This window comes from Oryctolagus cuniculus, chromosome 17 (genome assembly GCF_964237555.1).
Source record: "Oryctolagus cuniculus chromosome 17, mOryCun1.1, whole genome shotgun sequence".
Taxonomy (NCBI): Eukaryota; Metazoa; Chordata; class Mammalia; order Lagomorpha; family Leporidae; genus Oryctolagus; species Oryctolagus cuniculus.
This window is the reverse complement of record NC_091448.1, coordinates 33,595,722-33,653,220: the sequence shown is the minus strand read 5'-3', so window position 1 is coordinate 33,653,220 and position 57,499 is coordinate 33,595,722. Positions and strand designations below refer to the sequence as shown.

The 57,499-nt window shown below is 52.2% G+C and overlaps 4 protein-coding genes across 6 annotated transcripts; 1 reads left to right on the top strand and 3 right to left on the bottom strand.

The window, feature by feature from the left end:
• Nucleotides 1-6,658: 6,658 nt before the first annotated feature.
• MKS1 (MKS transition zone complex subunit 1) lies at nt 6,659-18,926 on the top strand. Of its 3 annotated transcripts, XM_002719271.5 has the most exons (18): nt 6,659-6,815; nt 7,183-7,292; nt 8,749-8,819; nt 9,219-9,374; nt 10,698-10,795; nt 10,958-11,086; nt 11,298-11,402; nt 12,343-12,451; nt 12,943-12,999; nt 14,307-14,349; nt 14,607-14,672; nt 15,999-16,069; nt 16,416-16,485; nt 16,587-16,694; nt 17,384-17,517; nt 18,009-18,091; nt 18,177-18,274; nt 18,360-18,926. In XM_002719271.5, the coding sequence occupies exons 1-18, from the start codon at nt 6,736-6,738 to the stop codon at nt 18,449-18,451; spliced, it is 1,680 nt and encodes a 559-aa protein (XP_002719317.1). In that variant the 5' UTR covers nt 6,659-6,735; the 3' UTR covers nt 18,452-18,926. The 3 variants fall into 3 exon arrangements, 2 of the variants coding, with proteins under 2 accessions (XP_002719317.1, XP_017204622.1); XR_011383535.1 differs by lacking the exon at nt 17,384-17,517; XM_017349133.3 differs by lacking the exon at nt 18,009-18,091.
• A 237-nt stretch (nt 18,927-19,163) lies between these two features.
• Nucleotides 19,164-29,328, bottom strand: EPX (eosinophil peroxidase). The gene is made up of 13 exons (XM_008271246.3): nt 29,202-29,328; nt 28,984-29,077; nt 28,572-28,747; nt 28,301-28,418; nt 28,084-28,213; nt 27,142-27,348; nt 25,670-25,988; nt 24,350-24,510; nt 23,824-24,079; nt 23,275-23,445; nt 20,651-20,888; nt 19,872-20,084; nt 19,164-19,468 (listed from the first exon to the last, which is right to left on the bottom strand). Exons 1-12 carry the CDS (start codon nt 29,275-29,277, stop codon nt 19,883-19,885), a joined length of 2,148 nt encoding a protein of 715 aa, XP_008269468.3. The 5' UTR covers nt 29,278-29,328; the 3' UTR covers nt 19,164-19,468; nt 19,872-19,882.
• A 9,119-nt stretch (nt 29,329-38,447) lies between these two features.
• On the bottom strand, nt 38,448-39,383 carry LOC100356653 (olfactory receptor 4D2). Its single transcript, XM_002719273.3, has one exon. It carries the CDS (start codon nt 39,381-39,383, stop codon nt 38,448-38,450), a length of 936 nt encoding a protein of 311 aa, XP_002719319.3.
• An 11,634-nt stretch (nt 39,384-51,017) lies between these two features.
• On the bottom strand, nt 51,018-51,953 carry LOC100356911 (olfactory receptor 4D1-like). The gene has a single exon (XM_008271245.3). The coding sequence runs from the start codon at nt 51,951-51,953 to the stop codon at nt 51,018-51,020; it is 936 nt and encodes a 311-aa protein (XP_008269467.3).
• Nucleotides 51,954-57,499: the final 5,546 nt, after the last annotated feature.

Genomic DNA, 57,499 nt, shown 5'->3' with positions numbered 1-57,499 from the left:
CCATTTTCTAGCCTGATTGAAACCTGCAGCTATTTGACGTGTAGCTGGAGAGAGTGATTTCTGGAGTTTTCTATCTTGTCTTTTTGCAAATCTTAGAGCACCCTGTTTTCATCCTCAGCTGGACAGAAACGGAGAAAGCCAAGAAACTGTGAGGGACATCGGAATGTTTGTCCACGTACAGTTGGGAGAAAACGGTAGCTGGAGCCCATTTCCAGCCTTAGGCTAAAACTTCATTGCCTGTTTCCCACACGCCCAGGACTCGCTCAGAAGCAATGGAACCACGTGCCCCTGGTCTGGGAAAGTCGCTTTCTTAGGTCTCTGTGTCAGATGGAGGCTGCAGCTCTGAGTGGACATCCCTTGGGAAGGCACCTGCTCCCCCTGACTCACTCACAGTGGTGGCGCCTGCTGCGTACCAGGGCGGGTGCTCTCTGGGATGTAAGTAAATGGCTGAGTTCTCACTACTTCCCTTCTGGGGCTCCACCCGGGTGACTTGGGGCCCACGAGGTTAACAGAGGCCCTGGAAGACTAGCGCGGAGGCCGGGCTGGGCTGTGGCACTGGAGAGTTTTCTCTGAAATGGAATCCTTGACTTCCGGGAAGAACGTGGGGACTTGTCTTTGCCTCTTACTCTTCTCACGGTGCTAAGAAGGGGACAGAGACCATGGCCGGGGAGTGAGAGAGTCTTGACTGTCCCGCTCTTTTGTCCTTAATGGAGACTCTGAGTGTGGAATGTCCTTTCAGTGTGCAAGCCATGGGGGCGGGGAGGGGGGGGTTGTGCTTTGAAAGCATGGCTTCTGCTCTGCCTCTGACAGAAGAGAATTGTGCCTTCGGAGGAACTTGGGAGTCTAAAGTTTCTTCAGTATCACACATTTTTAAAAATATCATTATTTATTTGAGTAGAAGAGAGGGTGAGAACTCCCATCTTTTAGTTCTCTCCCCGAATGCCTCCAGCGGCTGGGGGCTGGGCCAGAAACAGAACAGGAGCCAGGAACTCAATCCAGGTCTCCCATGTGGGCACTGTAAACTGAGGGTGAGCTCAGAGCAGGGTCCAGAGAGCTCACTGAGCCTGGCACCAGGCTCCGGAACCCTCGGGGAGTCACGAGGCCTCTTGAGCGTCCTCCTTTGGCAAATGGGAGTGATAGCACCCAGCTGCATCCCGGGGTCTGAGAGATCCCGAGACAGCGTGTGCAGACATGGCAGGCCTGACTCAGCAGGGTGATTTCTTAGTCACAGGAGCAGCTACTTCAGCGTGAGCTGGATCTTGCGATGCCGCCTGTTGGCTGTCTCAGCCTCATCCAAATCCCCACTTACAATCCCGAGGAGGATCAGGGCTGAAACTAAGAAAGGAAATAGCTTAAGTACCATGTGCTCGCTGCTGGGCTGCATGTCAGACAGCAGGCAGGGAAATGGAGTTTCTTTTTTTGGCTTGTGCTGCTGGATTGCCTGGCTGTCCTGGTGCCTGTGTGGCTCCCATGGGCTGCTTGCTTGCTGTCTGAGGGAGAAATAAGGAGATGATTGGGCCCATGGGGCCCACTGGATCTCCCAGAGAACTTGTTTTTTGGATATGAAACACACCATGTCCAGGCTAAGGACAGCAGCTGGCACAGGCAGGATTTCTGCTCTTTTTTTTTTTTTTTTAGATTTATTTATTTATTTGAAAGACACACACACACACACACAGAGAGAGAGAGAGAGAGAGAGAGAGAGAGAGAGATCTTCCATCTGCTGGTTCACCCCCCAAATGGCCGCAACTGCCGGGGCTGGACCAGGAGCTTCATCTGTGTCTCCCATGTGCAGAGGCCCAAACACTTGAGCCATCCTCCGCTGCTTTCCCAGGCACATTAGCAGGGAGCTGGATTGGAAGTAGAGCAGCCGGGACTCGCACCGGCAACCATATGAGATGCAGATGCTCCAGGCAGCACCTTTACCCGCCACGCCAAAGCTGCTCCAGCCCCATGCAACTACATCTTTGATGGTCTGAAATTAAAAAACAAGAACACAACAACAACAACAACAACAAAACTCTCACAAGAATCCAGAGATAAAGCAGATTTCAGGGTTGGCTTAATCTAGTGGTGCTGGTGTCCCTTGCCTGCAGGTCTCCTGGTTTGCCTCCTGGAAGCTTTGATTCCAGGCTGCCCACAACCTCATCCACATCCAGGGAAGCTAGAATCTCACTCAGGAGAAAGAACAGGCTGCTTACTTGCTGAGCCACACTCCCACCCGTTGCTTCCGGGATCACCTCCCCCAGAAGTACTTGGAGCCGATGCTGTCTCAGGCCTGCCCACACCTTCCTTGGCTGCCGTGCACATTAGCTGTTCGGCTCTGTGCCAGGTCAGCATTGTCCTTGGCTGACAGGAACTATGCTGCCAACAGGTGTCTAAGAGGCTCCATTCTGCCTCTTCCCTGGGGAGCAATCAATTCTCCAAGGAGCCCCGATTTCTTTGTGCTGAAGACTGGTATTTAGAAACCACAGTCTAGTGATAGGTGTGCTCATTGCTAGTGGGGAGTGGCCATGTCTGTGGACAGAGCCAGGAACTGCACGCATGGATACCAACTCACGCACATGTGTGGATACAGACACACATATCTATCCTCTCTTTTGACCTTGTCTTTACACATTAAAAAAAAATACCCATGAAGTTCTCCTGCTAACTCCTGCTCTGATCCAGCTCCACTGGGTCAATCCTCACTTTCACCCTTTTCTTTGTTGGTAGCTTCTTTCTCAAGAAAAATGGCTCTCATCATCTAGGATATATTGACTTATTTGTTCAGTTCTAGCATGCATACACAATAGTTTCAGAATTGCTGTGAAATAAATGTATCGACCAGAGCCTCGGTGCTCGTGGACTTATCTCTTCTTATTTACTCCTCGGTTTCTAGTCAAAGCCCTGTTTCCCAAAGCCTCTTAGGTGCTTCCTTTCTTCCTCTGCCCTTCAGTGTGGTTGTGTGCTATATTTGTAACATAGGTTCATTTGTCACAGTCTGCATTACATTTTAAAAACCCTTCACTGCTTGGTAAATCATTTAAAATTGAAATTCATTAAAATGCACTTGCTGTGATCAAAGCTCGCTAGGTTTCAATAATGTGACAACTGTGTACACCGCACAGATCCACGGGAACGGTGCCACCCCCATCAAACCCCCTCACATTGCCCCTTAGTGTCAGTTGCTATTCCTGAACACAGTGCCCAACAACAACTGATCTATTTTCCATCTCTATTGCTTGTCCCTTCTCTAGAATGTCATATAAAAGATATTGTACAGTATGTAGTATAGTTTAGATAGTGTACAGTATTTAGTCTTTTGTGTCTTGTTTTTAAAGGTTTATTTATTTGAAAGGCAAAGTGACAGAGAAGGAGGGAGGGAAGGAGGAAAGAGAAGAGAAAGAGAGAGAGAGAATCCATTTGTTAGTTAACTCCCCAGTGGCCTCCATGGCTGAAACTAGGAGTCCAGAACTCCATCTGGGTCTCCCTTGTTGGTGGCAGGGGCCCAAATAATGCATGACAGGAGGCATGAGCAGGGAGCTTGATCAGAAGCAGGGCAGAGGGGATTCAAAGAAGTGCTCCACTATGGGATGCTGGCCTTGTAAGTGGCAGCTTAACCTACTGTGCTACAATGCAGGTCCCCAGTGTGCTGTTTTGTTAACTTAGGGTAAGAGTTTGAGACATCTATGTGGTTTCTGTATTAGTAGTTTCTTATTTTTATTGTGTAGTATTCCATTGTATAGAAATTATGCAACCTGCTTCAACACTTACATGTTGATGGACATTCGGGCTATTTCTCACTTTCACTGTTGTCAATAAAGTTGCTGTGTACTTTCACATACAGGTCTTTGTGTAGAAATGTACTATGATTCCTCCCAAGCGAATAGGCATGAATTGGATTACTGGTTCATATGGTAAATGCATGTTTTACTTTATAAGAAAGTCCCAGTTTTCCAAAGTGACTGTTACTTTGCATTCTGACCAGCAACTATGAGCATTCCAGGTGTTCCACAGCTCCACTAATTTTTGGTATCGTCTTTTTTTTTTTTTTTCCTTTTGATAGGCAGAGTTAGACAGTAAGAGAGAGAGACAGAGAGAAAGGTCTTCCTTCTGTTGGTTCACCCCCCAATGGTTGCTACGGCCGGCGCTGTGCTGATCCGAAGCCAGGAGCTGGGTACTTCCTCCTGGTCTCCCATAAGGGTGCAGGGCCCAAGGACTTGGGCCATCCTCCACTGCCCTCCCGGGCCACAGCAGAGAGCTGGACTGGAAGAGGAGCCACCGGGACTAGAACCCGGCGCCCATATGGGATGCCGGCGCCGCAGGCGCAGGATTAACCAAGTGAGCCACGGCGTCGGTCCTGATCAGGATTTTTTAATTAAAACAAATTTTAGTTAACACACAAAAATGGCCCAGCCTCAGGGGTACAATGCGGCACTGCAGTACATGTATGAGCAGACACTGCGTGCTGACTAAATGAGGGCAATCAACATCCCTGTCTCCCCCAGCACCATCCCATGCTGGGAGGCGGCTTCGAGCTTCTCTCCTGCAGCCATTCATGAAGTAGCTTGCCGATCACTGGGAGCTGAGGCCCCCCTGGTGCTGTAGAACACCAGGATACGAGCTTCCCTCTAACTGTATTTTGGTGTCCATAATCCAACCTACATCTGTCACCTCTCCCTCCACCCTTCCCAGACTGTAGAACTCTAGAATCATTATTCTACACTCAGACTTTGTTTTTTAGCTCTCACATGTGAGGGAGAACATGTGCTATTTGTTTTTCTATGTCTGACTTCTCTTAACATAATGTCCTCCTGTTCCATACACAGCCACAAATGATAGGCTAGCAATCTTTTTTTTGTGACTGAATCATATTCCACTGTGTCTACATGCTACATTTTCTTTATCCATTCGGCTGATGGGCATCAAGGTTGTGCATATCTTGGCTGTTGGTAATAGTGCAGCAATACGGGTGGGCCTTCATGTTGTGTAATAAAAATGAAAATAAAAATAGAGCATAATAAAAATAGGAAGAGATTTTGACTTTTATTCTTTATAATCCAAACTTTTGATTCTCAAAAAGATGTCAGAATATGAGTACAGAATATCAGGGTACAAACTCCTTCCAGAATCTGATAAATGTTATGAACACTTCCCAGAAGTCAGAATTCTAGGGAAGGGGTTCATGGACCCATTGAATCCTATTCATGAATCTCAATTTTAAGAATTCTGATTTATGGAAATCAGTAAACAAAGAGAAAACATAAAGACCCAGTTAACCTTTAAAAACATAGTACTAAGTATGGTTAGTTACACCAATAGCTTATATTTCTACACCATGCAGTACAGTAACTAGTTTACATGTAATTATGTCAGACTGACTTTCCTAGGTGGTTAGGCTTCAAAAGGCTGGAATCCTAATGCTTTTATCACTAACTAGAGTGAAGCCTTAGTGAATTCTTAAGCCCTTGGCCTTCACTAACTTCATCTGTTAAATGGGAATAAGGGGCCGGTGCTGTGGCATAGCGGGTAAAGCAGTTACCTGCAGTGCCAGCATCCCGCTTGGGCACTGGTTCTAGTCCCGGCTGTTCCACTTCTGATCCAGCTCTCTACTGTGGCCTGGGATAGCAGTAGAAGATGGCCCAAGTCCTTGGGCCCCTGCACCCGCGTAGGAGACCTGGAAGAAGCTCCTGGCTCTGGGCTTCAGATCAGCAGCTCCAGCCATTGCGGCCAACTGGGCAGTGAACCAGTGGATGGAAGACCTCTCTGTCTCTCTGCCTCTCCTTTTCTCTGTGTGTAACTCTGACTTTCAAGTAAATAAATAAATCTTTTAAAAAAATAAATGGGGATAAAAATGGACTTAGGGTTTCCATGAGGATTGGGAACAATGCCAACAAAGTTCCCAGGCTAAATTAGCTCCTACCTAAATGGTGCTATTTATGGAGAGTCCTTGGCAAGGCACAAACAGCAGCTATGGCACCCCAGGTGTTCAAGGCCATGCAATCAAACTGATTCCTGAATTCAGGGGACAACTGCTAACCCTGTTGGGGAAGTAGCAGATGTTAAAGGGAGCCAGCTGAGGTTAGGGCATGTCCTGAATGTCACTCTGTGGGCTTCTCAGAGGGCCAGGGCAGCACAGCAGTTAGTTTAATAATCTGGAACTAACACACAGGGGAGGAACCTGTGCCATGACTACATCTCTTCTTTCCTGCTGCTGTCTTCCTTGTTTTAACTGTTGGCCCTCCCTGTTTTTTCCTTCTCTGGCCCAGAGAATACCAACACAACGACTAATAAGTAGGACACCCGCACCCCCCCTCCCCCGCCCCTTGAAGAATGTGCGTTCGTGTCTGGGGAGTGCCACCACCTTCCCTGATTCCTTTGGGATTAATGGGTGCATTCTTTCAGTCTCCTCCGCCCGTTTTTCTTGCGTTCAGCGGAAGACAGTACGGCACAGTGGGAAAACAGGTCTAGTCTCATCACCCTGCATTTACGCCAAGTGGGCTGACGGCTGTGCCTGGCCCCTCATTTGTACAGCGCCTTAAGTCCCGCCTCAGGAGTGAGTGATCCTCGTTCGCACAAATGGTAAAGCGGACATTCGCAGGCTCCTGCACTGCCCGCTCTGGGGCGCTAGGGGGCGACGCCGCGGCGGGAAGGGCGGGTTGCGTGCGTAGCGTCTCCGCCCCAGCGTCTGCGTTGCCAGGGGAACTGGGGGCGGTGTGCTTTCCGGCGCAGTCGTTGCGCGTCGCAGATATCATGGCGGAGACCGTCTGGAGTACTGACACCGGGGAAGCAGTGTATCGCTCCCGGGACCCTGTGCGCAACCTGCGCCTCCGGTAGTCGCGCCGCCCCAGCCCGGGGTGCTATGCTTTTATGCCCTTCGAGCCTGAACTTGTCGTTCTTCTGAGGCCCCCACTTGCGCTTACAATCCCGATCTTCCTCCCTGGTCTCTCTACATCGCTCTGCATTCCCCAGATCTTCTGTACGTAGGGCTTCCAAGCTCGCCTTCCACACCCAGCCAGGTCGTTTCAAGGCCTGTCGCTCTCCGATTCCTCAAGCCCTGGCTCCGCAGTAGTCCTCTCACCCTCTCTTCCCCGTAGGGCCCACGCCCCACCCGGCGCCTGCCCTGTGTTTTGTATTTCCCATGCTTGCTCTGCGTTGTGTGTGTTGTAACGCGTATTCGAGCTTCTGTTTTCTTCACAGAGTCCACCTGCAAAGAATCACCTCAGGCAGCTTTCTTCATTACCAGCCTGCGGCCCAGCCTCGGAAGGACCTCATAGACTTGGCCACCTTCAGGCCTCATCCCACTGCCAGTGGGTGTCACGGTGGAGTCGCAGCCCCCTGGGGACCTGGGCGAGGGAGGGCCTGGGGGGTAGAGGTTCCCGTTAGGACAGAAGAGACCCAGGCCTGTGGTGTTCAGAGAAAGCTGCACCTTTTTTTTTTTTTTTTTTTTTTAAGTATTTTTATTTCTTTGAAAGACAGAGTTACAAAGAGAGGTAGAGACAGAGAGAGGTCTTCCATCTGCTGGTTCACTTCCCAAATGACCACAATGGCCAGAGCTGAGCTGATCCAAAGCCAGGAGCCAGGAACTTCTTCCAGGTCTCCCATGCGGGTGCAGAGGCCCAAGGACTTGGGCCATCTTCTACTGCTTTCCCAGGCCATAGCAGAGAGCTGTGATTGGAAGAGGAGCAGCCGGGACACGAACCGGCACCCATTTGGGATGCCGGCACTGCAGGCTGGGGCTTTAACCCACTGTGCCACAGCGCCGGCCCCAACTGCACCTTTCTTACCTAGGAGAAATGGAAGGCAAAGAGATTGTGTTGCTTGCCTAAGGTCACATAGTTGGAGCCTGCACTTGAACCAAGGTGGTGTTAACTACTTCATCGTGTTATTTGTGGAAATTGAATAAGATACGATTCCTGCTATCAAGATACTGAGGCAAATTGTGGTCCAGTATAGTGGCAAAAGACAGATAGCGTATATCTGATGTTATAAATGGGCCTGGCAACCGTACCATTTATGGCTTTTTGTTCGTTTGTCTAAGAAAGATATGCTCAAACTCTACATATGCATGTAAATACTTTTAAAAACAATTTTACGATTGAAGACTGCTTGCAGACTGTGCGTTTGAACACCCACAGTGTTCTTGTGGTTCTCCTTATCTGGGAAGCCATAGGTGTGAGGAACAGAGGCTGGTGCTTGTATTGGGCCATTAGTGTTTCTGCCTTTTGTTTCTCTGCACTCAGAAGTATTCCTCTGTGAAATGGGGGTTTTGAAGCTGTGTCTCTGAAAAAGATACTCACCCCTGGAGTGTGTTAGATCTGGTTCTTTAACAAATCATTTATTTGCCTTCCCTGCCCTCTCCTGACACTTGGTCTCTGACATGATTGTGATTCTAGCTGTATGGCTTCAGGAACAATTAAAATGAAAATGCCAGGGTTCTTACCTAGCAAATGCAGGCAGCTGGCATTGAAGAAGAGCTGGCTGGTCAACCTATATCCTAGGCTCAGTTCCTGACAATGAGTTAAATTGACTACTTCCTGGAAGGCAGAACTACATTTTATTCAAATTAGAATAGTGATTAAGACTTTGTGGGTTTTAATCTTGGCTTCAACTCCTGCTAACTCCAGTGTATCCTTTGTCTACATTGAATGCTTAATAAATCACTGAACTCCTGCTGGTTTTGTGGCAAACATAAGAGTAGGGGCTTTGGTTACAATCAACCTCAGAGCAAGAAATGGTGGTGACGTAACTCTGTTGTCTTTGCAGGTGGACATCGCCCAGAGGAAGATGAAGATGAGGAGGTGGTCATTGGGTGGCAGCAGAAGCTCTTTAGCCAGGTGAGCCGGTGTCGTTCACTGCGTGGTCTCCCTCCACCTGGCTGGTTGTACATTGCCAAAGTGATTTCTGGGATGGTCGTAGCAATTTGTACCTCCCTCTGTTGTGTTTACAAGGGCAGTGTAATATAGTGACCGCCACCGCTCAGTGTTATGACCCTGGGTGAGGCACGTTTCCCCACCGTGGACCCTACGCCACCTATAACAATGCGGTTGGACTAGAGCTTCACCCCTTTGCTCTCTAACATTCTTGGGTCCCCTGCCCTCCATTGGTTTAAATCTATGAGAATTAATTATGGAGCTATGTCAGATAATATCAGCTCTCTAGGACTGATTTGGTAGTAGTTCTAGGATCAGAATTTTGAGGTATCTCGGATGTCTGTTTCCTTGTGGCGACCTCAGTTTGAAGTAGATCTGTACCAGAATGAAGCAGCCTGTCAGAGCCCTTTGGATTACCAGTACCGGCAAGAGATCCTGAAGCTGGAGCAGTCGGGGGGCAGGAAGAACCGACGAATCTTTACCTACACCGACTCTGACCGCTACACCAATTTGGAGGAGGTATTGTTCTTCCCAAGGCCCTGTAGCTTCCTTCTTTGCCTCCCCTGGCTTTTTGGCTTCACTGGGTTCTGGGTGCTAAATCGGAAGCCTGGCAAGGGAGGAGATCCATAGGCTGTCTGGAAACTGCCGTGAGCTGCTGGCAGCCAAGCTGAGGCAGAGTGGGCAGAGTGCAGGTGGTGTGGCTGCTGCTCCCGTCTCCGCCTGCTGGAGGGCCAGGAGGGGCGTGCAGCGTCTCGGAGGCCAGACTTGCAGGGTGCAAACCCACAGAAGCAACCCCTTGACTGCCTCCAGGCATCGTGGGTGGAATCTGGGACAATCTAGATAAAATTCTACAGGGACCTCAGCCACAGCTCTGAGTGTACGTGTTTGAAGAGGCTTCAGAGAGCCGCGAGGGGAATGTGGTCTCCTGCAGCTGCCTCTGCCATACCCTTGTGGACTTGTTCTGTTTTCTTCTGTCACTGCATAAGCTCTAGCTTCTCAGTGAGATCTTTCAACTCCGGGAGGGTGCAGCCTACATTCTGTGGTTTCAGTCTCTAACCCTGCAGCTCTGCAAGGGGCAGGTGTTAAATGAGTGTTTTGCAAGGTTGGAAGGCTTCTGTTAAGAGAGATGTGGGTTGGTAGCATATAATATTCAGGTTGTCTGTTTTGGCAAAGCAAATAAAAATGCAGGTAGAGCTCAGTGACCCACGTCAGGATTTTCCACAGAATGTCTGTATCCCATTTGGTGTTTTCCAGCAACCTGGTTAACTTCAACATCTACTGGGCAGACTGACCCAGCTTTTTGTTTGTAGGTGCTCAACGAATGCAGACCGACTTTAAATCAGAATAAACAGCTCATTTCTAGAATTCGGGGGGAAGGGAATGGGCATTTGGTTTAGTGATTCGGATGTCCATTCTCCATATCAGAGAGCCTGGGTTCGATACCCAAGTCGTGCTCCTGACTCCAGCTTCCTGCTGTCGTGCACCCTAAGACTCGAGTAACTGGGTTCCTGCTGCCCACGTGGGAGACCTGGATGGAATTCCTGGCTCCCAGTCCAGCCACTGTGGGTGTTTGGAGAGTGAACCAGTGGATGGGAGCTCTCCCTCCCTGTCAAATAAATAAAAAATTAAAGGAATTCTTCAATTCTAGGGCAGACCGAGACACGGCAGGAGTCCTCTCTGGATTGTTTGTGCCACACTCCCCCATTGACGCGTGTAATTGTGAGGTGGTTATACCCAGGTTCAGGCTCCTGAAGAGGTTTCACAAGGAAGATGAGCACGCAGACACTCGGGCCCCTGTGGCCCTGACCAGCTGGCTTCCACGGGGTTGCTCTCTTTCCCCAGCACTGTCAGAAGATGACCACTGCGGCCAGCGAGGTGCCGTCATTCTTGGTCGAACGAATGGCAAACGTCAGGCGGCGGCGGCAGGACAGGCGAGGGACGTGAGTGCAAGCACCCGGGGACAAAGGGTGCTGGGTGGTCCTTCCGTGCCACTGTGCACAGTGTGTCCGGTGACTCGGGCTGCCCAGTGTGCTTCCCTGGGTTCCCCTGTCAGGCTCTGCAGGGGGTGCTGGGGAAGTGACCCTTCCGACGGTGTCTCCCAGGGAGGGCGGCATCCTCAAGTCACGCATTGTCACCTGGGAGCCCTCGGAAGACTTCGTCCAGAACAACCACGTCATTAACACCCCTCTTCAGACGATGTACATCATGGCCGACCTGGGGCCCTACGGCAAGTGAGTGCAGCGGCTCACTGCCCAGCCCCCACCCGCCTCATCCCTTGTCGCGGACCATCGGCTTCCTGGCACAGTCTTCTGGCTCTCGGGAGGGAAGGGCTTTGTCTTCTTAGTAGAAGAAGCCTCGTCCTCTTCCCCGGAGCAGGCCGACGACCTGTGCCTCTTTTCCTGGAGGGGACCGGTGACTTGGTGTTGACTTCCTGGTTCCTAGGCTTGGCTATAAGAAGCATGAACACGTCCTGTGTACTCTGAAGGTGGACAGCAATGGCGTGATCACAGTGAAGCCGGACTTCACTGGCCTCAAAGGACCCTACAGGTGAGGAGAGGAAGGGAGGGGCAGTGGCAACTGGCGTTCCTGCCTTTGGCTTCTCTTCCTGCTCCTGATCCCCGACGTTCTCAGAAACTCTGCATGTGCGCCAGCTTTGCAGTCCCCAGGCAGCAGCTCATACTTTGTTCCGGTCCCTGGCACTTCGTGTGCAGCTGCACCACTTTGAAAGCCACCCCTCCAGCAGGGTGGTTGCTGACGTGAAGACGCTCCTGCACGCTGCGGAGTGTAGGGACCGGAGCAGGGCAGGTGAATGCAGCCAGCTCTCTTCCTCTGGGCTGTCGTAGGTAATAGTTGTTACGTTAGAAGTTGTCTGGGCCGGCGCCGCGGCCCACTTGGCTAATCCTCAGCCTGCGGCACTGGCACCCTGGGTTCTAGTCCCAGTCGGGGCACCAGATTCTGTCCCGGTTGCCCCTCTTCCAGGCCAGCTCTCTGCTGTGGCCTGGGAAGGCAGTGGAGGATGGCCCAAGTGCTTGGGCCCTGCACCCCATGGGAGACCAGGAGAAGCACCTGGCTCCTGGCTTCGGATCGGCACAGCACACCGGCCGTAGCGGCCACTTGGGGGGTGAACCAATGGCAAAGGAAGACCTTTCTCTCTGTCTCTCTCTCTCTCACTAACTCTGCCTGTCAAAAAAAAAAAAAAAAAAAAAAAAAAAGATGTCTGGACCAATCTCTCCACCTTTTAGGTGAGAGAACTGGGAGCCAGGGTTGTGCCTTTGGGCTGCACTGTGACTTGGAGGCCGAAATGGGCCTGAAATTCCCTCGTCTGTGGTCCTTTCTGCTTTGCCACTTGGTTTCCCTCTCCAGACTGTCATTAATGGCCGTTTCCATCATACGTGCGTCAAGTGAGACGTGTGGCCAGGGACGGCCTGTCTGGAGGGCCTCCTCTCTTACCATCAGAGTGGGTCCTTTTGTGGTTTTGACCTCACAGAATCGAGACAGAGGGGGAGAAGCAGGAGCTGTGGAAGTACACAATCGACAACGTGTCTTCCCTCGCACAGCCGGAAGAGGAGGAGCGGGAACAGCGTGTCTTCAAGGATGTAAGAGCTACTTCACTGCTGGTGCCGACGTCGGGGGGTGGGGGGTGGGCTGCGCCCTTCGTGGCCCATGTGCCCCCAGGCAGCTCTGCTGTGCTGTCACCGCGGACCCTTGGGGGCGTCCTGTGACGTAGCAGCCGTCCCAGTGGCTGTCTTTGAGCATTCCCCAGGCACTTCATATCCCATTTTTCAATGAGGGCTCACAGCAGACCAGCTGAGGTGAACACCTTTATAGTTACCATTTTTTGTAAGTGAGTAACCGAGACTGCAGAGCTAAGGATCTGCCCAAGGCCAGCGAACTTGCAAGTATGAGAGCCAGGGTTTGTCCCAGACCAGCTGGCTCCAGAGCCTCTGTCGGTGCTGGGATGCGAAGGCCTCCAGTCCTCAGTTGCCACTCCTGCTATTGCTGCTTTTCTCCTGCCCGTCCAGAACTGAACCCTGGTCTGGCTGGGGCCGCATCCTGAGGTTCGGTTTGGTGTGGTTTGGCTCCTCAGCTTTACGGCCGGCACAAGGAGTACCTGAGCAGCCTCGTGGGCACCGACTTTGAGATGGTGAGTAGCTGGGCCTCCTGCAGCTCGGTGGGCCGTGTGCGGCCGGAGCGTTCTGACTGTCAGTGAGGAATTGTGCCTCTTGGAAAGTCTCCAGGACAGAGTCTTCAGAGTAGAACGGGTGTCGCAGAAGAGCACGCGGGCCACAGTGCTTGTGCTGGTGTAGCCATGTTGGTGCACCGGAAAGGCCCTCCGCGGAGGCTTTCTCTGGGGAGGGTGGCCTGCCAGGTAGTGCATGGGCGTGGGTGACTTCCACTTTTTATTCCCTAAACTTGGGCAATTTTGAGTTTTTACTCAGTGGTAATGCATTCATGTGATACTTTAATTTCAAAAACAAATATACAGATAAAAATGTCTTCCTCAACTTTAATGTGAGTATTTTCCTGAGTTAGCTTATAGAGAAGGGAGATATTTTGACTCTTTTTTAAAGAAATTTATTTATTTATGTTGCATATTTGGAAAAGAGAAACAGAGCATGAGAGAGATTGATTGATCTTCCACCCACTGGTTCACTCTCCAAATGCTCTCAACAGCCAGGGCTGAGCGAGGCTGAAGCCAGGAGTCAGGGACTCCATTTAGGTCTCGTATGTGGGTGGTAGGGACCTACATATTTGAGCCATAACCTGCTGCTTCCCAGGGGGTGCATGAACAGGAAACTGGAATCAGAAACAGAGCTGAGATTCAAACCAGGTGCTCCCAGGTGCAAGGCTACAGGAGCCCAAGCAGTGTCTTAACTACTGTTCCAAACACCCACCCCCATTTGTCTCATAACCAAACAGCAGTTTAGGTTGATGATTCCGTGTCTGTTCTTTGCCTTCCTTCATTCCAGGAGTTCCGTCTCTAGATCTGGACCAAGGATGGGACTATCCGCTGGTGTCTCTCTCTCAAAATTTAACTTCTGTTATTTTCATATTTGCAGAAGCAACAGGTGTTCTGTGTCCAAAAGTTAGATAACACAGATGCATCAATAATTTAAAAAGAAAACCTGGCTTCCTGACCTCAGCCATTTCCTGAAGGGTGCAGAGGGTGCAGCTTCCCGTCCATCTCAGAGGGCAGCTGTTGCGTCCCTTGGCTGATTTCCCATTCTGCCTTGTCCTCCCCACTTGAATTACGTGCTACTCCCCTATGGGATGATTCTAGAAACAAAGGGAACGGATCTGCAGAGGGTGTGAGGGAGGGGAGAGAGTGCAGTAGTGACCCCCAGGGTCCAGCATCCATTGGCAGGTGTGCTGCAGACCTGTGGGCGGGGCTGCAGCCAAAGTGCTGATTCCCTGCAGATCCCCTGATCTCGCTGCTTGTCTCCACCTTAGACCGTCCCAGGTGCACTCCGGCTCTTCGTAAATGGAGAGGTGGGTAAGTGTCTTCCAGACAGAGATCTCGGACGCTTGGGTGAGTGCCGCAGTGGAGCCATGAACAGTGCTCCCTGCCTGGGGGGAGGCCTTGGCTTGTCTGCAGTGCTTGGGAAACTCAGTGCTGAGTGTCTCCTGGAAGCACACGGGGGTTCTGGCCCTCAGCACTCTTGTTCCCAGAGCACAGAGGATGTAGCCCTCGCAGGACTAGGCAGAGTGGAAGGAGAAAAAGCTCAAGTGATTTCCTGTTTTCTCCGTTAGTTTCAGCCCGAGGCTATGAGTACGACAATCTCTATGTGCACTTCTTTGTGGAGCTGCCAAGCACTAGTAAGTAATGTTCTTGCCTCTCCTTTTGTTGCCATCCTGACAATTCTGGAGACCTCCGCTCAGGCTTCCCTCCCTGCTTCTCCACTGAAACGGCCACTGATCACGGCCACGTGCCAAATCCAGCGGGGACTTCCCTGCTTTCTCTTCCCCCGCTGTCTCTGAAGCATGTGCCACTCTCTCCCATGTTGTTGGTGGCTCGTAGGCCTTCCTGTGAGTCCCGTCCCTCTGTGGACCCTCGCCAGCAGAATGCCCGAGGCTGAGCTTGGGCGGTCTGTCCCTCTTCCTAGGCCACCTCACCCGGCCTGTGGCTTAGCCACACCTGGATGTCTCAGACGCCCTGGTTTCCATCTCAGCCTCAACCTCACCCCTGAACTCCAGATCCCGTCCGGAACCCTGTCGTTTCTGCTTGCCTTCACCAAGAAGAACTCACGATTCTCCTCCTCCCTCAGCTGTGCTTTCCTGGTCTTGCCCATCTAGCAGAATGGCAGTGTCGTCCGCTCAGTTCCTGATGACAGAAACCTAGGAGATCGATTCCTCTCTTTCTCTAGCCGTCTGCAGCCACTCAGCCCATCCGCTGTCAGCTCTGTCGTCAGTCCGTCCTCTGCACCCCAAGCCACTGCCATCTCTTAACTACGCCAGTGCATTAAGTTTCTGACTTACCCTCTTGCTTCCTCTCTTGCTCATACTTGCGGTTTTTTGCTGTGTGCACTACAGCTAAACAGAGTTATTAAAATATAATCCAGTTGTATCTTTTTTGAGCGAAAACCCCAACAGTCCCCTGCCCCCCAACACTTAGAGTGAACCCCAAACTCCATACCCTGAGTGAGGCCCTGTTTGTCCCTTACAGCATTCGCCATTCTTTCTGTTCTTGAACATGCCAAGTTCATTCCTCCGAGACTCCTTCCAGCACCATTCCCTTTGTCTGAAATCCATCGTCCACATCTTTGCATGGCTGGTTCCTCAGAGCTTGGCTCTCAGCCTGTCACTCTGAGAACTCTTCTCCCACTGCCTTGTCCAAGTGAGCCCCAAGTCGCTCAGCCCCCCGTTTGGTTTTAGGGTAGCCCTTCCCACTACCTGATAGTCTCTTGTGGGCCTGATTCTTTTCTGTCTCCCTACCACCCCACCCAATGTTAGCTCCATAAGAGATAAGAATCTTTTCTGTCTGGTTACCAAGATATCCTAGAACGTAGCAGACATTAGTTTCTGGCAGAGGAATGATTGACTGTGTGTGTGAATGAGCGAATGAGAGAAGGAAAGAACTCAGTTTTTTCTCAGCTTCTTGCTCTCCTCCCAGGTGAGCTTATATACCTGGTCTTTGGCTTTCAGACTGGTCAAGCCCAGCCTTCCAGCAGCTCTCAGGAGTAACGCAGACCTGTGCTACCAAGTGCCTGGGAATGGTACGGAGGATGAGGACGGTTTCTGGGTGGGCATGAGGGTTGGAAGCAGAATTTGAAGCATTACCAGGCCAATGGCCGTGCACGCTGGGGAGGAGTCCAGAGCCAGGCCTGACTCTTCTACGGTGCTGCGGGGTGCCTGGGCTGGGGGGTGCCTGGGCTGGGGGTCTTCTCTCTGGGTGAGAATGGCAGCGGCTTTGCCCCTCAGCTTCTTGTTTCCCACCAGGGAGGATAATTTGTCTTTTTCCTTCATGAAGACGACCTTGCATGGGCCACAGGGAGCACAGATTCCAGGGGAGGCCCTGGCCACCGTGCGACCTGACCGTAAAGTGACCCTCCTCTTTTTCAGGACAAGGTGGCTTACTTCTGTTACCCATTCACATTCGAAGCCTTCTTCCTGCACGAGGATGAATCCGCTGGTGAGCAGCTCCGTGGCTGGCCCGGGCCCTGGTTCTCCTCTGCAGTGCCCCCTCTCGGGGAAGCCTCCCGTGACCCGGCTGCTTTGCTCACTTGCTCCCAGATTCTCTGCCGGAGTGGCCTGTGCTCTACTGTGAGGTCCTCTCGCTGGACTTCTGGCAGAGGTATCGTGTGGAAGGCTACGGGGCTGTGGTGCTGCCTGTCACCCCAGGTAACCTCTCGTCCCTGTGCCAGAGGCTGTGGGTCCTGGGGCAACACTAACACTTCCAAAAGGTGTGCGTGTCTCTCATAAGCAGCAGGGTCATAAGAGATGAGAAGCTTCTCCTGTGAGGAATTGCTGCCAGTCCGTTGCAGACATCTGAGCAACAGCAGAGCTAACTTCTGCAGCTGAGCAGCCTGGCCACCTCTGTTCTCTGCCCAGCGCTCTTCCGATGCAATATGGCCTTGAGGAAGAAGCTGCAGGGCGATGGGCCCTGAGTGCACACACTGAAGGGATCTGCAGTCATTCTGAAATAAAAGCACTGATCTTTTATGGAGTGCAGACCCTGAGCTAAAGGCTTCTCAGTTAATTCTTGTGGCCACTCTGTGGGGCGTAGGTCGTCATCTTTGCATTTTACTAGATGAGGGGAAAGAGGCTCTGGGAGGCTCTGAAACTTTGTCCTTGAGTGTACAGGTCACAGACGGCCCGGCCGAGATTTGCATTTCCGTCTCACTGGTTTCCACCCAGGTGCTCGTCACCACTGTGATAGCCCTCACCAGAGGCTAGGCCGTCACGAGCCCTGACATTTCTTCCTCCATCACTGCAGGTCTCAGTGGTGCAGGCCCGTGGCATTGCTAGGAGTCAGAGAGGGGCCATGTACCCTTTCGGGACCTGGCCCCACTCCCTTCTCCCTTGCACAGGCTCGTATACCCTGACTGTGTCCACATGGAGGCCAGTGGAGCTTGGCACGCTGGCTGAGCTCAGGAGGTTTTTCATCGGCGGTTCTTTGGAACTGGAGGACCTGTCTTATGTTCGGATACCAGGAACCTTCAAGGTGGCTTTTGTCTGAGGAGACCCCATGCTGGGAACTTACACTCCTGTCTCTCTGTTCTCTGGAAGGCAGAGTCTGGGTTAAGGCCCCTTGGTCATCATTGCGTCCCATTACTTAGCGCTTGCTTCCTGTGACTTCCGCTGGAAGTCATGGCCATGTTTGGAACCAGGTGGGGGATCTCTTCTGCTCTCCAGGAGATCCCTAGAAAGGAGTGCCCTTGGAGCTTTCCCACGCTCCTTGTGGAAAACGAAGGGCTCAGTAATCAGTGGGGGAGGAGTGGCAGGAGGCTGGCAAGGCTGCCTAGTCTCAGAGGAGCTCTGCAGGCTCCCTGGTCACAGTGGGGCAGCCGGTACTGGCCCTGAGCTGGTGGGATAGGGTCTCCCCGATGGAAACGGTCTTCCTGAGAATGAGAATCAGAAGGGCGGCAAGGCCAGTGTGGGGCCCCAGGTCCAGAAACCTCAGAAACCTGATGCTGTCCCATCCGTATGTCCCAGGGGGAGCGTCTGAGCCGCTTTGGATTCCGCACTGAGACCACAGGCAGTGTCACCTTCCGCTTGCACTGTCTGCAGCAGTCCAGGTGAGTGGCCCTGGCCCTGTGCCTTGGGACTCCTTATCCCTGGGTGCCGGGCAATGCCCCAACCGTGAGGTGGGCTTCCTTGCAGGGCCTTCATGGAATCAAGCTCCCTGCGGAAAAGGATGCGGAGTGTGTTGGACCGTCTGGAGGGATTCAGCCAGCAGAGCTCCATTCACAATGTGCTGGGTAGGTTGCCCTCCCCAGCTGGCCGCCCAGGGCCATGTGGGCCGTGTTCCTGCCTGTACCATGGCAGCGTCTCCTTCTCCTGCAGAGGCCTTCCGTCGAGCCCGGCGCCGCATGCAGGAGGCCCGGGAAAGCCTCCCCCAGGACCTAGTGAGCCCCTCAGGAACCATGGTCTCCTAGCCCACCGCAGCCCTGGCCCACCATGCAGGAAGACACGACGAGAGAGGGGCTGGCACAGTCAGTGATCCTGTGGCCCCGTGTGGCCCCGCTTCACATTTCAGCAGCTGCAGATGGGCTCCACAGCAAGGCAGGCTTTCTGGTCTGAGACTCATTTGGGTGAGCACACGGTCAGCCTGTTCTTGACCCAGCCTCTTGCACGGGCTCAGTGGTAGGGAACAGCAGGCAGTTCCTGCCCACAGCCTTGCAAAATGGAACCGATTTTCTTTCAAGAAACAGGAAGGAGAGACTTAAACCACTGGCCCCTCAGTCTCAGCCGCCTCTTTCCAGCACAGCCTTCTGCTATTGCTTGGGGCTTATTGAGCTGGAGATGTGACTCATTTCATAAGCGAAGGCTGAGGGCAGTGCCTAGTCCCTTCTGTTAGCTGGGCAGTGTGTTTTTATTGTGCTTTTGTGCATAAAAACTTTTTTATATTGACTGATGTTCTGTGGCTGCTTCTCTGCTCAGGTCACTGGCATGCCTGAGGGGTTCGTCTCAGTGCTGGGGCCCCTGCTGCTGTTCCCACTCTAGAGTATTCTTTGGACTCTCCATTCAGCCCCAGAAGAGGCCTCCAGGAGAGCACCAGCCTGCATCTTGGCAGCAACCCTCTTCAACATCTGGGGCGAGCAGAGGGCTGTGGCCGCGCCCTCCCTGGCCAGGCATAGAAACGGCAGCTTTATGCTTAGCTGTCCTTTATTGGTAGAGGCAGAACTTGCTGCCCAGGCTGCAGGCTCAGGACTGTGGGACCATGTGGTCTCCCAGGCATGGGGGTGGGAGGAGGAAGTTTGGAAGACAGAGGAAAGTGCTGGAAGGCCTCAGCTGACTCTTGCTGGGCCTCAAGGCTCATGGCTTGGCTCCCAAGTCCTTGCATGTGGTGTTGATTCATAACCTGATGCCCAAGAGGCTCCAAGCAGGTGTGTTCGTTCCTGTGGGAGACCCAGCCATCACACAGCCAGGGCAGCCAGCTCTGGAGCTGTCACCTGCAAAAGCATCAGCAGGATACAGTTCTCACGGGGGAGAGATCAGCCTCCTGCTCATCCCCTTCCCGTCTTCCAGGGTGTGAGAGTTGGGATAGACTCTTGGGGAACAGCAGAACTGGATAAGCGGGAACTTGCAGGACATCTGGAAATGCAGCCATTTTAGGGTACTAGTGACCAAGCTGAGGGGAGCTGGACACTTCCTAGTTATCCGCAAGCCCTAGGCCCTGAGATGAACCGTCAGCCTGGGAGTGAGTATACTGGGAAGCACTAGGAACGAGCACCCTGTCCCCGTGACAAGTTCTGTTGTCCGCTTGGAGATGTTAGGAGGACTTGGCCGTGCTGTCTAGGGAAGGGTGTGAGAGTCCCACCCAGCCTCGGGCTGCTGGGGGAGGCCTCCTCTTACCTGCAGAAGCCTCATGTGCCTCGCCAAGCGGACAGGTTCAGCCTGGGAATACAGCTACAACTCACAAAGCCATGGGGGTAGGTGTTGGCCTTGAAGATGTCCCGTGAAACGGTGGTGATACCCGTATTGTCGCATATGATTCGCGACAAGGAAATCTTTCTCAGGGCCCTGCGTTGTCTCTCGGTGAAAACACCTTGCTTCTGCCACCAGAACCTGCCAGATAATCAAGAGGTGTGGGTGAAGGTATGGGAGGAGTCACCTCATACGAGCACCTGTTGTGTCCTAGGTATTTTACATACATTATTTCAGTTCTCACAAAATTCCTGCAAGGTTGGTGTTACCATCTTAGAAATGAAGAAACAGGTCCAATTGCCCAGTATTAAGTACATAGTTATTTAAGTGCCCAGGGCTGGATCTGAACCCAGGCAAATGCCAGCACCAAATCTGGGTCAGGTCTTAAGCCAGCAGTATTGGAGGGAAAGCACGTGGACCCTTTCTGCTCATGGGTTTTGGACCTCCTAGTCGGGCCTAGGGAGACTGACAAGTCTCCCTCCTGGGTGTCAGGTGACTCCAGCTCAGGCAGCGTCAGCCTGAGAGACACTGGGACAGTGTCTCTCTCCCTTGGACCCAGCTTTCCAGGGAAGACCTTCCTGGTCTCAGATCCTGTGAACCTGGAAGGAAAAGAGGCTAAAAAAGAGCTTTGCGCCCTGCCTTAGTTGTGACACGGTAGCATTTTTCTGCCCTATCCCTGGGTCTTGCAGGGGGGGTTGCTGACTTACCTGTCTCCATCTCGGGCTCTTCGGAACTGGTTCTCAAATAGACAGGCCAGCAGGGGCCCCACTCGGGCCCCCGGCAGGAGAGGCTCTGCCACAGCCCCGATCCAGATGTCAATGTTGGCAGGTGTCCCATACAGGTTCAGGAACTTCCTTGCCAAATCCCGGTTTTTCAGCACCCGGCTAAGCTGTGCCAAATTCTGAGGCTGGGAGAGCCCGCAGAAGCGCCTCCAAGCATTGTAGCCTGTTGGGGAGGGGGTGAAGTAGCTTTGGTCTTGCTGACCCCCCCAACTAGCTTCTGCTGCTTTTCACAAGTCCTCAGAGAGAATGCTCTGTGGCCAGTGCATATTGGATGGAACAAGAGGATCCCTTTTTAAAAATTTGTGCAATATCAGATTGCTCTCTCTTTAATTTAAAATATGAGTGGCCGGCGCTGCGGCTCACTAGGCTAATCCTCTGCCTTGCGGCGCCGGCACACCAGGTTCTAGTCCCGGTTGGGGCGCCAGATTCTGTCCCGGTTGCCCCTCTTCCAGGCCAGCTCTCTGCTGTGGCCAGGGAGTGCAGTGGAGGATGGCCCAAGTACTAGGGCCCTGCACCCCATGGGAGACCAGGATAAGTACCTGGCTCCTGCCATTGGATCAGCCCAGTGCGCTGGCCGTGGCGGCCATTGGAGGGTGAACCAACAGCAAAGGAAGACCTTTCTCTCTGTCTCTTTCTCTCACTGTCCACTCTGCTGTCAAAATAAATAAATAAATAAATAAATAAAATAAAATAAAATATGAGTGGACAACCATGCCGTGTGTGTCTCAGACTGTAGCCCAAAACTCATAACCACATATCTGATGTTTAATGTTAGTGAGCTTATGTTCATTCACTGGGCACAAATAAAATGGTACCCAGAACATAGGGAGATATTGCAAAAAGTTTCATGGAAAAATGGAGCTAAAAGATAATGTACCTTTTCTATGATTTTTTTTTTTTTTGGAAGAACTCTGGAAAAGAGTCAGATTTATAGAGTGAATGAATGAGCAAATGAACAACAAGTGAAGGTCATGGTCACCTACTCAGAATATGATTCCGTTGTATGAGACATCCAGACTAGGCAACAGTCCAGACTGTCCCCCAGCTGAACACAGGAGAACCATACCATGTCCTACCACTAAGCACTTGCCTGAGTGTTCTCAGGACTCTCGCAACACCTTTGTGAGGTACTCTTTGATATGTTAATTATATCTGGAATATCTGAATTTGAGCAACCATGACTTTTCCAAGTTTACTATTTTTTTTTTTTTTTTTGACAGGCAGAGTGGACAGTGAGAGAGAGAGACAGACAGAAAGGTCTTCCTTTTTCCGTTGATTCACCCCCCAATGGCCACTGCGGCCGACGCGCTGCGGTCAGTGCACCGCGCTGATCTGAAGCCAGGAACCAGGTGCTTCTCCTGGTCTCCCATGCGGGTGCAGGGCCCAAGGACTTAGGCCATCTTCCACTGCACTCCCGGGCCACAGCAGAGAGCTGGACTGGAAGAGGAGCAACCGGGACAGAATTCGGCACCCAGACCGGGACTAGAACCCGGGGTGCTGGTGCCACAGGCAAGGATTAGCCTAGTGAGCCATGGCACCGGCCCCAAGTTTACTATTAAGTGGAGTTCAGTTCCAAATTTGGTACTGGACTTGGGAAGGGATTAGAGGAGACTGCAAGAGTTATTGTCAAGATAATCCTTCAGGGACAGATAATCAACTGAATGACAACTTGAGTGGCTAGTAATCTTAGCTTCCAGCAGGGGGCACCCAAAGTGTCTTAGCTTTCAGGAGCACCCTAGTATACAGAAACTGATACTGCCAGGTGCTTAGAATGGAATAGGCAACAGGAGGCCCTCCCTCCTTTCTATGTGGCCCAGTTTCTATCTGGGCAGGGAGGTTGGGGACAGGGAGGAGGAGAGAGAAGCCAGGCAGTGGCGAAAGCCTTCCCCCGATGCTGTGGAAGCAAGTTAAATGGAAGAAAGGAGACATTTTAAAATACATTCTGATTTTACTGCTTTCTATTTACGTGACCCTGGGATTTTACTAGCTGTCTGTGAGTTTATTTCCTCATCTATGAAACAGCTGTAATAATAGCTGCTTCCCAAGGTCACTGGGAAGACTGAATAAATTAACATACATAAAAGGGTCTACTTCTTTCCTGCGATAAGTATTTTGTGCCTCACCAAACAGCCAGTGTTGCCTTAGTTTTATTCCACCTGCTCCCTGCCTCTAAGGCTTCTTGTCTTTCTCTACCTAGAGCAGTGGGCCAGCTGCTGTAGCCATGAACTTTTAGCCCTCTTCCTTGGAAGTAGCCAGTGGGTGGGGAGGGCAGAGTTTTCTCCCTAACTTTTAAATCTACTGCTTTTCTCTACTTGGAAAGTCCTTGTCTCCTCATTTCAGCTCTTGTTCCCCAAGTCCTGATCCTGTGGTAAACCTGAAGTCGGAGACCCTACAGTAGATGGAAAAGACTCAGCCAGGAAGCAAAGAGGCGTCCCCAGGTGTGCTGTGCTGCACTGGCCTTGGCCTTGCACTCTTCATCACTACGCATCCGTGTACATAGTTCCGGTCAGAAAAGAGGCACCGAGGCTTTCCTCTGAACCGTCTCTCACCTGGGAGGCCGTGGTCCCGGCTGCGTTGCATGTTGAGAGCCGCCAGGTCCAGCCCGATCCTCCTCACTTGCCGGAACAGCCGGTCCCGGAGCTCATCCACCATTATGGCGTCCTGACGGTTCAGTTTGGCAGGGGTGGCCATAAGGCCTCGCAGGATGGGATCGATGCCACCTGGTGGGAGGGATGTGAGTGGCACAGATCAGTCCAGCCTCAAATGATGCCAAGCCAGCTCAGGACCAGACAAAGCCATCGCTTATACCCTATAGTGCTTGCTAGGGCCCAGAGCCTGGTGGATATGGAGGTGCTGGGGGTCAGGTCACCCCGCTTCTTAAAGAACAAGTGGCAGATGAGCACCTTTCAGGTCCACAGCTTGCCAGTCTGACTTCAGTTCTACCCTTAGAAGTCCTCTCCTCCCCCACCGGGTGGCCCTGCCTTTTCCCACAACCCTGGGGTGATATTAGCAGTGCCTGGCCTCTTGGCAGTGAGCTGGGCCTGCCTGGGGCAGAATGTGCACCCCACCCTCACCCCTTTGCCTCTGGAAAACGTCACCTTCGTACACGATTCGCCAACTAGCAAAGAAGGCAGAGCTAAGCGGCACGTGGGAGTTCGGTGCTGAGGCCTGGTATCTGCTGTCCAAGCGGAACATGAAGGGCTGGAGCATGGTGTGGCCGAAGCGGAAGGCCAGGGTGAAGACGTTGGCCACGCGCGGGTCCACGTTGGCACAATACCCTCTGTAGGACCCCAGGGTCCTCCTGGCCCGGGCCTTGCCCAGAACGAGAGGTAGGAAGTCTCGGTAGGTGATGATCTGGAGGAGAAGATGCCCCAGCGGTCCCAGCTCACACCCTTGCTTTTGCACACACCTCGTGCTTGTCAAAGGGCTGCTCGGACACAGAATGTCTTTATTATCCCATCAGCTAAGGCGGTGTTAACCCCCCGTGGGTGGGTGGAGATGCAGAAGCCCACGGGCAGGGTGACGTGGTAAGTGGCAGAGTCCAGCACAGAGGTCAGGTGGAGGTTGGGGCTGCTCTCTCAGGCTGCCTTCTGGAGCACGCTAGGACCCAGAGCTGCTCCCTACCTGGACCATGGCCCCTACGATCTTGCGCGCCTCCTGGTACAGCTTGTCTCCAGTCCACCGGGGATTCAGGCGTCTCAGCTCGGTGGCCAATCGGTTGTGTTCACGCATAAAGAGGGTGTGCATGGCCGCCAGTTTGGGGGTTTCCGTTGACCGGGAGTCACCTTGAAAGCCCCAAGTTCACAGTTGGCATAGCCCTTCCCATAGGGAGAGAAGGGGTGGGCAGAGCTCCTGACCTCAGCTGGGCTGTGAGGCTCCCACCGGCCCCGCCCCTCCCCAACAGCACAGGCTGGGGCGGGGCAGCTGCTCCCCTCAGTACAGGAGGATCACATCCACAGCCCAGCCCGGCTCGGGCAGAGAGATCTGGGTGACTCGGGAACCCTGCGAGCCCACCGGCCCAGGAACTGCATGTTCTCTGCCACGGGCTGTGCCTGGGCAGGTCCAGGAACTTGCTGTCATGTGCTGTCTCAGGGAAAGAGGAAAGGGAGGGTGAGCTGGGGAGAGGCCTGCCCTGTACCCAGGCCTTCTCCTAGAGAGAAAATCAGTCAGGCACTGGCTTTTAACAAATGCCTTTGGCGCAAGGTCTTACTCAGACTCGGGCTACCTCCCACGCAGGCACACGCCGCTTACCTCTGAAAGGGAGTCGGTGGAGCAGGGTGCACAGAAGCCTGGGAGCCACCCTGGCTGCCGAGACACCACGCGGGCTCGGCCCATGAAACTCCGTGCCCGGCCAGGGTCTCAGTTTCTCGGCAGTGACGTGAGGCTGGTAACAACCCCCCCCCCTTTCTTCCGGGTCTCCCACGTAGGTGCTAGGGGCCCAAGCACTTGGACCATCTTCCACTACTCTCCCAGGCCATCAGCAGGGAGATGGATCAGAAGAGGAGCAGCCGGACAGGAACCTGACGCCCATAAGGGACGCCGGCGCCGCAGGCGGAGGTTTAACCTACTGCACCACAGTGCCGGCCCCCAGAACCACCCTTTTCTAACAGCTGCTTTCACGAAAAGGGGCCACTGCTGTGGGAAAGTTGTGCAAGTGTGAGGAAGAGCAGTGTGCGGACACGCAGCGAAATAAGGGAGCTTCCCACTGGGGGAGCTGCGGGGGAGGGCTGGCGCACCATCCACGGGCAGGGTCCTTGTCACCGACCAGAGACTCTGGGGATCTCTGGCCCCACACACACAGAGCATGCGCAAAGGGGCTCCTTCCGGCCCACAGAGCCCGCGGTGGCTGAGGTGGGCCTGGCCCGAGGGCGCGAACCCTGTGCTCTCCCCAGAGCCCTGGACCGGCAGTTTCCCGGGAGGACGCCAGCCGCGCCGTCCTCTGACCTGCCAGGAAGCAGGGGATGCGCGCCGAGCGGTTGGTGAGGAGGCAGGGGTCGTCGTGCAGGGTGTCGAAGGGCAGCAGGGCCCGGCCGTTGTCGCGGAAGCGCTGGTTGACGGCCAGCAGCCCGAAGTAGTTGGTCCGGTTGCGGAGCCGCAGGGACAGGGAGACCTCGCTGCCGTACACCATGCTGGCGTCCACGAAGGAGGTGAGCGCGTTCAGCTGGTTGCGGACTTTGTTCTTGTTCCGGGGGCAGGCGGGCGCCGAGCGGAAGAAGGGGATGCAGTCGCGCTGGTTCCTGATGCGAGGGTCGTTGGGCGGGATCTGAGGTGGGAGAGGAGTCAGGGACGCCCGGGGGTCCCTCAGGAGCGGGTGGCGCCTCTCGCTCATCCCCCAGCTCCCTCAAACCTTCCACAGCTCCCCAGTGCCGGGAAGCCCTCCTTGGCTCACCCAGACTTCCGCGCCGTCAGACCCCTTCGGTCTGAGTGTGCTGAGCCCTTTGTGTTAGAAACGGCTGAAGCTCTTGAAGCAACCCAGACCCTCCTGTTACAGGTGGGGAAGCTGAGCCCCAGGAAGGGCAGTGACAGCCAGTTAGCGAGAGAGGTGGGATTTGAACCGGCTACTCCTGACACTTGGGCCTGAGCACGTCAGTTCAGGAGATACTTCCTAAGCCTCCTTCTTACTGGGTGCTTTGGAGACTGTGAAGGTGCGAACCCCAGTGCAGGTTGCAGGAACCTAGCGGTTCAGTGAAAACACACACACACGAGCTTAGTAACCCTAATGTGGGATGGCATTTGCTATGCTTGATATAAAAGAGAAACGTTCAAGGTGTAATAGGAAGAGCTGGGAAGGATCCCCAGAGGAGGTGGCCCAGAGCCAGGGCTTGAGGCTGCGACAGGGTACGGGTGCCGTGGAGAAGGGCCAGGCTGGGGCGTTCTCAGAGCCTCCCTCCTGAATTGGCCCCACCTTCTCAAGGTGAGTGAGTGTGTGCGTGTTTCCCTCCCACCCCGGGTCTTCCCGGGGGCCCCACACTCTCCCTGCCTTTCTGCGTGAAGAACAGTATCCTGTTCCCAGCCCGACACCAGAGGTTGGCGAGAGCTGCAGGGCCCTGGGACCAGCCCAGGAAGGAGAAAGGCAAGAGCTAAGCGGCTCTAAGGACCAGAGTCAGACCCCGGGCCAAGGGCTGTCTGGTTTGCTGCCGCCTCTGCGAAGCCCGAGCTGAGCCCCTCTCCTGCCCCTGACAGGTGTGCGGAACAGGAGGCTCTGGCCAGCCGGCACTTCTTGTGTCCCTGTCTGTGCCCCAGCACCTGGAGCGTGGCACTTCAGTCTCCCCGGTCCCTGCCTGTGCTCTCTGCCTGGGGCGGAGGCTGTGCCAGAACAGAGGGTGGGGGTGGGGGTGGGGGTGGGGGTGGGGTGGTGGTGGTGGTGGTGGTGGTGAGGGATGGAGGGGGTGTGTGGGGGGAGTGGCTGAGGGTACCTTGATGGGGAAGCAAGGGGGCAGCTGCGCACAGGTTTTCTCACAGTCCACACCCGCAGTAAAGGCCACTCTGGCTGGAGACTCCGGGGAGAAGTCCAGGTCGTGGTCAATGAACTGGCCCCACTGCATGAACATGAGGGCCCGGCCGGGGTCCGAGGCCAGCCTGTTGCTGGGGAACTGCACGATCTGGTTGGAGACAGCCCGCACCTGGTGGGGAAACAAGGTTAGCCTGGGCTCCTGAGCCAACCCCAGTCTCGGGGCAGTGACTCCCCCTGCTGGAGGGAGCAGCTCTCTCTCCCGAAGATGGGGCCCCCTCCTGCTGTGGCCACCATTCCTTGAAGGATCCAGAAGGAGAGGGAAGGAGAGGGGTCCGGCCGGCTGGCTCAGGCCCCACAGCTCTTCCAGAGAGCTGAATAGATCACACTGACAGTTGGCTGCGTAGACGGATAGCTAACCAGAACAGAGTCGTGGCTGGTTACAAGCTGGTGGATAATAACTGAGCACACAGAGACCTGGATAGAGAAGCGAGAGGAGTAGTGGGAGAAAATAAGCAGCTGTTGACAGGTGAGTGAGTGATAGATTCTTGTATGATACATTAATAGGAATATCCTCAGTATTGATGAGTGGATACATATATAGATACAGCCACACTGAAGTGCCTTTTTTTTGACACTAGTTCTCTTGAGACTAGAATTACAGTTAATACTGCAATGGCATTAATAGATCACACCCTATACAGCAGTTTATGCCAAGTACTGGTAGTCAGACTAGCTCCGTGAGGCAGGTTGAATTGCCATTTGACAGATAAGCAAATTGCGACTCGGAACTAACTCATTATTTGCCCAAAGCCAGCCAGCTGGGTTGGTGCTCTGGCAGACCAACTCTGGGCTCCCCATGTTTATAGAAGGTCGAGCCTCCCCCAGACCCTCAACCCGGTCTCACAAGAGGGAGGAGGAAGCCGTTACGCCTCTTGCGGGGGGTCCAGCCGAAGGGGAGCGACAGCCCGTCCTCATACTCGGCCGGCAGCCAGCGTGCCAGGGCCTGGTTGGAGGCCCCCAGCCAGGGTCTCTTCCTGCAGCAGTGGACAGCTCAGGGTTAGCAGGGAGGTCAGAGCCTGGACGGGGCTCAGCATGGAGGGTGGGGTCCCTGGGGTACCCACTTGTTGTTGCATCGGCCGGTGATGGTGCGGTACTTGTTGCTGCACTTCTCCGCCTGCTCCTGGACTGCACAGCCACTGGCCTGGGACAGCAGGTGCAGCTGGTGTTCCGTTAGCACATCTTGTGTGTGTTGGGGGGAAAGACAGGGTCCTGGATCCTTCCCAAGCTGGCCTGCTCAGTGTCTTCCATCCCTGTCCCCTCTGTCCTCCCAACACCCCAAGACTGTACAGTTTGCCACCCCCACCTGGCTTCCTTCCACTCCCAGGCCAGTACCAGTGACATTGAAGGGGCTGGAGTCCCAGGGCCATAACTTCTTTTTCAGTAGCCCCAAGGCCACGTGCAGATAGTCAGCGGCCCTCACAGCTGTCCTGGTGGCCGCCACCGGCTGCTTGAAATAGGACAGGAGGTCCATGGGACTGGCCGAGCCACTGCGAAGCCGCTGCTTGATGCTGCCCAGAAGAGGAGGAATAAGGGCAGGAGGAAGGGAGCAGAGCCTCAGCTGGGGCTGGACAGTCAGGACAGTGCAAACCCAGGGGAGGGAGGGCAGGCTGCCTCTCCACCAACCAGGGAGTCCATCCACTGTCCCCTGCAAGGGTGTGGGGTGAGATGACCTTGGCTGGAGCCCATCCCCCTCCTCGTCAGACTTCCGCGCTGTCAGACCCCTGGGGCTGGGTTCGAGGCCCACCTCTTCTGGGTCCGATTGTAGGCAGCATCCACCAGCACCTTGGCCTCCGCTATGCAGCCCTGAAGCACTGAGGTCTCCACCGCCCTGGGAGAGGCTGTCCAAGGGGATGGGGACTCAGAGTCCAGGAGAGCCACAGACCCTCCCAGACCCAGCGCTTCCCTCCCCAGTGCCCTCCCCTCACACTGACCCTCCTCCTTGGCTGTCCAGGGGGCTATTACCTGGGGCAGTGCCCTCCCAGGCCTGGGCGAGGATGAGTGTGGCTAGGACCCCTGCCAAGGCCTGTAGCAGCTGCATCTCTGCAATTGAGGGCCCCAGGCACAGCTGGGTAAGCAAGCAACACCCCCAGCCTGCACAGCCCCCTCCTCCTCCTCCTTCTATGGGAGCCCTGGGAAGGAACTTTTATAGCCCCTCCCAGGGCGGGGGAAGGCAGCCCTGGAAGTCCAGCCCAGTAGGTGGGGCCCTGGGACCTCCCTCTGGTTTCTGGGAGTTGTAAATGGGAAATGCCCTTGCCAGCCTGGGGACATCTCCCCTTCCTCCACTCACTCCATCCCATCCTCTTCCATGGAGGCCACTGCTGGATTTTTCCCAGGGCCCATAGCAGCGCCTGGGACACAGGTGTTGCTCAGTGAATTTGCTGGGTGACCAAGGAGCAGTGTGCCTCGGGGAATGGGGGAGAAGGGCTTAGAGGAGGCTTGACACTGCCGCTAATAAGGCGCATGACCTTCAGCAAGTCATGGCCCCTCTCCAGGCCTCAGTTTCTAAATCCCTAAAAATGGGAATGGGGCCAGATGTTTGGAAAGGCTCTTCTCTTTCCTCATCAGGCAGTCCAAGGTCTTTCTTTTGTATCCCCCCATTCTCAGCACAAATCCAGGAACCTAGTAGGCACTCGTGTTTGTTGAGTGAATGAATGATGTATGATCAGTGATTCATCCCTCGCCTTCTCCCCTGTTCCTGCCAGCTCCCTCCAAGGTTCCAGGGAGAGGATGAGGGCATCAGAGGAGTCAGTGAGATGTCACAGTAAAACACCCAGCTGAGGGAGCAGCTGGTGGCAGGACTCCATAAAAGCTGAGGTCTTGCTGCAGACTCACTTTTCTTTTTTTTTAATCTTTAAAAATTTATTTATTAGGATGACAGAGAGAGAGAATCTCCCATCTCTGTTTCACTCCCTAAATGCCCACAACAGTCAGCGCTGGGCTGCTCTGGGCCAGGCCTAAGCCAGGAGTCCAGATTCAATCCAGGTCTCCCACGTGGGTGACATGGACTCAAGTACTTGAACCATCTTCCATGGCTTTCCAAAGTGTGCATTAGCAGGAAGCTGGAATCAGAAGCCAGGACTTAGACCCGGCACTCTGATACAGGCACAGGAGTCTTAATCGCCAGATGCCGGCCCTCGCTATGGGCTTCCTGCTTCTCTAGGCGCTTGTTCCGTGCGTGTCAGTTGGGTCTGCTCTGAGTGCAGGTGTAAATCCCGAGTTCCTCTGGGGCTGGGTTCGGGGCAGCTTCTTTAGAGCCAACCAGTGCAGTGGCTGCACACTGCTCAGGAGTTGAACCCGGCTCTGTCACCAGCTGGGTGACCTCCATTTCCACATCTTAAGTGTACAATAGCCCCATCAGTCTGCCCCAGGGCCCATGCTCTCTGACCCTTCCTTGCCTTTCCTCCTGCTGCCGTCTCTCCTTGGGTTGGGCACTGCCTGCTCTTTGCCTCTGAGGCCCGGCCCGCCTGGAGAGCACGTGCTAGTGTCTGAGGCACAGCCGCCCAGTCATTCCTGCTGTGCCCACAGCCGGCCTCCCCTGACACTTCTGCGGATACACATATCCATCCATTCCTCAGCGAGGACCCCAGCAGGGCTGTTCCAGGTCTCCTTGATCCTCCCAGAGTGCTCTGCACAACCCCTCCTCCTGCAGCCGGGCCACCTGGTCTGACGGTTGCTCTTGGGACAGCCACTCTGCTTTGGCAACCCTTCACTATCTCATCTTCAGCAGAGGCCCTCCTGTGACAAGGGGCCTGGGTGGCAAGTTGCTGTGTTGGGGCTGGAAGTGCCCTGGGTTCCTGTTGGCTGACACCCTGGATGGGTCAGGGACAATCCCCATGCCCCATGCCCCTCTCCCCCAGTTTCCTGGCTGTGAGATGGGGGCAGTGGACCTCAGCTCCTCAGCTGCCCTTGAAGCCTGATATCCCCAGAAGCTCCATCCAGGTCTCCCACATGGGTGGCAGGAACTCAATTCCTTGGGCCATCACCGCTGCCTCCCAGAGTTCACATTTTAGCAGGAAGCTGGAGTCAGGCAGGAATCAAAGCCAAGTACTTCGATATGGAGTGCAGGCATCTTAACCCAGCGTCTGCACTGCTGGGCCAGAAACCCACCCTCTGTGAGCTTTCACAAAGACCCTCGTGTTACACTTCTCAGTCTGCATTCTTTCAGTTTGGTAAATCCTAAACACAAATTCAAGCTCCAGATGGCTGCAGAGAAGCAAGTCAAGTTCGGTCCTGCTGCTTTGCTGTCCCTGTGCCGTTGCTGTGGACATGGAATTGATGGTTTCAAGGCAAGAGAGTGTGGCTCTGCGGGGCAGGGAGTGCCACAGCATCTGGTGCCACTTGCAGGACTCAGCCACAGCTCACGTGGGCCGAGGCAGCCACCATACCCACACAGCTGGCAGTGCTTCCCTTTGCCGTCCTCATGGGAGGTGGGGTTGGGAGGAGATGAGCAGTCGGAATGCATTAGCTTCATGCGTGTGGTCGTGGTGCTTGGTGGTAATCACGGTAATTGTTGACATTCTTCACCGTGATGTGTAGCCATTGCTAGCAGGCTGCTGTTTCGTTCATAACCTTACTGCTTGCAAATTCCTACAGACAGGGCATGCTTTTTTTTTTTTTTTAATTTTTGACAGGCAGAGTGGACAGTGAGAGAGAGAGACAGAGAGAGACAGAGAGAAAGGTCTTCCTTTTGCCGTTGGTTCACCCTCCAATGGCCGCCATGGCCAGCGCGCTGCGGCCAGCGCATTGCGCTGATCCGAAGCCAGGAGCCAGGTGCTTCTCCTGGTCTCCCATGCGGGTGCAGGGCCCAAGGACTTGGGCCATCTTCCACTGCACTACCGGGCCATAGCAGAGAGCTGGCCTGGAAGAGGGGCAACCGAGACAGAATCTGGCGCCCCAACCGGGAGTAGGACCTGGTGTGCCGGCGCCGCAAGGCGGAGGATTAGCCTATTGAGCCACGGCGCTGGCCTAACTTTTTAAAAATATTTATTTATTTATTTATTTGAAGGTCAGAGTTACACAGAGAGAGAAGGAGAGGCGGGGGAGGGAGGTCCTCCATCCACTGGTTCACTCCCCAACTGGCCGCAATGGCCAGAGCTGTGCCTATCTGAAGCCAGGAGTCAGGGGCCCAAGGACTCAGGCTATCTTCCACTGCTTTCCCAGGCCATAGCAGAGAGCTGGATCGGAAGTGGAAAAGCCAGGACCCGAACCAGCATCCATATGGAATGCCGGCGCTGAAAGTGGCAGATTTACCCTCTACGCCACAGAGCTGGCCCCAGGGCATGCTTTATTTTCTGTGTGTTGGCGACCAAACCCCCTGCCTTGTCCTTTGTGCCGCTTCCACTTCCCCTCACTAAAATCAAGGCAGGATGCCTCAGGCCCTTCTGCAGCCTCTTCTCCTACACACACACACACGCGCGCACATGCACATGTCCATACATGCACACATGCACACACACCACTTTGGGTTCCTGGGAGAGAAAGGAGGGAGTGAGTTCTGAGCACCTGGAGATGGGGAAGGGACTGCTCATTTGCTCTACTGGGATGAGCCCAGCCCCCCCGGGTCCTGCTGGGCAGGATCCGTGTGGGATCTATGCACAGTGTCTCCCTCACATCCTTCCGTGGTTTCCCAGGCCAGGCAAGAGCTCTCCAGTGTCCGCCCCACCCCTCTCTACCACCTACTCACTGCAGCCTTGATCTCCCTGAAGTTTTCTGGTGCACCCTGTTTCCCCTCACCATAGGTCCTGGCACCCTGTTTCCCCTTTGCCTGCTTGCCTATCTTCTAATTTTCCCAACCAAGCTGAGCCATCACTTCCTCCAGGAAGTCTTCCCTCATGCCTTTCATCCTTCAACTATGACCCGAGTTAGATGTGTACCTCCCCAGGCTGTCTCCGTGTCCATCTCCTGCATAGGTCGCTGAGTCCCTCGGGGGACCCCATGACTGTTCTTATTTATGGCGCTGTGCCCAGCATCCAACACAGGGCAAGGGACAGAGCCAGTGCTCGGGAATGTTGTGGAACATGAGTGGCCGGTGTCCTGGCCTGACTCTGTTAAGTCCACACACCCTTCTCTGCCCGGCAAGGAGGACATATCCCTCACCTCCAGCTGGGGTTTCCCAAATCTTCCTTCTCTGCCCACTGTAGCCTCAGTGCCCCATGCAAAGACTGGCAGGGCTTCATACATATTGTGGAATGGGTGCATTTGCTGTGAGCTTGCCTGTCATGGCTCTTGGTCAAGGAGTGACTTTTTGCCTGTACATCTGTCAGGACCTGGTGCCTTTGGCCAGAGGCATTGCTCTCTTTGGGCCAGGCCAGCCCAGGTCAGGCTGAGATCCAGACCTTGGGCCATGAGGGTGGCTTCCCTACTCAGCATCTTTCAGCTGCAGTACCCAAGAACCTTCCTTCCCACCCCGCCCAGCCAGTTCAAAAGCCTCAATTTTTCGCAACCATTTTCACAAGAACGGTCCACCAGCTTTGGTGGAGCGGCTGGCCACAGGTTTGATTAGATTGCATTATCTGCTAAGCTCTAACGGCACCCATTGAGACAGAGAGGGCAGGGCAGGACTCAGGGCTGGTGGGCTCCCAGGGGCTCCTGGGAAGGGGGTCCTTGGCCCTATTCTCACGTTGAGAACAGATGTATGCAGGGGGAAGAGGCTTGGCTCAGACCAGCCATTGGTACACAGGTGCGCATATATGTGTACACATGTGCATATGTGTGCTCCAGAATCTGGACCCACACAGGGTTGGAAGACTCTCCTCCTGAGACAGGCAGCTCTCAGTCCTCTGCCTGTAGTGAGGCTGGAGAAAATGCAGTTTGGGGCCCTGGAACGCTGGCCTTGAGTCCAGCACCACCGCTGCCTGTGAGCTTCAGCAAGGACTTGCACCCTAGTAAAGTCATGAAGGAAGGGAGGGTCGGGGGCATGAGGACTCTGGTAAGCACAGGTGCAAGCTGGGGGCTGCACTGAGGGCAAGCACCCAGCCCCGCCCTCCTCCCTCCGGCCGTAGATAAGCAAGAGCTTGTACCTCACCACCTCTGACACACCAGGAGCTCCCATGGGAGGAACTGGGGCATGGTGTGTGTGTGTGCGTGCGTGCGTGCGTGTAGAGGTGTCGGTGATCTTGGGGGACTTAGTCCCTTGGGATCGCTGAGTACACAACGTCAAGGGCAGGAGCTCACTGACTGGGGCCCTTTGTGTCAGATGAGGGCTGCTGTCTGTGTCCCTGCCTTCCGACCTCCCCTCTCCCCACGCAGGCTTCTGATGGTGTCGTTGGAAAAGGGCTGGGCTCACTTCTGCTCCTTCTCACTTCCCGGGAAGGCAAGTTAGCCAGCTAGGAGTGTGCCACTGCTACCTGATGCTGCCTGTGGCCCCCACAGCAGGCTGTCCTGGGACGGCCATCCAGGCTGCACTCTGGGCAGGGATGAGTCTCAGCTTTCTTCATGTCCCTCTGGGCAGTAGTAATGGTTGCAATTGTAATGAGGCCTCGTGGCCCTGTGCATTCCCATGGCAAAGCCGCTGGCCTCGTGGCTTCTCTGTCAGCTCACACTCTGGGGCAGCCTGCAGGGCCTGCTGGGCCCATTCCCTGGATCTTGGTTGGGCTGTAGAGGGACTTCCGTTGTGTTTACTGTCATGGGTGTCTGGGCCGCAGCTCAACCTCCTCCTCCCTACTCGGCCTTCACTCAGCCATCACCCCCACCCCCAGGCTGGCAGCTGGCCTGACACCCATACAGCCAGAGAGGGCACCATGCTTTGCCCCCACTGCCCACGTGCCCCACCTCATAGGGCCTCTGGGCATCTGCCTCCAGTTCTGACCCTTTCCTGGCTCTCTCAGGTCCACTGTGTTTCCCACATGGGACTTAGGAGGGGCAGGGAGGGATATTCCATCTCCGGTAGAATTGCCTGGGCATGGTAATTTTTGGTAGTTTTATTGTGGTTTAAAAATTCTCCCCAGAAAAAAGAGCCCCTCATGGCCCCCCAGGGTCCCCGTCCTTGGTGTGCCCTGCAGCTGTGAGCTTTGGAGAGGCGGCTGTGGGGGACACCCAGGACAGGTGTCTTTGAGCTCCTCGTCTGCTTTCAGCTCTCTCCAGCCCAGCTCCCTCAGCTCTTGCTCACGGCTCCCACTGGGTCAGCCCCAACCACTGCCACCTGTGTCGTCTCAGGATTGCAGGCTTCCTCAGGCTCCTGATCAGGGGCGTCACAGCCTTTCTTCCCTTGGGTTAGCCAAACTAAAGTCAGGAACTTTCCATGGGAGCCTATAGGTAAAGATGACAAAATAGGGCAGAAAGAGTTCAATGTTGGCACTCAACAAATACTTGATTACTGAAGGAATAAAATCACAAATGTCCAGACATAACTAAAGATAAGTCCATTGGATGGTGCCGTTTAACGGATGCCCTTCTTTTTTTTTTTTTTTTTTTTTTTTTTTTTTTTTGACAGGCAGAGTGGACAGTGAGAGAGAGAGACAGAGAGAAAGGTCTTCCTTTGCCGTTGGTTCACCCTCCAATGGCCGCCGCAGCCAGCGCGCTGCGGCCGGCGCACCGCGCTGATCCGATGGCAGGAGCCAGGAGCCAGGTGCTTTTCCTGGTCTCCCATGGGGTGCAGGGCCCAAGCACCTGGGCCATCCTCCACTGCACTCCCTGGCCACAGCAGAGGGCTGGCTTGGAAGAGGGACAACCGGGACAGAATCCGGCGCCCCGACCGGGACTAGAACCCGGTGTGCCGGCGCCGCTAGGCGGAGGATTAGCCTAGTGAGCCGCGGCGCCGGCCTGGATGCCCTTCTTGTTCCTGTCATGGTAGGCATGTCTGGGGGTAGTCTGTCCACCCACATCCTCCTTCTTTGAGAACAACCATTATCCACAACCTCTGCTGAAAGGGACCTTGATGGTCATGACATGCATATCCTCCAGTCACGGGGGACACATGACTCAACCTCAGCCAATCAGATTTTTCTCATGGGACTTTGGCATTCTAATGCTAAGAGATTGAGCTAGCTGGCTATGGAAAGTAGAGTAGAAGGGTCATGTCCTGGGCCTGAGGCTCCCATCTGGGCTACATGCAAGAAGATGCACAAGGACTGGTGCTGTGGTATAGTAGGTTAAGCATCCACCTGCAGTGCTGGCATCCCGTATGGGTGCCGGTTCAAGTCTCAGCTGCTCCACTTCCAATCCAGCTCCCTGCTGATGGCCTGGGGAAGCAATGGAAGATGGGCCAAGTGTTTGGGCCCCTTACACCTATGTGGGAGATCTTGAGGGGGCTCTTGGCTTCTGGCTTTGGATCGTCCCAGCTCCAGCCATTATAGCCATTTGGGGAGTGAACCAGTAGGTGGAAGAGCCCCCCCCCCCCCCGCCCATCCTTCTCTCTGTATGTAACTCTGCCTCTCGAGTAAATAAATCTTTGGGGGAAAAAAGAAGATAGCACAGGCAGGGAATGATGAAGGAGAAAGGAAGAGAGAGAGAGTGAGAGCCCAGCTGATTGGCTATGTGGGTCCTAGCAGCTGTGTACTCTCACGGTACCTGAGTCCAGCTTATTTCAGAAAGACTTTTATACCCTAAAAATAAATCCCTCCTTTTGTTTAACCTTGTTCAGGCTGTGGCTCATTGCAACTTGAACTAGAGCCTGTTTCTTCTCTTCAGTTCTGCCTGACAAGCTGTCCCAGCCCCGACTTGGTATTGGAGGAAAGATGTGAAGGGTTTGTGGCAAACAGGTTCACACAGAGAGGAAGCCAGGCACATCAGTGAGTTGGGAAAAAATGGCCCAGATAGACATAAAGACTAAACTGACAGGGGCAGGTGTTGTGGTACAGGCGGTTAGGCCGCTGCTTGTGACACCTGCAACTCATATTGGACTGCCGGTTAGAGTCCCAGTTTCTCTGCTTCTGCTCCATTTTTTGCTAATGCATCCTGGGAAGCAGTGGATGCTTGGGTCCCTGCCACGTATGTGAGAGAATTTATATGGAGTTCCATGCTCCTGGTTTTGTCCTGGCCCAGGGAAGTGGGCATATGGGAGTTAACCAACAGAAGGAAGATCTCTCTCTCTCTCTCTCTCCTCTCCCCTTCTCCCCCCCCTTACCTCCCCCCTGTCTCCCTCCCCTGAGGCAGATAAAAATAAATAAACATTTAAAAAAGACTGAACTTATGGAAGTCAATGTAGGGGAGGAAGAAAGAATGGAAATGGAGAGAGATCAATAAAGAAAACAATTACAGAGCACATTATATGGGTAAAGTACTGCATTACAGCCCATGTGCATGTTTGAAATATGAATATAGAAGGAAGGGTAGGGAGGAAGGAAATAATGAATGAAGGAAGGAATGAAAGAAAGGAGGGAGAGAAGAGAGAAGCAAGGATCAAGGATCTTTTGGTTCCCAGTTGCAGGAATTGTTGAGTGTGGCAGGTGGGTGGGTAGGGATGGCAGGAAATAGTCAGACTCAGATGCATGGCCCTGAGTCTATGCTCATCTCTTCTGTGGACTTTTGGTTATGTTGCATGGCTCATACTCCAACGGGAGTGCAGTCTCTCACTTTCTTTGCCTCCCTCACTTCACATAGGAATTTTGCCCTATTTCCAAAGCATGATTCAATTGGTAGAATAAATGACACAGACAATAATAACAACATTTCTTTTACGGATTCTATGATTTATAAATTATTTTCCCATGATTTTAAAAATTTGAATCTTTGAGAATATCCATGAGATTGCTTGGATAATAATGTTTTCTACCAGTTGGTGAGGAAGAAGTCAAGAGACTGAGTATTTAGGTGGCTCAGCCAAGGTCATCAGGTAAGGATAAGGGTCAAGTCTCCCAATTTAGGACTAAGATCACAAATCTGGTGCTATCTCCAAATCTCTGGACTCAGACCAAAAGGAGATGCTCAAAAGAGAATCAAAATACAGAAAATAGAAATGCTCGTCTGTGGGAAATATTGCCACCACGAGAGGAAACTGTCTATCAGGAAGGAGAAGGGAGTTGTGGTTCTGGAGCCAAGCGGACAGTCCTCATTGTTGCAGAGGTGTCAGAATGCTTTATCACAAACCTTAGCCTCTAAAGAAATCACTTTCCTTTTCCTCCCAAAACTGAGTAAGTTGCTTAGTTTCAAAGCCATCCACTTCTAAGACGACTCTCACAACAAATCCACAAATTAAGAAGAGAGCAGGTGTGGTAACTCTCTGCACTTTACAAAAGGATAGCAAAGCCAAAAAGAAGCCACCTGCCATTGTCACTCCTTTTGACACGCCAGCCAGTGCCTCCCTAATCTCTTCACTGCTGCCTGCATCTCCTGGTTCCTCAGAGTGTAGATCATGGGGTTGAGCATGGGGGTCATGGCCGTATGGCTGAGGGACACAGCCTTGTCCATGGGGAATGGGGTGAAGGGTCGGGCATAGAGGTAAATGCTTGGAATGAAGATCATAGATACCACGATGATGTGAGTGGTGCAGGTGGAAGCTGCCTTACTCCTTGCCTCCCTTTGGTGGGAGCGTAGCATCATCAGGATGACCAAATAAGAGATCAGGAGGAGGAAGAACCAGATGACATCCAGCATCCCACTGTTGGAGATCATGAGGAATTCCAAGAGGGCAGTGTCCGTGCAGGCCAGTCTCAGCACTTGGGGGACGTCACAGTAGAAGTTGTCCAGGATGTCGGGGCCACAGAAAGGCAGGGGGAGCATCAGAGACAGCTGGACAATGGAGTGGACGAAGCCCCCTACCCAGGCAGTCACCGTGAGCCCCACACAGAGCTGGGTGTTCATGATAGTGATGTAGTGGAGAGGCCGGGAGATGGCAATGAGGCGGTCATAGGCCATTACTGAGAGGAAGAAGACCATGGCTCCTCCAAGGAAGTGGAAGAAGAAGATTTGGGCCATGCAGCCCTGGTAGGAGATGGTCTTTGGCTCCGAGAGCAAGTCCACCAGCATCTTTGGGACAGTGACAGAGGAGAAGCAGAGGTCTATGACAGCCAGGTTTCGGAGCAGGAAGTACATGGGCACATGGAGCTGGGAGTCAGAGGACACTGTGACTATGATGAGGAGGTTTCCAGTAACAGTGATGATGTAGACCAACAGGAACACCAGAAACAACAAGAGCTGGAGCTCCCGAGACTGCGAGAGCCCCAGGAAGACAAATTCTGATACCCAAGTGAGGTTCCTGGGTTCCATGGTACTTATTGAATGCAGATGAAGTGGTGAGAGGCTCAGAAGCAAGAAGCCTGAGTGCACATGGTGGGCATCTTGACGTGCAGATCTGATACCAGCAGCTGCCTGAGTGGACTCCTCAGGGAGTTTACAAACCGGGGAGGGAAGATGCATGCATGGGATGCTGAAAGCCATCCAGAATCACAGGCAACCTGCTTTCCAATACCAGTGTATTACAGTGGGGAAGATCTGGGAACCACTCAGACCTGGAGCCAAACTCCAGGGCTCCATCTCCTTGATTTTCACCATGAATAACTTCCTGAAATAATCAGGCCGCCCTGTCCTCTGTGAAGTCTGCTTGTTTAGAACGTACCCCTTTCATCAGACATTCGGTTTTTGCACTCCACGGTTTTCATGCAACATTTAGCACATCAACATGTTAACAGATTTTCATGCAACTATGTTTCCCCACCACAATTCAAATTAAGATCCTACAGATATAGATCTCATTTTCACAATTTCTTTGTTCCTGGCAATGTGTGTCCTTGCCATACTCAGTACTTAAAAAGGATCTGGTGTTGACTGCAGCGTGGGTGAGTAGCACAGGACATGCGCACCAGGGCAGGGGGACCTCTGGACACACCTGGGTGTGTGAGCTACCGAGTTTCTTCCCAACTCCAGTGTAGGTGCCCCTTCCTGGTGAGGTCTGCAGGAGCTAGGTGGAGATGAGAGAAAGTAGGGGAGGGAAATTCGTTAGATTAAGAAATAGATCACGGATTTAGCTTGAGGGGACTATGAGAACTCATATGAAAGGAGAGCATTTTTAGAAGATGTTACCGAATCTCAGGATAGAGAAGAAAGAAAGATATAGAAGGAAAAGAAATGGAAATAGATGAAAAAGTGAAAGAGATTAGTGGGGCCGGCGCTGTGGCGCAGTGGGTTAAAGCCCTGGATGGAAGCACCCGCATCCAATATGGCCACTGGTTCTAGTCCCGGCTGCTCCTCTTCCCATCCAGCTCTCTGCTGTGGCCTGGGAAAGCAGTAGAAGATGGCTCAAGTCCTTGGGACCCTGCACCTGCATGGGAGACCCAGAAGAAGCTCCTGGCTCCTGGCTTCAATCGGCGCAGCTCTGGCCGTTGTAGCCATCTGGGGAGACAACCAGCGGATGGAAGACCTCTCACTCTGTCTCTACCTCTCTCTGTAACTCTGTCTTTCAAATGAATAAAATAAGTCTTAAAAAAAAAAAAAGATTAGAAGGCAGGGTAGTAGAACACAGGCAGGATGGAGACATAAAATGTTGTAGTGGGGAGGACATGGCACCGAGGTGGGAAGCAGAGCAGGGAAAGAGATGGAGAGGACCTGGTGAGTACCTGGGCTCCCCACTGCCCTGGGCACAGTCTCTGGCTGCCCATCCCCCCACCTGCCCTAGTGTAGCCTGTTGGCTTCTGGAGATCACTGGCTTCTCACCCTTGGCCTTGGCTTCCACTGCAGTCCTCCCTCTACACAGCTGCCCCTAAGGCCTTTCAGAGCCAGATCTGCTCGGGCTCCTCTTTGACACATTCCCTGTTAGTAGCCACTCACTAGGGCTCTGTGCAGCTATGACAAATGCTTGGTGGGTGCAGACACACGGCCACATGTGCCTGTGGCTGCCCCCATCACCTCCCACACGGGGATAGACCCTGGCCTCCACCCACCTTTCAGTCACCTTTGTGACTCTTGGCTCTTTGTGAGTGATGCCTGCCTCCACAGCCCCGGCGCTCATTTCCGTGCTTGTTTCCTGCATGCCCTCCCTGTCCTCCTACCTGGGAAGGGCTCCCTGACCTGGCACCGCGCTGTGACCTCCATCGCTACTTCTCCTCGGAGAACAGACCCTCCGTCTCTCTCACTCTTACCCCATTAAACACACCGCTCCCGGATATTGTCATTTTCCAGCATTGTCCTTTGTTTCAGCTCCTCCCCTCAACCATCCACATTCATTCCAGTATCTTAGGAGTCACAGAGCCTGGAGCGCTGACAAAGCAGTGCTCAAGAAATTTGCCAGGGGTGTATTGAATAGGAAACGGAGTGTGGCCTCCCCTCTGTAGGGCCTGTTGGAGTGATTTTACTTTTCCCTTGATCCCCCTGATCATAAGGACAGTGCCATGCTCAGCAGCTAAAATTGGTGGTCTTCTCATGCATCCGGAAGGAGGGTTTTCCACAGCACATTCCCCCAGATTCCTTGCTGACACTGTCCTCGCATTGGAGTTGCTACCACCAAGTCTATGTTACTTGCTCATTCTGCCCAGCATAGAGATGACCTACCAGCAGGTGAGGAAACCCTCTGTGTCTCACCTTCCTTCAGCCGCCAGTGGCAGAGTGAGTTCAGGTCTCTCACCTTCCTGAGGGTCTTCTCCAGGCAGCTTCCTGAGTTTCCAGTGCTGCCCAAACCTCATAGCCCCTGGGAAGGGAATGCCCTCAGGGAGAAGGCATTGCACAGTGCTCAAGAACCAGGGCTGGATTTATTCCCCCGGGAGCAATGAGCAGAGGGAGTTGTTAAAAAGTTTCTGAGTCTCTGCAAGACACTTGCTAGTTGAGAGGTCTGCCTTGGGGGCAAGAAGACAAAGCAACAAGGGCCTTGAAATGGTAGAGCTTCAAGAAACAGGATTAGCAGGCCAAGGTCAGAGAGGACAAGTGTCCCTTCAAAGAACACACATTCCAGGGCATTTGGGAGGAACCCATTTCATGGAGGAGCTGCTTGACACGCTGGAGCGTACACCAGAGCCAACCTGGAAGGCTTGGGAAAGGTTCAAAGCCCACGGCCAGGTTTCTAGTTTAGTGGGTGGTGGGCAGAGCCCTTTCCAACACGGAGTCAAGTGATGCTGCTGCTGTTTGTCTGGGGCCTTAGTTTGCGGGTGCTGACCTCAGGGTCTGCTGACAGTGTTCTTGTCAACACTGTGGACAGTCTCTCTCTCTCTGTCTCTCGCTCGCCCTCACTCTCTCGCTCCCACTCTCGCTCTCTCAGCATCATCCAGACAACTGGTTTGATTTCTCTCTTTAACATTTTTATTGATTTGATCTCAACTTTGGGCAATGTCATCAGTGAAAAAATGTCTAACACATTGGAAACTGCAACCCTGCACATTCAATCTTATTTTGACAACCAGGTCTCATGTTTGATTCCTCCTCCATCTCCAATTCCCCAGCGCCAGCTAAAAATTCTAGTACTTTATATGTGAATTATGATCATTAATCTCATGAACTCATACAAGGACTTATGTTTTAAAATGGTGCCATTTTATCTGTGGCGCCCTGTTAGGCTCTGGCCCTGTGGCCTTCTTGTATAACAAGTTTCAATCCTGAGCCCAGCCTGGCTTACTAGAAGTCAGGTGACCAAATGGCCCAACCACAAATGTCAGCTCCACCCCACCCTAATGGGATTTTTGTTGCCACTTCCTTACCTCTGCAAAGCTATATAAGACCTGTTCTCCCAGTACAGGCTGCTGGTCTATCCTGCACGGGGAGGCAGCCTGTCTGGATTCCCCCACCCAACAATAAACCTTTCCTTAACTCCTGTGTTTGGTGTGTCTAGTGGCAGTCTTTCAACTAGTACAAGAAATGTATATATTTTCTTCTGGAGTTCCTCATCTCTGAACTGTCAGAGAATTGTTTTCCCTGATCTGTGACAACAAATGAGCACCTAAAAGGAAACCTGTAGAAGTGAAACTGACACTATGAGAAACCATGACTTGATTAGCCCTTGTACTGACTCTCGGGGAACAGCTTACTGTTTTATTCTTTTAGCATTTTATTTTTCTACTAATACCATTGGTTGAATTCTTTAATTAACATACAACTATTCTTAGGTGTTTAAATTTAACTGAAAATTGAACCCTGTTAAAAATAAGAGTGGGAGTAAGAGAGGGAGGAGATGTACATTTCAGCACATGCTCACTCGGACTTAACCCTAATGGTAGAGCTAGAAATGTGCCATGGGACTCCAAATCCCATTAAGTTGGCATGTACCAATGCCATCTTGCTAGTTAAAGTGATCAGTTTAAGTTCATAACTGATCATAAAGATAGGATTAAGTGTCAAAGGGATCACATAAATAAAACCAGTGTCTGATAGTAATACCTGATAGAATTAAAAAGGAGAGAACAATCCAACATGGGAAGCAGGATACACAGCAGACTCATAGAATGGCAGATGTCCTAAATAGCACTCTGGCCTCAGAATCAGCCCTTAAGGCATTTGGATCTGGCTAAAAAGCCCATGAGAGTTTCTCAGGCATGGAAAGCCAAGACACTGTGGCAAAAAATGACCTAAATGAAAGATCTCTGTGAGTGAGATCCCAGTGGAAAGAACGGGCCATCAAAGAAGGAGGTACCTTTCTCAGAAGGGAGGAGAGAATTTCTGCTTTGACTATGGCCTTGTCTAAATAAGATCAGAGTCTGTGAACTCAAGAGGCTTCCATAGCTTTGGCAGCTCATGACACCTCAGTGATTACTGGCATCATAAATAAGAGTGTCAATTGTTAAATCAACAACAGGAGTCACTGTGCACTTACTCCCCATGTAGGATCTCTGTCCTTAATATGCTGTTCCATGGGAATTAATGGTAAAACAAGTTTTCAAACAGTACTTTATACTTTGTATGTCTGTGTGGGTGCAATCTGTTGAAATCTTTACTTAGTATATACTAAGTTGATCTTCTGTATATAAAGATAATTAAAAAATGAATCTTAATGAAGAATGGGATGGGAGATGGAGTAGGAGATGGGATGGTTTGTGTGTGGGATGGTAGTTATGGAGGGGAAAAACACTATAATCCAAAAGTTGTACTTTTGAAATTTATATTTATTAAATAAAAGTTTCCTAAAAAAGATATTTTGTGTTGATGCTGTGTGACAGAATAGATCTTATCAGTTTCACTCATGATCATCTGGGCAATTTTAAGTTACATGGGCCAATTCCTCATGATTCTGATTTAGCTCTCTATCAGAAAGACCTCTGATCTATTTCCTACATTTCCCATCTGTCAGGTGCCCACCCAAACTCATTTCTGGTGACTCCTTATGTTTTAACCTAAAACATGTTAAGGAATGTGGGATTGTGCATTATTTATATGCTGTAGAGACTGACTAAAGTGTAGTTTAATGCTGGGGAGTACTGTGCTATTTTGGGATTTTAGTAGGGTGTGTGTGTGTGTGTGTGTCTGTTTGTGTGTAAGATTTACTTCTTTATTTGAAATCGAGAGTCACAGAGAGGGAGAGAGGGGACAGAGGATAGAGATCCCTCTTCCATCTGCTGCTACACTCCCCAAACGGACACCTGACCAGGACTGCTTCATGCTGTAGCCATCATCCTAGAACTCCATCAGGGCCTCCAATGTGGGTGGCCTGGGTCCAAGCACTCTAGCCATCTTCCTCTGTTTCCCCAGATGCATTAGCAGGGCACTGAATTGGAAGCAGAGCAACTGAGACTCCAAGGACACTCATATGTGATGTCAGCGTTTTGGGCAGCAGCTCAATCTGCCGAAAAGTAGGTGTTTATGAGAGAAAGTGCAGGGTCTTAGTCCACCAAACGAGGATGGACTGGGTCCGAAGAAAGGTATGTGCACCGCTCGCCCGTTCCCCTGCCTCCTGATCCTGGAGACAGTCAGATGCAGCGGGGAGTCAAGTGAAGCAAGCAAGAACTTGTCGCTCCCCCTCTTCGTGGAGGAACGACACTAAACCCTGCCTAGGCTTCATATCCGAGTCACGGCACCATTATGTCGCTCCCCCTCTTCGTGGAGGAACGACACAGGACCCTGCGCTGTTCTTTCGTCTGCTCGGCCCTCCCTGGGTTTGCTGCTGGTTCTTCCCGGGTTGGCTACTATCCCTTCCACCTCCGTGGAAGGGCAGTTCCCCCTGGCCGCTTTCCCCACTTCCGCAGGGGAGCGGCACACCGCCGGCCGGCTTTCTTGGGGGCTGCACGGGTTCCCTTAGATGTTCCCCATAGATGTTCCTGGTGCATGCCGTCTCTCTCCTCCTTTATAGTCCTCCTCCGCCAATCCCAACTCGGCTGCCCACACGCCGAGTACGCTGCTCTCCTCCAATCAATAGCAAGTCCTACAGTTTATTAGTTGAACTGGAGGCAGCTGTGTGGAAGCTGTTTACTTCTCTCCCAGCGCCATATTGTGGGAGAGCAGATGCATAGAATAAGTCTTAATTCCAGTAACTCAGTCTAGTCCGGTTTGCTCCCCACAGATCCCCCTTTCTTTTTATTTTTTGGCGTTGATACACGCCTGTCTTCGGTGTCCCGCGGCACACACTCTGCTCTACTTGCTAGAGTTGCCACAGGCTCTTACAAGTCCTATCAGGCAAACCGAATCCGGGTCCTCTCTTCGCCATGTTGTGAGGGGGTTTTTAGGCGCTGATGCGTGCCTGTATTCGGTGCCCTGCAGCGCATGCTCTGCTCTGCCTGCAGGGGCTTGCAAAACCTAGCAATCAGGCAAACCGAATCCAAGCCTTCTCATTGCCTTTTTGTGGGGAGGCCTTACTGATGTTAATTCGTGCCTGTCTTCGGTGACCTGCGGCGCATAAGCTGCTAGCCGCCCAGGTGCTCATCGCCTCACTAATCGGGCAGACCGAATCCAAGCCTTCTAATTGTTGTATTGTGGGGAAGCCTTACTGATGTTAATTCGTGCCTGTCTTCGGTGACCTGCGGCGCATAAGCTGCTAGCTGCCCGCAGGTGCTCATCGTGCTCATCGCCTCACTTAATCAGGCAGACCGAATCCAAACTTTCTCGTTGCCATGTTGAGGGGAGGCCTTTCTATTTCTCTATTTCTCTATCTCCGGGCATTCCTATTTCTCCCATTTTACTTCTATCTCCCAGCATTCTTATTTCTCTCATTTTATTTCTAAACTTCTATTTCTCTTATCCCCGCAGCTTCCCGGCGCTTCGCCCTGCCGGCAGCTCTGCCCCGAGGCTGCTTCTCGGCGCCTTGCCGGCTCTGAGCCGCTTCACCCCGCGCCTCTTTCATCTGCACAGCTTCCCGGCTTTGCGCGGCTTGGCTTCGCGCGCTCCGCGGTCTCCACGCCCTTCGCGTCTGCACCACGGCCTCGCGCCAGCCCCGTTCCCTATCTATTCACGCCCCGTGCTCTCTCTGCACGCGGCGGCTTCCGCGAGTAACACAGCGTAGCTTACGTGTCCGCCACTAGCATTCAATCTAAGTTCCCCGGGCTAACCTGGCGAATTCAACCCAGCATACGTCTCCGCCCCACGATCTGGCTTCCGTTTCAGCTTCTGGTTTCAACTTTTCGCCCCCTATTCCCAGGCTAACTTGAGAATCCCAAAGTGGCTTTCGTATCCGCCTCGGCCTGCACTCGCGGCTTCATTTTCCCTAACATTTTTCTCTACCCGGTATATTTCCCCAAGCTTTCCTCCAACAATACTCCTCCCTCATTTCTCCTGGCCTCTCCCCACAGTCCGCATCCGAGTCTGTTTGTTCTAGCTTTCACTTTCGCTTTCAACCTTAGAGATTTCTCCCAGCTTCCCCCCATAGTCCGTATCCGAATCTATGCCTAGGCTTTCAATAGCTTCTTCCGGCACCCTTTTCGTCCGGCTTTTCCCTAGGCTGTTTGCTAGTCTCTCTCTCCGGTATTTTCCCAGTTCTTCCCGTTTCTTCCCTCCTAAGTTTCATATCCGTCCTAGGTTTCCTATCCGAGTCATTTCTTCCCTCCTAAGTTTCCTATCCGTCCTAGGTTTCCTATCCGAGTCACGGCACCATTATGTCGCTCCCCCTCTTCGTGGAGGAACGACACTAAACCCTGCCTAGGCTTCATATCCGAGTCACGGCACCATTATGTCACTCCCCCTCTTCGTGGAGGAACGACACAGGACCCTGCGCTGTTCTTTCGTCTGCTCGGCCCTCCCTGGGTTTGCTGCTGGTTCTTCCCGGGTTGGCTACTATCCCTTCCACCTCCGTGGAAGGGCAGTTCCCCCTGGCCGCTTTCCCCACTTCCGCAGGGGAGCGGCACACCGCCGGCCGGCTTTCTTGGGGGCTGCACGGGTTCCCTTAGATGTTCCCCATAGATGTTCCTGGTGCATGCCGTCTCTCTCCTCCTTTATAGTCCTCCTCCGCCAATCCCAACTCGGCTGCCCACACGCCGAGTACGCTGCTCTCCTCCAATCAATAGCAAGTCCTACAGTTTATTAGTTGAACTGGAGGCAGCTGTGTGGAAGCTGTTTACTTCTCTCCCAGCGCCATATTGTGGGAGAGCAGATGCATAGAATAAGTCTTAATTCCAGTAACTCAGTCTAGTCCGGTTTGCTCCCCACAAGAACTCAGTTTATAGCGCATGTAGCAAAGCCTTTTAAAGCAGAAGACCGCAGGATTACTGGGGCAGGGCATAAGGACCAAACAATTACTTAAAAGGTCATTTTACGGGGCAATTTTCTACAGAACCAGTCACAAGTCTGTACACTCGTCATCAGTTGTTGTCACCTCCCCTGAAGCTGCGCAGGCAATCAGATTGGTGGTAGACAACTTTGGATACTGCCCACCTTACTTCCTTTGGGTGCCATCTTTGAATTGCCACGTGTGCCTAATTTCCCTGCAAGAAAGTGAAGGTTGGCCTCCTTGACGAATAGGAGAGCAGCAAATGGCATGTCTGGTACACCTGTGTGCTCAATTCTCTGGGTACCAAAGCAAGACTCAGGGGCTGCTCTCAAAGAGCTCAGGCCTGATGAGGAAGAAAATCCCAGAAACACTGAATACACTACAGGAGAAAACAGCACCACAAGAGGAATGCTCAAATCTCCTTGGGACCAGCGCTTAGCACCATGGTTAAGATGCCACATAGGGCCGGTGCCACGGATCAATAGGCTAATCCTCCACCTAGCGGCACCGGCACACCGGGTTCTAGTCCCAGTCGGGCGCCGGATTCTGTCCCGGTTGCCCCTCTTCCAGGCCAGCTCTCTGTTGTGGCCTGGGAAGGCAGTGGAGGATGGTCCAAGTGCTTGGGCCCTGCACCCCATGGGAGACCAGGAGAAGCACCTGGCTCCTGGTTTCAGATCAGCGTGGTGCGCCGGCTGCAGTGCGCCGGCCGCGGCGGCCATTGGAGGGTAAACCAACGGCAAAGGAAGACCTTTCTCTCTGTCTCTCTCTCTCACTATCCACCACTCTGCCTGTCAAAAAAAAAAAAAAAAAAAAAAAAGATGCCACATAGAGCACCCGTGTCCCAGCTGGAGCCTGGCTTCATGTCCCAGCTGTGTTTCTGATTCCAGCTCCCTACTGTTGTGCACCCCAGGAGGTGGTAGGTGATGGTTTAACTCCATCCACATGGAAAGCCCAGATAGGGATCCGGGTTCTTACTTCAGCTTGGCCTATCCCTGGCTATTGCAGGCACTGGGGAAGAGAACCAGTGGATAGAAGAGTTTTCTCTTTCTGTATTTCTCTCTTTCAAATACATAAAACCAAGATTAAGTACAAAGTAACTTTTAGAAATTAAGGGATGCAGTAACTAGCCATGTGTGGGAGGGAGGGAAAGCCTCCTAGAGGAGATGGCTCTGAACCAAGGGGAGGTCGAGCTGTGGGCAGAGGAGGGAAGGGATTTTCTATTGGGAAAAATGGAGTGAAGGTGTGAACTGGTACAAAGCACATTCCAGAAACCCTTAGTTCCTGGCAAGACCAGAGCACAGGGTTGCGATAGGAGAGGAGGGTGGCGAGGAGCCAGGGCTGATGCTGAGGCTTGTTGACGTCCTATTTCTCCTATAGGACACAATCCTATTTCTTCCTGTAGCATGTGAGATGCCAGGGGGGGACACTCTGAGGGTCATGACCCAAAGATGAATTCGGGGTGCTCTGGCAGCCCGGGGGAGGTTAGGTTGGGAGTTGAGACTGGATATTAATGGTGGCATCCATCCATTTATTCTTAGCCCTTGTTGTTTCAGAAAAGACTGAGTGAAGTCAGTTAAAGTTCTACAGCGTTGCCTGTGTCCCTGGCTCATCCTGTCTGAGTTTTCACACTCTGTAAAGTGTGAGAGTCTCATGAGAATATAGGAGAAAGCACCAGTGATAAATGATAAAAAAGGAGGGAGCAGATTTAAAAAAAAAAAAAAGAAAGAACGAAAGAAAGAAAAAAGTTATTTATTTGAAAGGGAGAGAGGGAGAGAGAGAGAGAGAGAGAGAGAGCATCCATCAGCTGGTTTCTCCTTGCTGGGAAGCCCATTTTGAAGGTGCCAGCACCTCTCTCTGGCAAGAGACAGGAAGTTTGTCAGCTCATACCTCCCTTCCTGTTCTTCTAAAGCTGTTAAGCCCATTATAACAGCAACAGCTCCATGACGTCTTCTGACTCAGCCTCCAACACCATCACATATGAGTTTTTGGGTTAAGTTTCCAACACACAGACTTTATGAGGAGACATTCCGATCACAGCCGGTAATCATACAATCATACAGTATGAAATTGCCTAAGCAGCTTTGTAGAGAGGGAACAGACACAAAGTGCTAAGGCCCTTGTGGGAAATATTTAGACAGTGTTAAAAGTGAGGCCACTTTCTAAGTGCCATGGTGGAGGCCTGGGGTGGAGGGTGCTCAGAGCAGAGAAGAACCTGTGTGTCATGGACACGAGACCTTTGACTCCTCATCGCAGAGACTCATCTGAAAAGGAAGAACTCTAGGTTTTCCCTGTGGTGTGGCAGACTCTTAGTTTCAAATCCCAATCTTTTGCCTCTGAATTTGGGACCAGAGGAAGCAGGTTCCAGGCCAAGTTTGCTGTTCAGTTGTGAGCAAGTCACGGCTGTGTTCTCGTTTGTCAGACTGGTTAACGTGACAGCAGTACTTCTACTATCGGTGTTGTGAGGTATGATGAGATAGAAAGGTGAAAGTGTCTCACACAGTAGCTAGTAGTCTGATTTGTTGTACTTTATAAAGAAGTTCCTTCTTTTTTACAGATAAAACATGTCTAGAGAGGAGATTGTTGTTTAAAGACAAATTACTTTTTTTTTTTTTTTTTTGACAGGCAGAGTGGACAGTGAGAGAGAGAGACAGAGAGAGAAAGGTCTTCCTTTGCCGTTGGTTCACCCTCCAATGGCCGCCGCTGCAGCCGGCGCACCGCGCTGATCCTGGCAGGAGCCAGGAGCCAGGTGCTTTTCCTGGTCTCCCATGGGGTGCAGGGCCCAAGCACCTGGGCCATCCTCCACTGCACTCCCTGGCCATAGCAGAGAGCTGGCCTGGAAGAGGGGCAACCGGGACAGAATCCGGCGCCCCAACCGGGACTAGAACCCGGTGTGCCGGCGCCGCAAGGTGGAGGATTAGCCTATTGAGCCACGGCGCCGGCTGACAAATTACATATTTTATAAGATTTATTTAGTCAATTTTTTATTTGAAAGGCAGAACAGAGTGATATTTGGAAAGAGAAAGAGAATTTCCTTCCACTGGTTCAATCCCTAAATGGCTGCAACAGTTGTGGCTGGGCCAAGCTAAGCCAGGAGCCAGGGATTCCGTCCTGGTTTCCTACGGAGACCCTGGTTCTTGTACCATTCTCCACTTCCTTCTCAGGCTCATTAGCAGAAAGCTGTGTTGGATACAGTTAGCTGGGACTCAACCCAGCACTGTAAAAGGAAATGCTGGTTCACAAGTGGTAGCTAAACCCACTCACCACAACACTGGTCCCTAAATCAACTTATTAAAAGTTCACTCCTTGTGGCACATCACTAGGCTCTTTCCTAATCTCCTCATGGCTGCCTGCATCTCCTGGTTTCTCAGGGTGTAGATCATGGGGTTGAGCATGGGGGTCAATACCGTGTAGCTGACAGACACAGCCTTGTCCAAAGGGAAGGGCGTGAAGGGCCGTGAGTAGATATAGATACAGGGGATGAAGATCATAGACACCACGATGATGTGTGTGGTGCAGGTGGAAGCTGCCTTCCTCCGTGCTTGCCCCGAGTGGGAGCGCAGCATCACCAAGATGGCGGCGTAGGAGGTCAGGAGGAGGAGGAACCAGATGAGCACCAGCATCCCACTGTTGGAGATCATGAGGAACTCCAGGAGGGCAGTGTCCGTGCAGGCCAGTCTCAGCACTTGGGGGACGTCACAGTAGAAGTTGTCCAGGATGTTGGGGCCACAATAAGGCAAGGGGAGCATCAGAGACAGCTGGACAATGGAGTGGACAAAGCCCCCTACCCAGGCAGCCACCACCAGTGTCACACACAGGCGAGTGTTCATGATGGTGACATAGTGGAGGGGCCGGGAGATGGCTATGTAGCGGTCATAAGCCATCACTGAGAGAAAGAAGACAGTCCCGCCTCCCAAGAGGTGGAAGAAGAAGATTTGGGCCATGCAGCCCTGGTAGGAGATGGTCTTGGTCTCACGAAAGAAGTCTGCCAGCATCCTTGGGCAGGTGACTGTGGAACAACAGAGGTCTATGACAGCCAGGTTGCGGAGAAGAAAATACATGGGCATGTTGAGTCGGGGGTCCAAAGTTACTGTGACCATGATAAGAAGATTTCCCACCACCGTGGTGACGTAAACCAATAAGAACAGCATGAACAGGAATTTCTGGAGCCCCTGGATGTGCGACAAGCCCAAGAGGATAAACTCGGACACTCGTGTGAGGTTCTGGGTCTCCATGAGTTCTTCCCCACATGCAAAACAAAGTCACAGAGACGCAATCATATTCTCCCGGATGATCAGGATTGAGTTGATCAGTGTTACTGTTGAGTACCATACAAAGATGTAGGTCCTGGGGCACCAGTGGGATAACTGTGTTTCCAAAGCTCCTGCAGGCTTACACCCTAACCACAACCTACGTCATGTTGCAGGCTTTCGCAGTTTTTGTTTAACGTTTGGACTGTGCTGTCCTTGCCCACACATTTCATCTCTGAAATGTTTTACACCGCTGTGTGCAGCAAAATGCTTTGTACCAGAGACTCCACGAATCTAGCTGAACCATTACATGAACAAATGAATATATCAGCACGTACTTCTGACCACAAACACAATCTGCTTTGTGCATGAATCTTCAGAGGGTGTAAACCAGGATCTCTTGATTTTAGACAGATGCTTCTTCATGGTGGATGATTGTGCGGCTACACAGCGTTCAATTCTGAAGAGTGACGTTGGTAGAAAGACACATTAGGGCTGGTGCCGTGGCTCACTAGGCTAATCCTCCGCCTTGCGGCGCCGGCACACCGGGTTCTAGTCCCGGTTGGGGCGCCGGATTCTGTCCCGGTTGCCCCTCTTCCAGGCCAGCTCTCTGCTGTGGCCAGGGAGTGCAGTGGAGGATGGCCCAAGTCCTTGGGCCCTGCACCCCATGGGAGACCAGGAGAAGTACCTGGCTCCTGCCATCGGATCAGTGCGGTGCGCCGACTGCGGCGGCCATTGGAGGGTGAACCAACGGCAAAGGAAGACCTTTCTCTCTGTCTCTCTCTCTCTCACTGTCCACTCTGCCTGTAAAAAAAAAAAAAAAAAAAAAAAGAAAGAAAGAAAGAAAGAAAGAAAGAAAGAAAGAAAGAAAGAAAGAAAGAAAGAAAAAGACACATTAAAGACTTGAGAAGTTCCTGGAATAATCAGGCCGTCCTGTCCTCTGTGAAGTCTGCTTGTTTAGAACGTACCCCTTTCATCAGACATTCAGTTTTTGCAGTCCATGGTTTTCATGCAACATTTAGCACACCAACATGTTAACAGATTTTCATGCAACTATGTTTCCCCACCACAATTCAAATTAAGATCCTACAGATATAGATCTCATTTTCACAATTTCTTTGTTCCTGGCAATGTGTGTCCTTGCCATACTCAGTACTTAAAAAGGATCTGGTGTTGACTGCAGCGTGGGTGAGTAGCACAGGACATGCACACCAGGGCAGGGGGACCTCTGGACACACCTGAGTGTGTGAGCTACTGAGTTTCTTCCCAACTCCCGTGTAGGTGCCCCTTCCTGGTGAGGTCTGCAGGAGCTAGGTGGAGATGAGAGAAAGTAGGGGAGGGAAATTGTTAGATTAAGAAATAGATCACGGATTTAGCTTGAGGGGACTATGAGAACTCATATGAAAGGAGAGCATTTTTAGAAGACGTTACTGAATCCAAGGATAGAGAAGAAAGAAAGATATAGAAGGAAAAGAAATGGAAATAGATGAAGAAGTGAAAGAGATTAGAGGGGCCAGTGCTGTGGCACAGTGGGTTAAAGCCCTGGATGGAAGCACCCGCATCCAATATGGCCACTGGTTCTAGTCCCGGCTGCTCCTCTTCCCATCCAGCTCTCTGCTATGGCCTGGGAAAGCAGTAGAAGATGGCCCAAGTCCTTGGGACCCTGCACCCACATGGGAGACCCAGAAGAAGTTCCTGGCTCCAGGCTTCGATCGGCGCAGCTCTGGCCGTTGTAGCCATCTGGGGAATGAACCAGCAGATGGAAGACCTCTCTCTCCGTCTCTACCTCTCTCTGTAACTCTGTCTTTCAAATGAATAAAATAAGTCTAAAAAAAAGAGATTAGAAGGCAGGATGGAGACATAAAATGTTGTAGTGGGGAGGACATGGCACCGAGGTGGGAAGCAGAGCAGGGAAAGAGATGGAGAGGACCTGGTGAGTACCTGGGCTCCCCACTGCCCTGGGCACAGTCTCTGGCTGCCCATCCCCCCACCTGCCCTAGTGGCTTCTGGAGATCACTGGCTTCTCACCCTTGGCCTTGGCTTCCACTGCAGTCCTCCCTCTACACAGCTGCCCCTAAGGCCTTTCAGAGCCAGATCTGCTCGGGCTCCTCTTTGACACATTCCCTGTTAGTAGCCACTCACTAGGGCTCTGTGCAGCTATGACAAATGCTTGGTGGGTGCAGACACACGGCCACATGTGCCTGTGGCTGCCCCCATCACCTCCCACACGGGGATAGACCCTGGCCTCCACCCACCTTTCAGTCACCTTTGTGACTCTTGGCTCTTTGTGAGTGATGCCTGCCTCCACAGCCCCGGCGCTCATTTCCGTGCTTGTTTCCTGCATGCCCTCCCTGTCCTCCTACCTGGGAAGGGCTCCCTGACCTGGCACCGCGCTGTGACCTCCATCGCTACTTCTCCTCGGAGAACAGACCCTCCGTCTCTCTCACTCTTACCCCATTAAACACACCGCTCCCGGATATTGTCATTTTCCAGCATTGTCCTTTGTTTCAGCTCCTCCCCTCAACCATCCACATTCATTCCAGTATCTTAGGAGTCACAGAGCCTGGAGCGCTGACAAAGCAGTGCTCAAGAAATTTGCCAGGGGTGTATTGAATAGGAAACGGAGTGTGGCCTCCCCTCTGTAGGGCCTGTTGGAGTGATTTTACTTTTCCCTTGATCCCCCTGATCATAAGGACAGTGCCATGCTCAGCAGCTAAAATTGGTGGTCTTCTCATGCATCCGGAAGGAGGGTTTTCCACAGCACATTCCCCCAGATTCCTTGCTGACACTGTCCTCGCATTGGAGTTGCTACCACCAAGTCTATGTTACTTGCTCATTCTGCCCAGCATAGAGATGACCTACCAGCAGGTGAGGAAACCCTCTGTGTCTCACCTTCCTTCAGCCGCCAGTGGCAGAGTGAGTTCAGGTCTCTCACCTTCCTGAGGGTCTTCTCCAGGCAGCTTCCTGAGTTTCCAGTGCTGCCCAAACCTCATAGCCCCTGGGAAGGGAATGCCCTCAGGGAGAAGGCATTGCACAGTGCTCAAGAACCAGGGCTGGATTTATTCCCCCGGGAGCAATGAGCAGAGGGAGTTGTTAAAAAGTTTCTGAGTCTCTGCAAGACACTTGCTAGTTGAGAGGTCTGCCTTGGGGGCAAGAAGACAAAGCAACAAGGGCCTTGAAATGGTAGAGCTTCAAGAAACAGGATTAGCAGGCCAAGGTCAGAGAGGACAAGTGTCCCTTCAAAGAACACACATTCCAGGGCATTTGGGAGGAACCCATTTCATGGAGGAGCTGCTTGACACGCTGGAGCGTACACCAGAGCCAACCTGGAAGGCTTGGGAAAGGTTCAAAGCCCACGGCCAGGTTTCTAGTTTAGTGGGTGGTGGGCAGAGCCCTTTCCAACACGGAGTCAAGTGATGCTGCTGCTGTTTGTCTGGGGCCTTAGTTTGCGGGTGCTGACCTCAGGGTCTGCTGACAGTGTTCTTGTCAACACTGTGGACAGTCTCTCTCTCTCTGTCTCTCGCTCGCCCTCACTCTCTCGCTCCCACTCTCGCTCTCTCAGCATCATCCAGACAACTGGTTTGATTTCTCTCTTTAACATTTTTATTGATTTGATCTCAACTTTGGGCAATGTCATCAGTGAAAAAATGTCTAACACATTGGAAACTGCAACCCTGCACATTCAATCTTATTTTGACAACCAGGTCTCATGTTTGATTCCTCCTCCATCTCCAATTCCCCAGCGCCAGCTAAAAATTCTAGTACTTTATATGTGAATTATGATCATTAATCTCATGAACTCATACAAGGACTTATGTTTTAAAATGGTGCCATTTTATCTGTGGCGCCCTGTTAGGCTCTGGCCCTGTGGCCTTCTTGTATAACAAGTTTCAATCCTGAGCCCAGCCTGGCTTACTAGAAGTCAGGTGACCAAATGGCCCAACCACAAATGTCAGCTCCACCCCACCCTAATGGGATTTTTGTTGCCACTTCCTTACCTCTGCAAAGCTATATAAGACCTGTTCTCCCAGTACAGGCTGCTGGTCTATCCTGCACGGGGAGGCAGCCTGTCTGGATTCCCCCACCCAACAATAAACCTTTCCTTAACTCCTGTGTTTGGTGTGTCTAGTGGCAGTCTTTCAACTAGTACAAGAAGTGCATATATTTTTTTCTGGAGTTCCTCATCTTGGAAGTGTCTGAATTGGAACTAACTGGGTTTTTGAGCTGGGCAGGCTGGTTAAACTGTGGAATTTCCTATAGAGAGCTCAGTGATCCTCATGGCATGTCTAGGTTGTTCTAAGTTTTTTCATTTCAAATACTTACATTCAACAAAGCCACATTTCTATGGCATATAAGCACTGTGTGAAGCTCTATGACTTCCACATGTAAGAGATATAGTTGTAAGGAACAATTCTAATATTTAATGGTTTGACCATTGGAAGAGCTAGCCTCTTATTAAGATATCTTGCATTAGCTGGTAAAGCCACTATGGAAGACATTTTGGAGATTCCTCAGAAACCTGAATATAATCCTACCATATAAACCAGCCACCCCACTCCTCAAAATTTATCCAAGGGACATTAAATTGGCAAATAAAAGAGCTATCTAACCCCAATGTTTATTGCAGTTTAATTCACAATAGCTAAGACATGGAATCATCCTAAATGCCCATGAAAAGAAGACTGAATAAAGAAATTATGGGATATGTACTCTATAATATATTATACAGCAGTAAAAAAAAAAAAAGAAGAAATCTGGTTATTTGCAAGAAAATGGAGGAATCTGGAAAACATCATGCTGAATGAAATAAGCCAGTCCCCAAGGGACAAATATCATATGTTTCCCCTGATCTGTGACAACAAATGAGCACCTAAAAGGGAACCTGTAGAAGTGAAACTGACACTATGAGAAACCATGACTTGATCAGCCCTTGTACTGACTCTCGGGGAACAGCTTACTGTTTTATTCTTTTTAGCATTTTCTTTTTCTACTAATACCATTGGTTGAATTCTTTAATTAACACACAACTATTCTTAGGTGTTTAAATTTAACTGAAAATTGATCCTGTTTAAAATAAGAGTGGGAGTAAGAGAGGAAGGAGATGTACATTTCAGCACATGCTCACTCGGACTTAACCCTAATGGTAGAGCTAGAAATGTGCCATGGGACTCCAAATCCCATTAAGTTGGCATGTACCAATGCCATCTTGCTAGTTAAAGTGATCAGTTTAAGTTCATAACTGATCATAAAGATAGGATTAAGTGTCAAAGGGATCACATAAATAAGACCAGTGTCTGCTAGTAATACCTGATAGAATTAAAAAGGAGAGAACAATCCAACATGGGAAGCAGGATGCACAGCAGACTCATAGAATGGCAGATGTCCTAAATAGCACTCTGGCCTCAGAATCAGCCCTTAAGGCATTTGGATCTGGCTAAAAAGCCCATGAGAGTTTCTCAGGCATGGAAAGCCAAGACACTGTGGCAAAAAATGACCTAAATGAAAGATCTCTGTGAGTGAGATCCCAGTGG

Bases quoted from the DNA above. Each gene is read 5' to 3' on its own strand.
- MKS1 (XM_002719271.5), top strand. From the start codon at position 6,736: ATGGCGGAGACCGTCTGGAGTACTGACACCGGGGAAGCAGTGTATCGC. The intron at 6,816-7,182 runs GTAGTCGCGCCG...TTTTCTTCACAG, and splicing joins GTGCGCAACCTGCGCCTCCG to AGTCCACCTGCAAAGAATCA. The intron at 18,092-18,176 runs GTGAGTGGCCCT...GCTTCCTTGCAG, and splicing joins CACTGTCTGCAGCAGTCCAG to GGCCTTCATGGAATCAAGCT.
- EPX (XM_008271246.3), bottom strand. From the start codon at position 29,277: ATGCAGCTGCTACAGGCCTTGGCAGGGGTCCTAGCCACACTCATCCTC. The intron at 27,349-28,083 runs GTGAGACCGGGT...TTTCCCCACCAG, and splicing joins ACGGCTTCCTCCTCCCTCTT to GTGCGGGCTGTCTCCAACCA. The intron at 24,080-24,349 runs GTAGGGAGCAGC...CTTCTCCTCCAG, and splicing joins TCGTAGGGGCCATGGTCCAG to ATCATCACCTACCGAGACTT.
- LOC100356653 (XM_002719273.3), bottom strand. From the start codon at position 39,383: ATGGAACCCAGGAACCTCACTTGGGTATCAGAATTTGTCTTCCTGGGG.
- LOC100356911 (XM_008271245.3), bottom strand. From the start codon at position 51,953: ATGGAGACCCAGAACCTCACACGAGTGTCCGAGTTTATCCTCTTGGGC.